General features: G+C 40.9%; 1 long non-coding RNA gene across 1 annotated transcript; it reads left to right on the top strand.

Moving 5' to 3' along the window:
• Nucleotides 1–20,976: 20,976 nt before the first annotated feature.
• Nucleotides 20,977–70,594, top strand: LOC142830671 (uncharacterized). The gene is made up of 4 exons (XR_012906115.1): nucleotides 20,977–21,746; nucleotides 26,301–26,514; nucleotides 69,992–70,117; nucleotides 70,458–70,594. It is a non-coding gene; the product is annotated as an uncharacterized LOC142830671 (long non-coding RNA).
• Nucleotides 70,595–72,089: the final 1,495 nt, after the last annotated feature.

Here is a 72,089-nt window from a genome sequence, read left to right as displayed (position 1 = left end):
GATGTGCTAGAGGATTCTGGGTTTTTCCAGGTACACAGCTTCAGTGATGAGCAGACAGTCTTAATTTACTGTCTCCCTAGATCCTCACAACAGTATTGGACAGAGGAAGAAAATAACACTCAAATCTCACCCTCTCTTCTCACCTCTTCCTCTGCTCAGTAGTTTGCTAATCTGTACTCTTTGAGCCAAATTCTGCCCTCAGTTACACCAGCGTTACTGAAATCAGAGCATGACATGTCCCTCTCCTCAAAACTAACATCTGCTTATTTTTCAAGCAGTTTCTCTCATAAACTATTCCACTGACCCCTGTCTACCAGAAGCAGATTGCATCATTGTTATCCACTTGATCTATGGGAATGAGTCCTGCATTATTTAGGAGTGATTTTGTGTATATTTTCAGGCTAACCAGCAAGGAAGGCTCTTAGTTTGGAGACTGATAATTTTACAGCACATGGATGTGTGTTGACCTCTATCACCTGCTCATCATAAACAATTCTTGTTTCAGACCGTATACATTGTATGGATTGTGTGTTAGCAGCAGCGCTGTTTCTGAGGGCAGCAATTTCATATTTACATGTGCTGGGGGCCTTGTGTCATTTTCAGAATGTCATTCATGTGGTACTGTATCACTGCAGGATCTTTTAGCACCATTGTAGTTTTGTGTGTCTTTCTTGTTTTTATGTAGGTCTTTCTGCAGTTCCTTTATTCCGTCTATCTCCCTTGCCCCCATGGGATTCTTCAATGGTTAATCTCCTCTTAGACAATACTTAGCTTTTCTTGAAATGCCTTGCAATCTTTCCATTGAATTCAATGAACATTGGATCAGCCCTTAAACCATAATAATATGAAGAGAGTAGAAAGGACTGGGTAGAAAACATGAATTCTATTTTGGGAGGAACTTCATGGCTTGGAAAATTGTTTTTCGGCAGCAAAATGAAAATGAGACCTCTGGCATGAGTCCTGCTCTTGTATAACCTGTTACAGGTTGGACCTCCCTGGTCTGGCACCGTGGGGACCTGGGTGGTCCCGGAGGAGGGAGTTTGCTAGACCAAGGAATGTCCCCTGCCACCGGCCCCCTCAGCCTGCCACCTCTCTCACTGCTGGCTCCTACAGCCCTGCTGTTAGCTGGGTGACAGGGCTGTCTCACCCACACTGCCAGAGCTGCTGCACCAATCCCCCTGCCAGAGCTGCTGCCTCAGTCCCAGTTCCACCACAGCAGCATGCAGCCCTGGCCCTGCTACCGCGGCACCAGCTCTGCTGCTGGGCATCATGTAGCCCTGGCTGAGCTGCCCTGGTCCAAGCCCTGCTGCTGTCTAGTACACAGCCCTGCTCAGGCTGTCGACCTCCTGCCACCCCTGCTAGGTTGCCACGTCCCCAGCTGTCCTGCCACGGCCCTTGGTGGGTTGTCCCTGTTGGGCTGCCACAGCCTGGCCTTACTGCCAGCCAGGCTACCGTGACTCTGCCCCTGCTACCGCCAGCCTCGCCGTGTGTGAGGTTCTCAGCTGTTGACCTTTCTGCACCAGGGCTCCTTTGTTCAGGAACATCCGTGGTCCTGCCAGACCATGAATATTGCTGGAGGAGTCCTGGTTTTGGGAGGTGCAACCTGTAGTTAGGATATTCTCTGCCTGATTGAGAACAGGGACATGAACATCTGTCACCAACATCCTATACAAGTCCATGTACAATTGGACTATCCTGGGGTGGGCAATTATTTTTCATGGGGGGGGGTCACTTCAAGATTTGGTAAAGGAGCTTGAGATAGAGGATTTGGGTGTAGGAGAGGGTGTGGGCTCAGAGGGAGTTTAGGTGAAGGAGGGAGTTATGATCTGGGGCAGGCGGAGGGGATACGGGTGCAGGAGAGGATTCTTCTTTGGGAGAGGGATACAGGAGCGGGTGCAGGATCTGGGAGGGAGTTGTGACCTGGGGCAGGGAGAGAAGGATGTAGAGGGTTTGGGTGGTGACCTGGGAGAGGGGATTAGAGTGCACAGTCTGGACGGGAGTGGAGTGGGTGCAGAAGAGGATTCTGGCCTGAGGGATGTAGGAGGTAGTTGGGTGTGGAAGGGGCAGAGTTGCCAGAGGCAGGCTTTGGCTGGGAGGTGCTTACCTAAGCAGCTCCTGGCCAGCAGCACTCTCAAGCAGGTTCCCCTCTGCCAGCAGGCGCCCGAATGGCTTTTCCATGTGACTTTCTGCACTGGGGGTGGGGTGGGTTTGTGTACTGCTCCCATCCACCGCAAAGTGTCTCAGCTCCTATTGGCTGAAAACTGGCAAATGGGAGCTGAGAAATTGCGCCGGGGGCAAGAGCAGCTCAGGAAGCCTGACTCTATCCCCACAGTGCAGAGAGCCACAGGGAACAACTCACCACTTGGAGCGGCACTGCTCTATGCCGCAGGGGTGTCCAAGTCAGATCCAGCCTGTGGGCCTTCTCTTGCCCACTCCTGGATTATAGAGTCAGTCTCTCAGTCTCTTTTTTTTAGGAGCTGTCCCATTTAGCATAAATAACAAAATATTAATTGGATCAAAGAGAGAGAGACTAATTGTTATCCAGCAGAGGTTACAACATTCACTTGGGATGGGGCTGATTCAGAGCAGGGACTTGAACCTGGCTCTCTCACATCCCAAATGAATTGCCTAAGCCCAGGCTGTTTTGGGGAGCTTCCCTACCACCTCCACAGAGATTTTATTCTGGACTCAAGTAACCTTCCTGGTGAAAATTGATCAAACCCCGGGTATTTGCCTGAAAATTTCAGATTTGACAAAATCCATAGTGTAAAAAAACCAAACAAAAAAACAAAAAACAAAATCCAAGTCAGCTCTTGCAGACAATTGTTTTGTGCCTTCCTTTAGCTACTGTGTGTCATCTCCTATATTTAATTTCTCTATCTGCTGCACTATTTAGTGGACAATAGCACATATCCTAGGTAAAGGCTAGTAGTGCCAATAGCACTCAGCTGTTCAAAGGGGACATTACTGGGGACACACCTAAGGCACCTGCACCCTTTTGTATTAAGTAGCATTTGGAAGCCATTCCTGGTAGATTGCATACTGCCCCTTTTGAAAGGTGAAGTAGTTGCTCCAACTGGGCTGCTTCAAAGCTCTGTGTGGTGTTGTGTCTGCCATTGCAGAATATCGCTACCATGCACCAACAGCATCTCTGTCTCTTGGAATCACAATTTAACTATTAATCTATAGAGTTGATTTCTTTCTTAATTTCTGCTAGTTATTTGTGAACATGGATATTTACAAAGGCAAAAGACTTGTGTGTTATGTATAGAGAAAACTTCATGCAATGTTTTAAAGTTTAAGCACAAGGTTATGTTTCTCATAGCTTTTCAGGTGCTCACAAATTAGGTTGTACAAAATTATGCAAATTTCAGGACATTTGGATCCATTGATTAAGTCCTCTGCTGGTATAGTTTCATTGGTTTGAAAGAAGCTATGCCTAATTACACCATTTGATCTGATACGTTTGTAACAGCATTTGTGTAACAACCATTGAATCCCCTAAATATGCACTATCTGGATACTATCAGTATCATGCCTTGTCCCTGGAAGGGAACTCTTAATTCTAGAAAACCAACAAATGGAACAAAACAACATCAATGCAGGATTTTTTCTTTTCCAGTGAGGAGTATATGATATTCAGCAGCACTGGCAGTTATGTTAACTACTGTGGAGTGATTTTCTGCTACATTTAAATTGGAGCTCATAGAACACAGTTTGGTCAAAGCACTCTGAAAAATTTCAGTGGACTTATCATTCTGTTTTAGGAAGCCATAACCTACAACTTACTAAGAAATAAGAGTCTCTCAAGGCTTTTGGAAATTCATATTTCAGTCACTTACAGTGATCACATAAACTCTTTTGTCTTCTTTTTATAGAAATCAGGAGAGAGAATTGAGAAAAAAATTCACAGAAAAGCGTTTGTGAGTTTTATTTTGTTTTTCATATTTTAATGTGAGCATAAGCTGTGAAATGCCCAGGAAGAATAATTAAACACATGGTTGTTTTATAGGGCTGGATCCAAAGTAGGGATGGTAAATGTAGATTAATTGGCTAATCAAATAGTCGATGCAATTTTCATCAATTATTTGATTAGTTGATAAGGGCGCCTTTGCCTTTGAAGTGTAGCAACAAGTCCAGGGTGAAAACGCTGTGGGGAACATGGGGCCAGCAGGGGATTCGAGCAGTCCTGCTGGCCTCCTGCTCCCTGTGGTGTTTGAAAGTGGCAGTGCCGCATGGAGATCGGAGTCAGCAGACCCCGGGCTCCACACAGTGCTGCCTTTTTGAAGCACCCTCCTTTTCCCCCTCCTCTTGTTGCCTCTTTCTGATGAAGGCAGCAAGGGGTAGGGGGAAGCTACTGGTTGATTAGTGTGTTGACTATCTGATAAGTATTTGCCTATTGATTAGTTGACTAGTCGTTCACATTCCTAATCCAGAGCAGCATTTCAGCTCAAAAGCTGTACCTGGTTGTAGACAATTGCAACAATAATAGCTGGAAGATATAAAAATGATAGAAGATGGAAAAACAATATTGAATAGCACTGAAACAGTATGTGCTGTTTTATATAAAGTGGTCATGGAAAGGACTACTTACCACTCTAAATCCACGACAGGTTGGTTACTTTAGCTGGATGTTGCTGCTTGATTTAAGATACCTTTCCTGAGATTTTTATGTGGCATGAAAATAAAGGAATCTCAACATTTTGAGGGTCCATATAAACAGGCCACTCCCAGCCTATAAAGGGAATGTTCCATCTCTGAAAGGACTCTATTTGAAAAAAGAGCAGTAAATCTTTTTCTGCTTCAAAGAAGAAAAGAAGTAAGGCAGAGATAAAAATGTGATGGGGAAAAAACACTATTGTCAAATGAAAGGAAAGCTTGTTTAATAGCAATATGTTAAAAGAGCTGAAATTTGGGAAACTGTGGTTACAATTTTTCTTCCTATTTTATCTTTAAAGGAGCTGTTCTCCCTCCCCTTCATCATAGTGGTCATGTAGCCCAGTATATACTTGAAATTCTCTCCCTAACAGCCTAAATAATCAGTCTTTATTTCAGGAGTTGGCTTATTATTATTTGATCCTATAACCCCTTAAGGCCAGCAATAGCAGTGGGTGTCAGGATATCCCAATTCCCAGTGCCAGGGGGTTAATTGCTTTTTACCGTTTGATCTTTTTATACCCACTTTATATGCTACCTGAACCTTTTACCATCTAAAGGAGGTACACGTGCCTTGTCAGTGGCCTACTTCTTGAATCCCCCCATAGCTTTGCCCAGGGCTGCCGCACCAATTTTTACATTACATCTTTCTCAACCAAAAAATTGCAGTTGACCTGATTTTTTTCTACTTTTTTACACTTTCTCATTTACCTGATAGAAAATATTAAGTGGAATTTAGTTTATATTTTGAGAAATTTGTCTTATATATTTGACAGAGTGTGATAAAGCATATGTTGTATACCTACGGTGTTGTAAAATTGGACTCTTATGTGTTTGCTTTGAATTTGGTTGCTGTGTATTGTTCACTAAGAAATTTTATGACTTTTTAGACAATAGTAATTAAGAAGAGTGTTCAAAAACATTAAAACCAAATCAGATCATCACATCCTCTAGAGTTGAATTAATTAAACAAATCACCATGGTAAACAGACACATAAGATTTGTCCAAATTATTTCAGTGGCAAAGATTTTAAAGGCACAAGGATTACTGTGCATGCCCCCAGAGTTCATTAATTATCATCCTGTTATTTTCAGATAGTTTATTGCAAATGATCAGGAAAATATTGGCATTAGGGTTAAACTTTGAATAATGGCAAATGTGAAATAATCGGCATAAGTTTTAGGTGGAGGAAGATCCCTTGCAATATCCATGGGTATATCACTTTGTATATCACTTATCTTTTCGTAAGCAAAATGGAGATTGAAGATGCATGCATTCACTCCAAATGTTATTCAGTCATCAGGTTCAATTTTTAGGAAGCACATGTAACTGTTGTCATTAGAAGATCTCTGAGTTCATTTCTTTATCCTGCAGTTCGAAATGCTCTACAGGTTTAAATAATTCATATAGCATAGTTATGATTTTCCTATCTTAGTTTTATTGTTATTTGCTTAAAAATAATAATTTTATATATCTTGTGTCTCTCATTTATGGAAGGGGAAATAATCAAATTGATGTTCTTCTAGTGTTAGTAATTTTGCACAATGGTTGCCTTTTAAAATGTTCATAACTTGAATTTGAAAGTAATTAATTAACATTACCATTCTATTCTTTGAATTTGGTAGGAAAAATCAGAATAAAATAATTGATCATACATATTTTAAAGGTGTTAATGGTGACCAATTTACTTCTGTTTCTGTTCAGGTTTGTCCCTTTACCCACTCATATTTTAACTGTTTTTTTCCTCATGCTTTCTGACAAACATCAACATATCTTATAAACAAGTTTTTTGCCCTGTATATAGATTATTTTTGTCAATGGAATAAGTGGGATTAAGAAACCTTCTTAAGGTGCCTCAAAAAAATGCCATGCTAACTTTGAAACCCCAAAGCAAGAGCATTTGCCTAGTTTTGATTTTGTTTGTTTTTTCATAACCACAACCCCATAGGCCTTGGCTCTGTCTCTTTACCTGGTCATCTTTTGGAGGGGGCTTCATCCTAGCCATCTTCATTTGAGTGCCAGCAGAGAAGAGCCTCTATCCACTCCCAGAATTGACTGATGTCTTCTGCGTGTGGCTGGCCTTCCTGTTCCAACACTTGTTCAGCAGTCAGAATTTACAGATGTTTGTTCATTCTGCTGCCACTGCTTTGCTAAACCCCTTTAACTCTGGCTCTGTCTACATTGCTGCCGGGTGAAATGATTCCAGAGTAGACAGTAATGGGTAGGCAGAGCTGTGCTAGCCCAAATGGATCTAGAGTGCTAACAATAGCAATATGGAACTTGTGGCACTGATGGCGACCAGGGTGAGCAGCCTGAATCCAAGCCTACTGAATCTACAAGGTCAAAGATTGGGCAGTGAGCCCAAACTGCCACATGAGTGGCAACATTTACATTTCCATGTTTAGATGAGCTTGTGCAAGTCTGTTTACCCTGGCTGGAAGTCTCACCTCCTCGCTGCCATGAAGACATACCCTCTGTGGCTGAGGATGCCCCACAGAGCATATGCTTTTGTGAGGAATTAGTGATTTCCTTGAGCTTCGAGCAGTAGGCTGCATATCTCTCTTAATCTTGAAGATGAAAGACTCAATACAGTAGAATACTTTCCACTCCTCCTGCCACCCAACATGGCATTTAAGCAGAAGGATTATATTGATCTTATGGAGATGGCCCTATCTTGCTGACCACTGTTTCTCTCCTAGTGGTTAATATTTGGGATGAGTGAAAGAGAAGTCAGCTGAATTGCTTTACTGTGATGAAAGTGAGGAAAGGTAATGGTTAAAAGACACTGTACTCTGTCCAATTTTCCACTTGTAGGTGCCAAGAAAAAGTGGAAGTGTGTGTGTTTTGTAAGGGGGAGGGGGGCACTGAAGTTGGAATATCAAGTTTCTAAAGCTTCAGCAAAATTCCCTTGATTCTAACAGTAGCAAATAAATTCACAATCAAAGCAAAACTGGGGCGGGGGATATAATCAGCATGGTGAAGTTCATGTAAAACCAAATCAATTTTTTTATAGTACTAAAAAATGGAGACAGGAGAATAAACAAAGATAAATAAATAATATTTTACCTCTGAAAGCCAATAGAATGTGACACCCTAGAACTCCTCTCTCCCCATTGACACAGATTTAATACTCATCCAGTCCCTTCAAGAGTAAAACATAATTTTATTTTAAAAAATAAAAAGGCCTTTGCATCAATAGAATGAAATCTACTCTTTAGTTCACAAAATGATCACTTCCTGGCTATCGAACAAGCCAAAACCTCTTCTAGTGTTCCTTTTCTCCCACTTCCCAGGTTTCAACCTACAGCCACCTTACTCAGTTGTTTCAAATGCTTTAAGTTGATCATTAGAGAGGCATAGCTGTGAAGCCAGAGTGGAGGGAAATATTAAAGAACCTTCTCAGAATTTCTGTGCATTGAAAGCTAAAAGGACAGATTCAGCTCTGGCGTAAATCCATTGACCTAATGCCTTTTTTTTCTTTTGTGTCCTGTGGCGTGTTGTAACTATGCCACTCAAACCAGAGTATGTATCTTTGCCCCTCTTGTCTAATTTGAATGATATCATGTCTGTTTGGCACTTAAATGCTTCTAGGACTCATGAACTCGAGTAAATGTTATAAAGCCAGAGCTACTAATTAAAAATATGTAGTGTTGACATCTGTTTAATATATGCAATATTTCCAGAATTTGCTAGCAGACCACCTTAAAGTAGCAAAGGGCTAAGCCTTTTAAATAAAGTAATTATGAAAAACAGTGATATGGATGTAAACTTGGAACCTTTCCAAATGGAGTCATAAAATGTGCTAATTGGTACTGAGAATTAGAATGCAGTAAAAGGCAAATTTACAACACTGACTGTTTTATAGAGGAATTAACTTGGCTACTCTAGAGATTTTAAATGCACCTAGCCATTAGGAGAAGTAACTGGATTACAGGGCTCTTCCATGAACAGCCAGGGAGAGTGACATCCACTTTCGTTGGTACAGATTAAGATAATGTGAACAACCTAATTAATGAGAAAAATGTACAGTACTATTTATTTGGACAAATTGGTAGTACCTGTGGTCTTGATTAGGTAACATATTGGAGCAATACCAATTTTTAAGCAACAATTTAATTGAGCCACTTAATTGCTAATAGGTAAAATATAATTAATGATGACACCTTTATTCAACCTAAAGTACTGAGCTAATTAATAAAATTAAAACCCTGCATTACCTCATATGAATTTTAGACTAATATTAGGAAGTGTAGCAATTACTGTATTTGTATTTTCTGAAACAGCTGTACATTTCTGAACTAGAAAAGACAACCAAACTTCTTTCAGTAGCAACATAACAGCCCGATCATGCAAATTAGTCACAAATGCAGGGAATTTGTGCATCTGTTGGTCCCTGAGTCCATCATCTGAGTCCAATTGTTCAAGAACTCCTTCTACACAGAAAGAGCTAGGGCCATCAAATTTGGTATGCAGCTTCCTCTTATCCTAACTTGAAGCAAGGTCAGGGTTTGCTTGTGCCAGGACAATGGGATGTGCCTGGAATGAGAGAGGGCTGATAGAAGGGAATGTTATACTGCAGCGTGACCACTGGGGACAGCTAGACTCAGAGTGACTACAGGGGGTGGCCACACCAGGAATAGAATGGCCAGATGGGCCAGGGCTCTCCATATTGTTGGCCCCCAACCCAAGTAAGTGTCCTCCTGTCCCAAACCCCTCCCCCTGGCTCTCAGCCACATTGCTGAATGGGAGTGGGCTGCCTGCCAGCAGCCCCTCCAGCCAGCAGTCCCACCATCCCTGAGAAGCACCTCTGGCGGTTGAGGCTGGGCCACACAGCCCTGATCCCCCAGCCATCCCCAGAAAAGCTGACAACCAGGGCTGCAAGCCAGGCAACATAGTCTCACATCCCCCATGAGGAGCTGTGGGGCCTGGCAGCTGTAGCGCCATCCTCACCACCACGGGGAACCCAAGTGAGAACCCTCAGAACTACCACCTGCTTGCCATGAGCCCCCGGCTTGAACCCCCCTGCCCTGGTGCACCCATACCCACACCTCTTCCCTTGATCTTCCTACCCCACCTAGCCCCCTGTCCTGAGCCCTCCCATACCTCCCAACCTCTTCCCTGACTCCTGCATCCCTCCATACCACCCTAGCCCTGCCCTGAAGGACCTGAGCAATGCTGGGTAAGTTTTCTAATTTAATATATACAAGTACCTTAAAAGGTAGAAAGCCCTGACAGAAAGATCAAGAGGTCCTTCCTGTAATGATTACACTCATTAGAACTATCTTTGTGTCTTTACAGGTAACTTTACAATCCTGTCCTTTAAAAAAAAAGTTAATTATTTATATTACTGAGGAATGGTTTGCTATGTATAAACTATACTTGCCAAAAATGTTTATTTTGAAATATGTGGCATTCATGCTGAAGCCATAAGATACTGATCTTTGGGATCTGAAAATGAACTGAAGAACCAATAAGTCACAGCAATGCAACTTTTACTAAGAGTACCTGGTGAACATGGGGTTACTAGCTCAGGCTGTTGCCCATCTAGTCCTGTATCCTGTCTGACAACACTCAGTAACAAATACTTCTGAGGAACAGTGAGCAATTCCCCACAGGTAAATGTTCTTCCAAGCCCCAGACAGTTGTCCTGTACCCTGGAACATACCCTTGTATGTTTTGATACTATCCTAAATTTATGTACAGTTTCTATCCAAACAATCATCTAACTCTTGAGTCTCAGGAGGATCTTGGCTTAATATCTCCTGAGTATTGAGTTTCACAAGCTAGTTATGTGTAAAGTAAAATGTATTTCATGTATAAGGTAATCCTGTTGTCTTTCAGTTTCTCTCCCATGTGTTTTTATGATGAGTGGTAAATATGAGCATCTTATTTATCTTCTCTAACACATTCATTCTTCAGGTCTGTTTTAATCTCAGTTTATCCTCTGACATTAGAATTTTAGTGATTATAGTTTAATTAGAGACAGCTATGATATTTCCAGCACTATGTATTACACATTATACGGTAGGTTAGGTTACAAACTATAGGTTTTGTGTTTAGTGGGATAGTGTGTATTTGGCCAGAAATCCAATGGGCTATAACAGGACCAGCAGCAGAAAGCCATCTTCCACTAATAAAACTTTTGCAAATGGAGGAAGGACACTGGTAGTAAATTACTTTGCAAGAGAAACTAAGCAAAGGGAAGACTTTTTGTTTAAAAATCTATCCAATGCTTTATCTTTGTAGCAAAACTATTAAGGAAAGTAAACTTTAATTTCAGTCCCCAGAAGGTATACAGACAGAGGAGTTGGGATGCTTTTCTGTCATCTCTTTTACTATGCTCAGAAAAATAATATAAAGGTAACAGTAATAGACAACTACATTAATAATTCAGAGGCGAAACAGGTGCAGCACTTGCAGTATTTAAACTGTACAAGGATGATATTAGTTTAATATCAATCAACAGCTGTGAAGTAATTGCCCTTTTAAAATTTAGTTATAAAATTGCTGGCAAGGATAATATTGAGCCAAATCTATGACAATGTTGCTAATTTGATAGCTGAATCACTAGCAGATGCTTAGCAAAGCAGATCTTCCATTGCATTTAGTTGTCATTTTTTGTAAATAAATCATCAAATGGAATTGACCAGAGAGTAATGTGTATTAATATTGTCATTAAGTTTGCACAGATGTTTATGTTAAGGTATTAAAACATTTAAAAAATGTGGCTTTAAAATAGATATGTCAAAGGCAGAATCTATCTGTTATCCATTTGTTTACTAAGAGAAATATTTGCATATGAATATTGCAAAGTTAGATGGAGACACTTTCATAGGAATCTCTCATATTCACATCAGAGATGGTATTTGGGGATTTATACATGTCCATGAGCAGGGAGAAACAGAGACTAAAGATACTAAATCCTTATAATTAATGTCATGAAAAGAGCTGAGGAAATATAAACGGCACTCTGTAGGTTTTTTCTGTGTTTGGATAAAAGAGAGAAATGTGAGGTCAGTAACAGCCCTTTGAAAATCTTAGAAAAATTAAGATTTTTTTTTATTTAAAAAAGGATACTTCGATATGTTAAAAGTCCTTTTATAGGGCTGGGTTTAAAGGCTGCTGTAAAAGATCTGCAGAGCAGAATGGTGAGAGGAAAGAGCAATGACAAGACCCCAAATGTTTTTCAGCAGTTTGATCAGAAGCACTCGATAGAACTAAATGCTGCTTTCTAAGAACATGTTGGAACTAAGTAATGGCTAGAGCTGCAGTGCGCTGTATGTCAGAGAATTAGCAAATAAGCCCCTTTATGCTCCTATAATATATACATGGACCCATTCCTTCATTTGTCCATCACTAAACTGGAGAGAGGAAACTTCAATTCATTTCATATAGATAGAATAATAAATAAGCCTGTCAAGAGAAATTTGAGGCCCACGTACATCATGATCGCTTAAGCCCTACTCCCTCCCTCCCATTTCACTTTATTTACAAAGACATTACAGATGTTTTGGGGTTCCCATAAGCGTTGGGCCCAGAACAATTGTCCTTCTGGGTAGCTCTGCTAAAAAGCAGTTTGGTAATAGAGCTGCGTGGAGCAGAACTCAGAAACTGAGTTCTTGGAATGATTTTCTCATATTTGTAAACTTTTCATCAAAGGATACTAAATTTCAACAGGTTTTGGATTGACATATTGCCAGGAGCGGCCGAAGGCTGGCTGCCGCAGCTGGCGCCCCATGCGAAACGCGCGATCGATGCCCCTGCCTGCAGGGCCGTCAATGGACTGACATCATCAGAGGGCACCCTGGGCATCCCCGTGACATCATCATTGGGCACCACGGGTGGCGGTGCCCTAGGCAGCGGCTGAGTCCTCCTATAGCCACGGGCTGCCCCTGTGTATAGCCTGATAGCATGCAAAATTACAAGGTAGGTTGTTTGGCTGGTTGGTTTTAAACACATGGAGCTCAGATCAGAGAAAAGATGGCAAATAATATGTGCTGTTCTCCTTTGTGATCAATGTTCTCTTGAACCTGAAACTAAAACTTAGAGGAAGGAAGCTGATGAGAACAAAAGAAAGGCAGAGAATTTTGTTCACGTTTCTGTGAAGTGAAACTAATGAGTCTTGCACACCCTAGTAGTAGAGGTGTGTCTGCACTGTGGTGCTAGCTTGAAATAAGCTAAGCAATTTGAGCTACGCAAATGGCACAGCTTATTTTGAGGTAGTCTATTTCAAATTTTGAAATAGATAGTTATTCCGAAAAGTCCTTTAATCCTTGTAGAACAAGGCTTACTGGAACATTGGAATAGTGCGCCTGTTACTTTGATTACATTTTGAAATAATGGATGCACTGTCAAGACACGGAAAACACTATTTCGGGGTACCGGAAATATTCCAAAATAGTGCTGCTTTCTAGATGTTCTTGTGACCATATGTTACTTGTGTTTGTACATAGGCTCCCTAGTACAGAGAGGTATGATTTCAATTACTTTCAAGGGAGCAAATTCTAGGAAATCATAAAATGTAGTCAGGATGATCCCCTGTGAGAAAATGTAAAATCTAGATGCCAGATTTCAATACCAGTTACATATGTGTAACAAAAAAGGCTGATTTCATGTTACCGCCATTCCTGCTAAGAGCGGAAATGTGAGAAATCTTATGAGAAATTGGACCATGCCATAAAAAGGGTAGGATACTCCTCACATAATCTTACAAATGTTTGGATATTGCTTCAAACTGATTTTTTTTATTCTTTTGAGAATCACTAGTTGCCCATCAGCACATTTTGACTCCGCCCTTTATCTGAAAAAGCACTTACAGAAGACAGAAACACTTGCACTAAAATGGGAAGCATATTCTGGCTTAAATTGCAACCACTGTTTTGTCTTTGTCTGTGAGCTTTTATTAGAAACTAGCCAATTAGCCCGTCATAAAACGGAATTTTAAGGTCTTCTCTCATGAGCTCTCTCGCTCTGTCTCCCTCTCTCTCTTTCTCTCTCTCTCCTCCTACTGCCTCCCCCTCTCTCTCAGCTCTCCTCCACCTCCTGCCTCTCTTTCCATCTCTTTCTTTCTCTTCTCCCCCTCCTGCCTCTCACTCTCCCTTTTTCTTCTCCTCCTCCTCCTGCCTCTCTCTCCCCTCCATCTCTTCCTGTCCTCCTTCCCCTTCCCTCCCGCCATGGTGCTTGGCTGAGTGCTGCCTGCTCAGCCAGGCTGCCGCGAGGGGGGGAGGGGTGACGTTCACGGCTAGGGGGCATGTACGTCACCGCCCTCTCTTCTCCTCCCACCCCGGGGGAGCCCAAACAGCCCCTTGCACTGCTGGCTCTCCTGGCAGCCCAGTTGAGAGGCGCAGCACTCAGCTGAGTGCCACAGCGAGAAGGGAAAGGGGGCAGTGATGTACACGGCCCCGCCCCCTGGCCGTATATGTCACTGCCCTGCCTCCTTCCCTTCCTTCTGTGGCAGCTCGGCTGAGTGTTGCGCACTCAGCCGGGCCACGGTGGGGGAGGAGGGGCGGGGCAGTGAAGTACACAGCCAAGGGGGAGGGCTGTCTACATCACTGTCCCCCAGCCCCCCGTGGCGGCCCGGCTGAAGGGCGCACCACGGCGGGAGGAGGAAGGGGGGGCGGTGATGTACACGGCCCTGCCCCCGGCTGTGTACATCACTGCCCCGCCCCCCTTCCTGTCCCACTGGGGCTCAGCTGAGCAGTGCAGCACTGCGTCAGCGCCACTCAGCTGAGCCACGGCCGGGGAGCAAGCAGCCATTTGGGGTCCGGCTGCGACCAGTGGATGCACCACCACCCCTCACCAGGTCTGCTTCCCGCCCCCCTCCTCCCGTCCAGCCCCACGGCCCCTGAACCCCCTCCCCCAGCTCTGCTTCCCAAGCCTTCTTCCTGCCAGCCAGCCCCACGGCCCCCTGGACACCTCCTTCCTCTCCCCTTCCTCTGGGCCCCCCCATTCTCCCCTCCAGCCCCACAGCCCCCGATCCCCCCCAGCTCTGCGTCCCGCCCCCCCTTCTAGCCAGCTCCGCCCCCCCTTCCCCTCCCTGCATGGCGCCCCGCCTCCCTTCCCTTCCCTCTCCTCCATGGCATGCTGTGCCACTCAGTCGCTTGCCACCCCGGGCCCAGCTGAGTGGTGCTTCCACCGAGCAGCACTCAGCTGTGCCCCAGATGGGGAGCAAGTGGCGGCAAGTGGCCATTTGGGTTCGGCACTCCCCACGCGTGGGGAGCGTGGACTCCAAATGACCACTTGCCGCCACTTGCTCCTCCTCTGGGGCCCAGCTGAGTGGCGCAGCATTCGGCCGAACTGCCATGGAGAGAGGGGAAGGGGGGTGGGGCACTGACGTACACAGCCGGGGGCGTGGCCATTTACGTCAGCCTTACAGACTCACAGACAGTGGGCTACTATATATATGATGCTCCAGGTATACAACTATATTTAGCAGGAAAAAACCTCTACGCAATTAAACTAATATTTTTGCAGAACTTTTTTTGGTGGAAAGTAGCTGAAGAAAGACGTACTTTGCAGGAACTGCATTTGGCTGATTGAGCAGAGTGGCTGAATGGAGGTATGAGGAGCAAAAAAAAAGTTAATAAATTAAGGAAAATATAGATGTGAATCAGGGCTGTCAGATCATTTCAGTTAATACAAGCAATTAATGAAAAACAAATTAACTAAATTTTAAAAAGTCTTAATTAACCATAGTTTTAATCACACTGTTAAACAACAATAGAATACCAATTTAATTTTTAGAAGTATTTTTGGATGTTTTTCTACATTTTTAAATATATTGATTTCAATTACAACATACAATATAAAGTGCTCACTTTATATTTTTATTACAAATATTTCCACTGTAAAAAAGATAAAATAAATAGTATTTTTCAGTTCTCCTCATACAAGTATTATTGTGCAATATATTTACCAGGGACATGCATCTTACAAATGTAGAATTAATTTTTTGACGTAACTATACTAAAAAATGTCAGGCTACTTCTAAGCTTGCAGTTAATTGCAAAAAATGTTAATCGTTTGACAGCCGTAACATGGATATAAATCACATGTAATTACTGATAGTCTTGAATGTGAATTTAGCATCTGAATACTTACTACAATGGACTCAAAGTACAAAAGCACCTGAACCTAGATCCCAATTTTATGACTTTGGACCGTCATTTGTAGCAATAATGACTGCAAAACATTATTATTGTTCACTTTTCTGCAGAGATACAAAATAACTGTTCATGTGGAAGGTTTTTTGTTTCTGATTGAGAGGATGTCTAATTTGCATATGGATTCACTTTAACTATGCCTCCCCTTGCCTGAATGAAAATTATGAAGATTTGGATCTGGTCTGCAAGCTTTGAAGGACTCGCAAGCCTGAAGCCAAAATGAAAAGCTTCCATGGTGAACCAATTTTGATTTTAAAGGAACCTTGTCAAAGCTACCTTTTCATTAAGTAGGCCTAAAGTTACTTTCTGGTCTAGTGAGGTCTCTCCATCTAGGCCTAAACATAATGAATGGAAAACAATGAGTAGTCCTCTGGCACCTTAGAGACTAAGAAATATTTATATAGACTATCATGAGCTTTCATGGGCAAACCACACTTCCTCAGATTAGCTTGAGTGTGAATCAAGCTCATCTGGGGAAGTAGCTCATGATATATATGCGTGTGTGTGTGGGTTAGACTAACATATATATAGGCATGTCTACACGAGGAAATTATTTCAAAATAACTTATTTTGAAATAGTAACAACTGAAATAAGCATTTTGAAATAGTGTGTCCACACTACTGGGAAACCTTGAAATTAGTCTGAGGCAGGCTCCCTTAATGCGGACATGCTACTTCAACTTAGAGTCCCAGGAAGCACTGGGAAGTAGTTTATTTCAAAATAGCAGTGGAGCATCCACACTACTGCTATTTTGAAATAACTATTTCAAAATAAGCATTATTCCTTGTGGAAAGCAGAAGTTATTATTTTGAGATAACCAGACCCTTATTTCAAAATAACAAGCTTAGTAATGTGGACACTCTGCTTGTTGTTTCGAAATAAGGGGAGTTGTTTTGAAATAACTCCCTAGTGTAAACCAGGGCCAAGGTGCCACAGGACTACTCATTGTTATTAAAGTTACAAACTAATAAGGTTGCTCCTCTGAGATAATGAATGGAAGCATCTCCTGTGGTGGGGTAGGTAGTGTCATTTTTTCACATTTTTGTATTTAACTAAGGATTCGTTTTAAAAAAATAAGTGAAAAAAAAATGAGGGAGATAGCTGGTGTCCAGTCACCATTGCCAATGGCTTCAAAGAGAGATGCTGAATCACCCACTGTGGACAATCATGGAATAACATGCCCTGAAAATTTCTTCCAAGTGCAGGCCAATTTGTGACCAGACACTTTTGTTTAGATCTCTTTTACACTTGATCCTATTTTATGTAACTGTGAATGCTTTTATTCATACATGTCTGATTCTGATTGTATCTGTGGCTTGCTAAGTCTCTACACACTGGACAGAATCTGTTAGTTGCCTGGAGTCAATGTGGGCAAAGTGAGAAAAGTGGCTCCATCTCATCTGGTGTGGAGAAAAAATGCTGTTTAATGTGATGAATATTTTTCTATGCAATAATTATAGGAAATTCCTCTCACTTTCACTATGAAATTGTCAATGAGTTAGCTAATTAAGGATAAATTCAGCTTCTTGTTTTAACTGGTTATAGAAAGAGATAGAACTACTATTCTGCTGCTTCAGTAAATCCATCTGCTAATCACACTTGATGGATCTGGAGGGAGGGCATCTGTTGGGTATAGAGAGTGTCTATATCAGAGAGAAGCAATAGTGTCTCTCCACTATGTACTATCCCTTTAACTCCTGTTCTTTTTTCTCTTTTCTCTCAGGCTGCGCATATGATGCTGAATGGTGATGAGGCAAAACGGAGGGCATCTAAGTTAGTCAATTCACAGGTAGCTTTCATATCCAAAGAGCCAAACTTCACTTATTTTGCACGGATCAAATTGATCATGTCTGGATATATTTCAAGTTGGCCATTAGAATCCAGGTAACCCAGCTTTTGTCAATTTCAAAGAAAGTTATAGACCTGGGCATTATATTTCTTCTTGTCATGAATGGGGTTACCTGTCACTTAAGAGGATCACTTAAGTTGATGTCTTTAAAAACATGTAGTAGAATTTTAAGGATTCAGGACAGTACATACACAGCAAAGATGGGTTCGAACTGAAATTGTATTGTATTGTAAGAGCTACAGAAATTAATGCCCTATATAGCCATAAAAAATTACAATGCAACCCCTCCAGGACACAATGGGCATTTGCAAGGAGGAATAACTTGCATCTCACTTTGATTAAATTGCTCTCTACCAATAATTAATACATCTTCAATGTTATTAATGTATGAACTAGGGCTACTAAGAAATTTTAAAATGTAATCAAGATTAATTGTGGAATTAAAATGTGATTGTGTGATTAATCATGATGCTAAACAATAACAGAATACCATCTATTCAAATATTTGATGTTTTCTACATTTAAAATATATTGATTTTAGTTGCAGCAGAATAGAAAGTGCACCATGCTCACTTCGGATTTTTGTTGTTATTTTTTATCCTATTCATGGCAAAGAGATTGCATTATAGTACATGTATAAGATGAACTGAAAAAGACTCTTTCATTTAACTCTTTCACAGTGCTAATATTTGTAATAAAATAATATAAAATTAGCATTATAGACTGTATTCTGTGTTGTAACTGAAATAAAAAATAAATTTCAATTGGTATTCTATTGTCTAACAGTGCAATTAAACCTGTTTAGTCATGATTGATTTTTTTGAGTTAATCACGTGACTTAACTGCAATTAATGCCAGCCCTACTAAAATGAGAACCTGAAAGCCTTCAACTTTAACAGTGAAGTATTAAAACTGAACCTCCAGTTCTTAAAGAGGTTGATTTTATGCAAGGGTCTCAAACTATCTGCCCATGGGCCATCCCCAGCTGGAACAATTGTGCAATCTGCCTCGTTACCAACCCCTAAATTCTGATCATTCCCATCATTGCCCATGGTACCCTTTCTCCCAAGGGCGCAGCGTTGGGACTTATGAGGATGGGAAGAGCACTGGAGAAGGGGACTCACTTGTGAGTAAAGTCAGGGACAAGGCAGACCTAATTTCAGTTGTTATATTTGATATAGACTAGCTGTGTAACTTCTGGTAAATCACTTAAGGCTTGTGTACATTAGAGCTTGAATATGTGATTTCCAGCTCTGGGACATGTAGCTTTGCAAGATCTGATTCAAGTAGCATGCTAAAAGCAGAAGTGTAATTGCAGCAGTGTGAGAGATGGGAGGACAGTCTGGCTGCCCCCAAAATATGATATGTATATGCACTCAGGGTGTCTAGTCCTTCCCACAACTCACACTGCAGTGGCGACACGCTTGTTTTTAATGGACTAGTTCAGTCAGAGCTAGCATTGATATATCTCCTAGAGCTGGAAATTACAGCTCAAAGTGTATCTCGAGCTCAAAGTGCAAAATTTCAAGGAATGTTCAAGTTTCATTTTAAAAGGGACTCTGAACATCTAAATCACATTTCAAAAGATGAGTTAGGCTCCTAAATCATTTGGGCATTTTTAATATGTTGTCTTTAATTTCCTCTGTCCCTCAGTCCCATATTTTTTTCTTTGCTCCCATACTCTGTCTTGACTATTTAGATTGGAAAACTTGGTACAGGGAATGGGTCTTCTATGTGTTTGTACAGCCTAGTACAATGGGCCTCCAGTTTCGGTGGGGGACATTAGGTATTGCTGCAATGCAACTCTTTAAAAACAGGAGGAATCCCATTGACTTCAGTTAAAAATTATCTGTTGACATCCAGTAGAACTATAAATAAATATTTTAAGAAGTGCTTTACTACATTTGCATAAGTCAACCACAACAGTAATAAGTATGTTCCTCTGCAAATAGTGCAAGAGGGTTTGAATATGTGAGTGTCAGCCCAACCACTTAATACAATTAAAAAAAGAAAAGAAAAATAACCCATCAACAAGCCCTTCTCTCTTGTGATAATTCAATCTATAACCAAAAGATACATAAAATAATTTCATGACCCAAATCTTTCCGTGGCCAAATTCCAGGAGCGGTGCCATATGGTGATGTCTGTTCCATCTCACTGTTCACAGATATTCAATGATTACAGTAATTTGAATATTTCTGTCATTTACACTGATTTTTAAGCCTATTTCATAAGGAACAATCACATTTGTTAGCAGTAAACACTTTCTTTTGCATGTTGTGGATATTATGCAAGTAATTACTGTACTCACCTGTCAAGGACACTTTAGTGTGACAAACTGCCCCACTGTAAACTGCAAAAGCTTTCAGGAATGAAGATGCAGGAAGAAAAAAAATCTATTTCTCTATATTAGCAGATTTTGGTCCATATTTTCTCTCAACTCTTTCAAAAATGATTAGAACACTAGTCAAAAATTCCTGCAGTTATATAGTTGCTAACATGTATCCCAGAGAAACAGACATCTTTTGAATAGAAAAAGAAATGAGCCCAAAACCTGCCAGAAATTAAAATGTCCTTTCCAGGGACATAAGATGTTACTCATAAAATAACTTTTCTGAATAAGAAACTTTAGTTCTCCTTCGAGAGGTGTCCCTGGGGGTGCTCTACATCAGGTGTAAAGCATTCCAGCACCTCTGGACGGAGTTTCCTCAACAGTGCCTCAGAGGGGGCCGTTCATGTGTGGCGCGCAAAGCGCGTGGGCTCCCTCACTAGCTATGCACACGCACAGCCCCCGCCTCCCTTCAGTTCCTTTCTACCGTCCCCGGCTGCAGACAGAATGCATCAGTGCTCTCCTCTCCTCAGCATACCTAGCTTAGTTTAGTTAGTTAGCCATTCTTCTTGCTGTTTTTACTTGTTTATCTTATACTTTAGAATAGTAGTAGTTTTTGAAAAAAAAGGCCGCATGGGGTTTGAACCGCTGCCACAGCCTACAAGCTGGTATGAGCTCTCCCGGCTTCAAACACTGTGCGCTCTGCAAGAACGCTATGTCTGCCTCTGATGGGCATGACGCCTGCGTGAAATGTTTGGGGAGCTCTCATTCTCATAAAGATTGCCCCCATTGTGTCAAAATGAAACCCAGGTCTCACACAGAGAAGGAGCTTAAACTAAAAGTGCTCCTCAAGGATAACAACAAGCAACATGCCTCTGACCCAGGTTCTGGGCAGACCTTAAAAACCAATAAGGATAAGCTTAAGCCGTCTAAAAGAAGTGCAAGCTCATTACCTTAGCACTTGGGTCAACACAGGAGATCTCTGAGAGGCCCCAGAAACGATAGACGTAGGCAAGGATTGAAATCAATCGAGCAGGTTTATTGTCAAATGCGAAGCTCTACCAGTGGGTAACAGAGATTAGTACAATGTTATACCACTGGGCACTATGGCCCACGTTGAGAAGGTATCAACACCGGTCAGGCCTATTGCCATATAACAGATATTAACAGCAGTTAGTCAAAGTTAAGCTACTGTGCATTCTGTAAGTTTAGGCAATGACACCTGCCATTCAGGCGCCTAGTGCGCACCCCCCCAAGGTCGGCCATAGAGCACCCTTTGCGGTGTCCTTTTATAGACAGGTACAAACAACTTACATCATTTCTTTACGTAACGGGTTGCCACCCTCTGTTGCCTAGATACCACCCCTCACCTTACAGAAGGGGGGCTTACTTACTATCCTTCATGCTGTCAATTCTGACCTGGTCCTGAACCTAGGTCGGTATGTACATTAGTTTTTAGGGTGTCTTTCTACCAAGACATTTCTTATTAAGATGTTCCGTTACTCCCCTTTGGCTTACAGTTTGTACTTGGTGCTTCCCTGTGTCCTTCCATGCTCCACCTAACTTATACAATTACACAGTTATCTTTCTTGGCTCCTGTGTTACTGAACCAAAGTCTTGCTCACTAGATTACAGGCCTGTTGCTGTTTTCATGTTACAGGCCTCTATTCAGGCCTGCTGACTCCATGTTACTGACCCTCAACTTACTACATTCACGAGCAACATATCTCGAAGAACAACAGTTACAGGTAAGTAACCGGGTTTTTTTTTTCATGTAACAAAAAAGAGTTCTGCCATAATTCGGATGATCTGGGAGAAACAGAAATAACTAATAAAGTTCCATTACTACTCTATAAATTCCTGAGGTAGACACTAAAATAACTTGTATGCTGGATGATGATGAATCACCTTCTATTTTATTGCAGAAGAATGTGATTAGTAAAGTTCAAATAGCCAAATTAACAAGCCAGTGGTAGCTTCAGAAGTGACTTTGTGTATGTCTGAGATACCACCAACAAATGGTCAACATAAGCATTGAGTTACTGTATGGTCCATAGTTTGCAACTGGCTTCTGCAGTCACATATTCATTGTCTATCATCTTCCAGAGGTGACAGAAATGACAGCATCTGCCATGTGTAGACTGGAAAAGTTAAAATAGAGGAAAAGGACCAAACATTAAAGTGGAGGAGCTTGCTTAGGGAGAATGCACCAGTGAGGCTCGGAACAACTTCACGTCCCCATGTTCCAGCACTGAAAAGTAAATAAAACTGGAGAGCAGTCATCACAATGGTCAACATCAATCTTTGTTAAAAGATACATTTCTAGTGCCACTGAATGGTATTTTGTATTCCAGCAGAACAGTGTAGCTCACCAGCATGACTTGCTAATCAAATCAGGCTACAAGGTCAATCTCTTTTGTGCTGAAGACTATTTGCGCCTAAAAGAGAAAACACTCCAAACTTTATTTCTTTTACAAGGTCATAGTTTATTGCTGAATCAAGCGATTGACTTTGAAGTTATTGTTTTAGTGGAATTGTTTGAATCCTCTCCAGACTTCTCTCCAAAACAATTTGGGAGTATCATAACATTTAAGCAATGCATTTTTCGTACTAAAGGATGTTTTATAAGCTCATAAATAATTGAACAAAATTGCCCTAAAAATAGCTGCCTGAGTTTTCACCAATTATTGCTTCATTAATGTTTAGCACCATGCTATAATGCACAGAGAGTACAGAGACATGGAAAGCGATAAAATGAGAATGCTGAGTGGAAAAACTGTGTCTTTTAATTGATTTAGAGAGAAATAGAAAATGGCTCTCACTACTTTGTTTACAATTCCACTGATGTGCTAGCCTATAATTTTAAGAAGCTGACTTATAAGCTTTGTGAAATTCATGCCCCATTATCACATATCAATTGCCAATAATGTACTGGATGCATCCTGTGGTGGAATATCTCATAGATATTTGTATATTACCAAATTTTTGTGTTCAGTTCAAACTCCCTATTTAATTTAACATGAATTGAACACGAAGAACCAAGTTTTCAAAGGACATCTGAAAGATAACTGAAAGTGAACTGCCTGTTTTAGACTGATAGATTAGCTGTGTATATTTGTGCCTAAAAAAATCACATATGTGTGCAAACAAGTGTGGACTTTGTACAAAATGATTATTGGGAAGTGTGACATATCCACTTACAAATAAAAACATGCATAATTAATGAAAAATTGACCTACCTTTTTAAAATGATGATCACCATTAGCAAGAACTTATTGTTGCCATTTTGTGCCTCAGTTTCTGTTTATGAACAAACCTCCTAAAAATTAAAATTGTTTTTTGTTGGAGTTTCGCAAATAGGTGCTAGAACTAGAAAGTGTTTTTTCACACAAAATAAAGTAATCCTGTGGAATTCCTTGACAAATGTTGTGAAGGCCAAGACTATAATAAGGTTCAGAAAAGTGCTAGATAAGTACATGGAGAGAGGTCCAGTAATTGCTATTAGCCAGGATGGGCAGAGATGGTGTCCTAGCCTGTTCTCCAGAAACTGGGAATGCATGATAAAGGACGGATCATTTGATGTTTACTCTTCTGTTCATTCCCTTGGAGCATTCAGCATTGGCTACTATCTGAAGTTAGGATACTAGGCTAGATTGATCTTTGATCTGACCCTGTATGGCCATTCTTATGTTCTTAAATGCCACAATCATGGCTTGCAGGGGTTTCCTTCATACACAGGGTTTACAGTTTTATTCAATGGCTCTCAGCACCCCTACTATACAAATTGTTCCAGCACCTCTGATTTCTCAAAAGACGTAAAAATAAGTAATATGCTCTGTGTAGTTGATACACTTTTAAACCGATACTAATGAAATGTTTGTGTTAGATAGAAATATTGCACCACTTCAGCATATTTTAAAATGAAATATATTAAGCTCCCTGGTATGTGCATTGTGCATTCTTCCATTAATTTGCATGTTTTGATTACACATGTCTTAAGTGGTATGAGGACTTTTCTTTTCTTTAATGCCCATTAGACATATGCCATTTACTGTGCATAGCAGGTGGCTCATGTGTCTGTGTGTGTATGTGTGTAAGCTTTTCTCATATATACAGTAGCTGATCAATGATCAGTCTCCTACCCTCCTCCTCTTTTCTTCCCTCCCCCTCCAAACAAAGAATGAACAATCTTCTTGCAGAAGATTAGTGATTGATCTGGAACTGGATGGACAGAAACAGTCATACCAGCTGCTAGTTCTTAATTCTAGTCAGCGTTGGTCTTATTTTATCTATTCATCTAGAGGTAGAACAGGATGAAGTGACAACTCTTCCTGGATGTCATTTAACTCTGCCATGACTTTTTAAAAACCTATTGGCAAGTTGTGACATGTACGTTCTAACTGTATTTGTTCTTGTTCTAAGCAACTACAGACATGCTAGTGGAGCAAGAGTTCCAGAATTTCCACATCACTTCTCATTGCAAATATCCTAAACATGAATGCCTCTGAAGCATTAGAATTCATTTTCTGGAGGGGGAGGGGGGGGGGGGGAGGGAGAGAGAGAGAGAGAGAGATTGATTCATGCTTAGCACTGCAAATTCATAAGTACCATAAGAATAGCTTTTGAAGCAAATAGAAGTCTCCATTTCCCTATATATAATTGAAATAGAATCTAACTTTCTCCAGTGGGAATTCCCATAGATAGACTCAACTATTTAGCATAACAATATGTAAGAGAGACAATAGTTACTTGCTTAAAAAAACACCACCTGTATGTGGAGATACAGGTGCCCAGATATTTCAGTCAAAGCAGAAACTCAATCGCTTGCTTAATTGTTACCTATATGAACAGATCAACCCTTGCAAGCGTATGAACAAATACAAACCATCAGTACCAAGCTTACCACAAAAAGTATTATATCTGGATGGGGACTTAGATAAAACAAAAGTTTTATCTCAATTTAATTTTTAAAATCATACATTTAGTTTAGATTTCTTGTTTTCACCAGCAGGTCCCCTTCATTCAAGGTAATTAACAAAGTTATATTAAGAAACACAAGCCAGAAGTTCATGGGATTTTTTTTTTAAATTGCTCATCTAAAGGTCACTGCAGCAATAATTCAGAGTTAGCTCTTCGCTAACTCCTTAGCTTCCTGTCTTTTGTTTCTCCACATTCTCTTTTTTTTTATTCAGTGCTTTAACACAGCCAGAAGTCAAACAAATAGGTCACTTCCTGGGTTTCATACCTCCTGGTTCACCATCCACGAGGTCTGCCAGCTGCATTACATTGTCAAACTTAGCCTTTCTATTGACAAGCATATTGATTTCCTGATTAATGTACCTCTCTTTCATTGGCATTTACTACAGGAGACATAATTTTAATGTTTGTATGATCAATAGCTCCATCAACACCAAGAATTCCTACTGTTAGCCTGCATGGGCCTAACTATAGGGAGTTGTATATTTCTTGATAAATACTACAGGGAAGTTGTAAACATTACAAAAGCAAAGGAAATTGATGTTCTGCATGGATTCCTATTGTATTTCACCCCTGGGAGAGAATGCAAAAACTTTCAAGTAATTCTCTATCGAGAAAGCAAACCAGCAGGTACAAACTGTTTGGCCTTGAATATAAATGTATGGGAAATAATTACTTATAGAATTTCCATTGTATAGTATCTTCATCTCAAAATGTGTAAATATTCATAATAGAATATATGGCGTTTTATTCAGTTTTAGATTGTGATGTTACATTTTTAAATTCCCTTAGTTAACATCATTATAGCAATGGAATTTGGGGGCTCTCATAGATATTTCTAGAGCTACAGCCATTTGTAAATTATGTATGTAACCCAAGGTCCAGTGTGTTTCAGCAGCAGCCCTGGGAACTATAAGTTGTGGACTACAAACTGCGGCATGTTGGGAGAACTTCCTGGTTCCTGCCAGGATGTGCCCTCTCTCCCCAGCAGGGTCTCAGCAAGGACTGTGCTAGAAGCAGCACACATGCTGCGTGAAGGGGCTGCTGAACTGTTTTCCTGTTCTATGTTTTTTCCAGGTAGGACCAGAAAGGGCTATAGAGCACCCTGACTGCAGTTAAGTGACACAAAGGGAGAACCCGGACTTGGTTAAGTGGGATTTAGTTACTGTGGGAGTTGGAACATGTGTTCAAACGGGGCTGTGTTGTGTGCTGTAAGATCTGCCCCCAGTAGGGTCTCAGCAAGGACTGTGCTAGAAGCAGCACACAGGCTGCATGCTGAGAGAAGGGGGCTGCTGAACTGTTTTCCTGTTCTATGTTTTTTACAGAATAAAGCCTGTCCCTGGCGATTTGTCGGAGTGGGTCTGGTCTGAGGTGCACTCACACATACACAACGCAGAGCACACCAAGCAGCCTCAGGTCTAGCCCTCCCCCCACAGTGGTGTAAGAAGTCACAAGCTTCCCCTATGCTGAATAACCTCACACTGGGTTAACCAATGGGAGTGGTTACATGTATGTGACCTGAAGGTGGCTACTTAAAATGTAGGTAAAGCTGTCTCTGTTCTCTGACTTGTAATGGGATTGGAAGTATCTGCTTGATAACAAATAGTTTACTTTCTCATTTCTCTTTTTTCTTTTATTACTTGAAAAGTGAACCAAGAGTTTGTTTGCTTGTAATCTTTCTTAGTACAATAGATATGCAGAGAAATAATAATTAGCACCATTTTCTAGAAAGATTGTTTAAAATATTTTCCAAATCATGTCTTTAGCTTCTTTGATTAGCTGAGTGAAGCAATACTCCACTTTCATCTTGATTGTGTTTATCAGTACAGGCAGTCCCCGAGTTACGCGGATCCGACTTACGTTGGATCCTCAGTTACGAACGGGGACCTCTCCCTGGTCTCCAGCAGACCAGGGAGAGGAAGCAAAGCGGTGGAACACGCGGGCAGCGGACAGCCAAGACGTGTCTGGGCTGTCCGCTGCCCCCGTGCTCCACGGCTTTGCTCTGCTTTGCTCCCCGTCCCCCTGGTCTGCAGACCAGGGGGACGGGGAGCAAAGCAGAGCAAAGCAGCGGAACACGCGGGCAGCAGGACAGCCACGGCGCGTCTGGGCTGTCCCGCTGCCCCCGTGCTCCGCGGCTTTGCTCTGGACACCTGTGGTACAGCAGCTGGGGCGCTGCCGGTTGGTCCCGTAGCACCGCTCTGGGCGCTACTGGACCAACCCGGCAGCACCCCAGCTGCTCTGCCCCAGGCGTCCTGATTAAGCCACTGCTGGTCAGTTTCAGCAGTGGCTGAATCAGGACGCCTGGGGCAGAGCAGCTTGGGTGCTGCTGGGTTGGTCCAGCGGCGGCGCTACTGGACCAACCCCGCAGCACCCCAGCTGCTCTGCCCCAGGCGTCCCCAAGTCAGCTGCTGCTGAAACTGACCAGTGGCTGACTACAGGAAGCCTCTGCCCCGGGCTTCCTGGAATCAGCCGCTGATCAGTTTCAGCAGCAGCTGACTTGGGGACGCTTGGGGTTCTTAAGTTGATTCTGTATGTAAGTTGGAACTGGCGGTCAGTTTCAGCAGCGGCTGAATCTGGACGCCAGTTCCGACTTACATACAGATTCAACTTAAGAACAAACCTACAGTCCCTATCTTGTACGTAACCCGGGGACTGCCTGTATTGAAAAGCTGCATGACGAATATTTGTGAACATTGTTGTATTTGAATATTCTTGTGCACACCTATGTGGTTCCCATGAATATTTGCATAGTGATGATTGCACCCATATTTACATGAGTACAAGGGTATCCCGACACAAATAAAAGGATGAGCTGGATCTCTGCTGTTTACTTATTGTTCTGTTTTAAAATTGGATCAACCAATCAAGGAGGTGTAACAAACAATGAGATTTGAGTTACCAATCACACGGCACAAATAAAACCCAGTAGTAGGTGAAGTGAAATGTTTGTGAAAAATCAGCTGATTTGTTTTCACATATACTGTTTTATGAAGTGTTGTGTGAATAACAAAATTTTCAATAAAAAATCTGACAGCTATGAATAACATTTGACAGTATGGCTACTGATTTCACATGTCTGAGGCCTACTCTACACTACAAAGTTTAGATCCTTGTATTGATCTAGTTACACATGTGACCACGCTTAAATTTGTCTCCAGCCAATGTACTTTGTTATGATTATGCCACTTCCCCAAAAAGTGTTATGATCAACATGAGATCAATACAGTCCAAGAATAGACAATATATGACCTATGTCAGTCCCATCCTGCAATGGTCAGTGAGGAACAACTGCAGGCACAGCAGAAATTGGAGTTGACATTGAGTAAGAAACCCTCCACTATGTGCCCTAATCACCGCTAAATTGTCAAGCAAGAGAATTTTTGGTTCATGCAGAATGGGTGGCAGTGTGGGAGCTGCATTGCCTCAAAGTGCATTTCTACATTGCGTGCCTGCAGGGAAGTGAGCTAGGCCTGGATTACAAGCAGTCAGGAACAACAGGAGCAGGGTTGGTTCTGAGGCAGAAGCAAGGGCTGGGACAAGGAGGGAACAAGGTGGGGTACAAGGCAGGATCTGGACTGGCACTGTGGAAGAGCAGAGTAGGAGCAGGGCTTGCAGAAATGAGCACAGGGGGACTGATGGTCAGTGGGTGTATGCAGTCACCCCCCAAACAACTGGCTACTTCTGCTGCTGGGCAAAAGAACTGCCTGGTAGTTCCTCAGCCCATCAGGTAGGGTGGCCTGTCTGGCAGCCCACTTGACTCACTAGGGTGCCAGGAGTATTGAGCAAAGACAGCTGCAGGCCTTGAAAATGACAAGATAGTGTCACATGTTTCATGAGCTAACACTTATTGGCCCTGTGCTATACTGACATGGTATTTTTGTGGTTGGCCTTTAATGTGTCAGCATGCTCTGGCAATCTCCAGAGCAGCATTATCTAAATGCTGGATCTAGAGGGGAAAAAGGGTAAATATAAGCATATAAATCATGAGTGGTACGTGAACTACCAGTTGGGGAGTCTTGCCTCAGCCCTGCCCCTTCTACCCAATGTCCTACACCTTTTATCCCCCCTCCATGCAGCCACTGGCCCCACCCCAGGCTAGCTCCCCACTGGTGGAAAAAACAATTGGAACTAGCCAGGCACAGCAGCAGGTACCATGAATTTCTACAACTTATTCACATGTGACATTGTTCCTGAGCGGTCGGGACTGGGGCTAAATGGTAGGCAGCAATTGCTTTGTCTATGATGCTGTCTTCAAATGTATAAAGTAGTTTGTCTGCCAGCAGCATTGCCTAATGGATAGAACGTTAGACTGCTAATTAAAGGATAGGTGTTTTCCAAGGGGATGCTGATGCTGCCTTTTTTGTCACTCGCTCTTACCTTAGTCCCCACTTCATCTGTTTTCCCTGTTCTGGTATAGCAGAAACTTGATGTTCAGAGGCTTGGCGAATTTATTTTAAAAATGTACGATTCTGAAGACATTCCAGGAGGCTCACTGGGAACTGCAGTCAACAGCCTCTTGGGTAACAGGAGGGCAGATGGCTGTGGAGACACAGGACTCAGTCAGAGAGCAATTGTATGAGGGTTGGGTAGCACTGCCCAAAATGTTCAAAGGCTCCAATGGGGATAGATTGTTTATTTTGAGAGTGGGAGATATTTGTGAGATGATTTAGACTCAAGACTTCCAAAGTCTTTAAGTAAGACTATAGTAAGGAAAAGACAGAATTTTTTCTGTATGTGTTTCATATTTGGTTTGTATTACAAATTCAGGTATTTATTAAGGATATTAAGGACTAGTCGACTACCGGATAAGCAAATGCTTATCAAATAGTGGAGTCAACTAGTTGCTTCCCCTCCCTCCCACAATGTCTATTAGACAGAGGCAGCAAAGGGGAGGGGGAAGATGGGGTACTTCAAAGCGGCAGCAGCGCACAGAGCCCAGAGGTCAGCTCCATACGGCACTGCCGCTTTGAAACGACGCCATGGCATTTCAAAGTGGCAGCGCTGTATGGAGCCCAGGGTCAGCTGGGAAGGCCTAGGCTCCATGCAGCACTGCTCCTTTGAAATGCTTTGGCAGCATTTCAAAGCGGCAGCATTGGATGGAGCCCGGGATCAGCTGTGCAGTGCTCCCCTTTGAAACTTTGCCATGACGTTTCAAAGCGGCAGCTCCGCGTGAAGCCCGGGGTCAGATGGGGAGCTATGGCGGCATTTCAAAGGGGCAGTGCTGCCCTATTGACTAATCAAATAGTGGATGCAAAAATGCATCAACTATTCATTTAGCGAATTACACTATACTTATTATTTACTGCGTGAAGTATTGTGGGGGAATTTGGTTTTTGTAAGGCATAGAATATATTTTCCTCTACTGGAGATAAAACCATGTAGCACTAGACTACAGGTAGCAGGAGGTGGGAGAAGCTGGTTCCCTTTCTAGCTTTGACAATGATGACGTATGACTGAGTTTGTGACACTTAACCTTTCTGGATGGCCATTTTTCTGTCATATAAGATAATTATCGCCACTATAATAAAGATCCTGAAGATCTTGGAAGGAAAGATCTCTGACATTACAGTGGATGGTCTTCACTGTTTTCTTTCTCTCTCTCCATCCACTCCGCCCCAAAGAAGTGCAAACCTGGAAGAGTTAATAGGAGAAGAGAAGAGTTCTTTTCATAAAATGCAGTGCATTCAATCCTTTTCCCCAAATAGTTCCAATTGAATTCAAGAAAGATTGTACATAAGTTAGCCCTAATACTGTTGGGCAGTTTTCTATTAAGGAATGGTCATTTATCAGTATTTTAGCCTGAGGGATTCCCCACAATTCATTTTTAAAGCAATTGCTATAGCAACCTAGTATTATCTGAAAGCAGCACACACAGAGGACATATACTCATAAAATGCTGCATGAGATGAAGAAAAACAAACTTGAGACCAAGGTGGAATAGTGGTATTACAGTATTAACCTGTCAGTACTGTACATCTCAGTCCAAGTTGTACCTTAAGTCACCAGTGGTAATGAACTTGGGTGGTTCATCCTAGATTGTAAGGCTTGCCTTCATAGAATCATAGAATACTAGAACTGGAAGGGACCCAAGAGGTCACCGAGTCCAGTCCCCTGCCTTGATAGCAGGACCAAGCACTGTCTAGATTATCCCTCATAGATATCTATCCAACATGCTCTTAAATATCTCCAGTGATGGAGATTCCATAACCTCCCTAAGCAATTTATTCCAGTATTTAACCACCCTGACAGTTAGGAAGTTTTCCCTAATGTCCAACCCCATTGCTTCTTGTCCTATCATCAGAGGACAAGGAGAACCATTTTTCTCCCTCCTCCTTTTAACACCCTTTTACATACTGGAACACCACTATCATGTCCCCTCTCGGTCTTTGCCTTTCTAACTAAACAAGCCCAATTCTTTCAGTCTTCCCTCATAGGTCATGTTTTCTAGACCTTTAATCAGTTTTGTTCCTCTTTTCTGAACCTTGTCCAATTTCTCCATATCTTTCTTGAAATGTGGTGCCCAGGAACTGAACACAATACTCCAATTGAGGCCTAATCAGCACAGAGTATAGCGGAAGAATGACATCTCATATCTTCTCACAACACTCCTGTTAATGCATCCCAGAATCATGTTTGCTTTTTTTTCAACAGTGTCTCACTGTTGACTTGTGTTCCCCTAAATCCCTTTCAGCAGTACTCCTTCCTAGACAATCACTTCCCATTCTGTATGTGTGAACTGATTGTGCCTTCCTGAGTGGAGTACTTTGCATTTGTCTTTATTAAACTTCATCCTATTTAACTCAGACTATTTCTCTAGTTTGCTCAGATCATTTTGAATTTTGACCCTATCCTCCATAGCACTTGCAACTCCTCCCAGCTTGGTATCATCTGAAAACTTAATAAGCATATTCTCCATGCGGTCATCTAAATTGTTGATGAAGATATTGAACAGAACCGGTCTCAAAACAGACCCCTGTGGAACCCACCCTTCCAGCATGATTGTGAACCATTAATAACTAGTTTCTGAGAATGGTTTTCCAGCCAGTTATGCACCCACCTTGTAGTAACCCCATCTAGATTATATTTCCCTAGTTCATTGATAGGGAATGCTGAAGTGAAGATGCACCTACTCTGGTGGGAGAGCTTGTACCAGTGACATAGCACTGTCTACATGTGGGTAGGATTAATTTATATAACTCCTTTTCAGGGGTGTGGGTTTTTCATACTCTCAAGTGAACACCTGGCCTTGGTCATTTCAACTTGATGGTTATTTCTCTTCCAAACTGTGTGGAAAAGCGGATCTGGCTTTAGTCGCAGTTCTTATTTATGAGTATTGTAGTAGAACAAATAACAAATGATTTAACTGAGTTTTGGAAGCTATTTTAAGCTAACCAAAGTTGAGGTGATTATAGAAAATTGACTTTCTTTAACTTCAAACTTAAGGTCCCTATCCAAAGGCAAATAAAAGACTCTCACAAATTTTGACAGGTTTTATGTCAGGCTGTAAAAGAGGTCATGGAAAACTTATGATCAGTAACCATGACATCATAAAATGCAGCCCAGTTTTGCAAGCTCTATTCCTATTGTTTAATCCTGAATTAGTACAAGTTTAAATTAGAATCACAGAACTGGAAGGGACCTAGAGAGGCCATTGCAGGACCAAGCACCATCTAGATCATGCCTGATGGATCCAACCTGCTCTTAAATATCTCCAGTGATGGGGATTCCACAACCACAACCTTCCTAAGCAATTTATTTCAGTGTTTAACCACTCTAACTATTAAAGACTCTATCATAATGCATATGCACATGAGGACTTGGTTAAAGTTTCACAACTGAGATTTCTTGAGCTATCCAAGTGGCAGTAACAACTGGCTGTTATCCTCTGTGTGGATGAGCCATTAGAGGTGGATGAGAACTTTCTATACCTCATCCATGTTATTTGGTAGCCCGCGTAAGGCTCTTGAGGCTTATCTGGATAGTGGAGGGGGAGTGTGCTGTAGTGATCACATGCCTGTCGGCTCACAATAATTTTCTCTTTACATTCCCCCTGTCCTCAGAATCATGCCCTTCAGTCCTTATGCATCCTACATTTATTACTCCTCAGTTTACCCTTGTGATTCTCAAACCTCTGTATTCAAGCTGTGCTGTTTCCTACTTGCTGCCTGAGCACCAGTAGGAGAATCACTGAGAAGAGGCACTTACTCAGTAGGCGCTCTGGGGCTACAGCACCTACGGGAAAAAATAGTGGGGTGGGGACTTGTGGATGAGGAGGAGAGGAGGCAGGATGGAGGAAGGTGTTGGATGTGGCTGGGGCCTGAGGCGGAGTGAGGCGCCTATGATTGAAAGCACAAATGAGACAGTCTCTTTGCTCTCATCTCCAGTGACCCACCCAGCATCCCAGAGGAAAAATTGCAGGGAAATTCCTGCTCAGGCCTTGCATGTGCAGATCTGGCATGTGCTCCATGCTCCCAGCTCTTCCTATAATGAGGGCCATTGTTTCTATTGCACTAAAATCACTCCCAGTTTGTGTTGACTGGTTTTGGTCTGTCATGATGTTGGCCTTGCAAGAAATGTACACAAACCTCTGTTATGGTATTACAAAAAGAAAGGTGTTTTCTAAGTAACTCCATGTAAGCTTGATAGCTTATCTCTCTTACTCAGAAGTTTGTCTAATAAAATACATTACCTCACCTGCCTTGCCTAGGACTGACAACAGGGCTTACATTCTAAAATTATTCCTGGAGGCCTCACATTCAGGGATCAGTCCCAAGCATGGAGGGGGAGAGGAGGTTGGGGCTTTAGCCTCATAGGACACTAGGGCTCCTGCGAGTTTGAAAATACAGTAGACTTCCGATAATCCGGAACCTATGGGACCTAGGTGGTGCCGGATTATCAGATATGCCGGACTATCAGGAGGTACTATAAACTGGTTATATATATACTGTATTCATTATATACTGTATATAAAGTGTTCTTAACCCTTTTTATTATACATACTGTATACAGTATACTGTAATGTTTTAGTTTTTTTAAGCCTTTTTTACCCTTTTTGCTCAGTTCAGCTGCTGCCGCTGTTACCTTGTGACTCATTTTTTGCCGAAGCTCACTCACTAGGCTCTTGTCATTTTGATGTTGGACTATCAGGAGTGCCGGACTATTGGAGTTTTACTGTATTTGCTTGTGCTCCGCTTTGGTGGTCTCCAGCTGAATTTAAGCTCTAACCAACATGGCTACAACATCACTGCATACATTACTACTGGGTCTTGTCTTGGACTAGTGCAGACCTGGGTGTGTTAACAGAGCTGAGGTGTTCAGTCTCTGTGACAAATAGGAAAGGCACGTTAAGAACACAGTGTTCTGTTGATGCCAGTTGATTCTTGAAATGCACTTGACAGCATGTTACGTAGAAGCCAATGCTGAAATGACATTCTGCAAAAGGAGTTCATCGAGGTGTCACTATCTCAGAGGCACCTCCCGTCAGAACCTTGCATACACTTTGCCACAATAGTAAAGTTCCATCACTGCCAGTCTTAATTTTAAGGCCTGGTTAATTGCAGCTCATCCCTTGCCCTCTCAAACACATACAGCCACAACTTTTAGCTAAAAATATTTGTTGGTGAACCATTTGTCCACACTTATTTTCAATAATCATTTTTAACTATGGACTTTTTCTCTGGGTTCTCCATATGGCCCTGCAGTTCCATAGTGGCTGTGCATCCAAACTCACAATCCCTCTCATTACCCTCATCCTCCTGCCCAAGTGTGTTAGGGGAAGCAGGCAGGAGCTTGTAGTCTGCTTCAGTGTTTCACCTTTCCCGTTCCCTGAGCTTCAGCTGTTCTTTTACTATATAGAACAGTGCAGGGAGCATGCAGCGTAATCCAATGTAATTCCTCCTGTGGGGAAAGGTGTGAAGCAGGAGGCAGCTGCATGAGGGTCCCATTGGTGCAGGGAGCTTGGCTGCAGCAAATAAATGAGTTCTGTTGTATGTTGGGGAGGGTTCTGAATCCCATGGCTGTGGAGAGGCTGAATTCATGCTGCCTCAAGTGAGTTGACTGGGGCAGTTCCTACTTCTCAAAATCATTGTGTCAGCTCCTTCCTGATGCAGAGAAGCATCCATTCACGCTTGGTGTATGTTTACAAGGTTTTCTGCAGAACCATAAGGGCTGGGAATATAATTGTTTTTAAATGAAAGTTAAGATGCTTGGACTCCACTCAATGGCTAACAGTGAATCATGTTGCAAATTCCACGGCTCCAGCATAAAAGGGTCTCTGTTCAGTGCCCATATAGCATTGAAATGCTACTTGAGAGACCAAAATGTACAAAAAGACCAAGCTCCAGAATTTAGAAACTGAAACAGGACAAATCCATGTGCTAAAAAAACCAAGATCTCTACTCAAAATAGAATTTCTCCTCCAAATATAAATAACTGACTACTATAAAGAATTGTTTTGGCATTGCCTGATGCAAAAACCATAAAAGGTGGATAGAATCAAAGCTGTTGGGAGTTGACTATTATGATTACCAACAATGCGGTGCCTTTATATGTATAAATAATGTCTAAACAGTCATTTTCTTCTTTCAGGACAGTTATATTATTGTATCCTTTTAATTGAACATATGAGATCAATATCAACTTAGCAGTGATCTAAGAATCCATGATTTGAACAGCAGGCTTTTGATGTGAACAGCAGGAATTTAATGAATACCCTTTTTAAGGTAGATATCCAAAGTTCAAATGTTTCTAAAACAGCATGCCACAAGAGACAAGTGCACTTGTGGAAGGTAGAGGTAAAAAAAAGGGGCCTGATTATGTGAAAGGGACAGTTTTACATTGCTTTCTTTGCTGAACCTCAGGTCTGCAATTTTGTACCCATGTGATTGAAATGGCTGTGGAAACTTGTAAGGATAAACAATATTGAAACTTTTAAGCATGATTTAGTGTTACCTAGGTAACCGTTGGTAATTAATTTTAAGCACCAGCTGGCTTGTGATGAGCATGAAACCTGACAAAGGTTCTCAGAAGGATTGTTTCCCATTTCCTGAGCTGCTGTAATGAAAGTATTAGAATTTTCTTTCAATGCCACAACAACAAAACAAGCAGTAACCTGTACATAGGTTAACTAGTGAGATCAAACAGTATTTTCTGCATTAACAAGGAGAAATGTGCAGGGAAAAAGTTGACCTTCAGGAGCCAGAACTAAAAATGCAATGTACTAACAAAAGGGACCATAATATTTAGTCTATTAAATTAGCAGTTTGTATTGTGCAAATGTTGTACATCACCTTTAATTGTTAACTGATATTTAACTGCATATAGAAATGTTCCCCATGTTAATTGCTATTCAGGTCGTAGAAAAATTTATTAAATTTTAAATATAATTTGACTTAAAGAAAGAGTCAAAACTCCAAAGGCCCAGACCCCCACACTATTTCTAGGAATCTGGGTCTAATTTCTTACTGCACACTCAGTCCTAGAACTTACAGTCTGATCCTTACAAGTGGATGCTTATGGCCACATACAGCCCCAGGAAATACAAAGGAGCTCACACAGCGACAGGGGTTCAACCATGTTAATCCTATTAAAGGGCTTGAATCAAGATGTGAAGATGGTGTAGAAGGCATTATATATGCCAGGAGAACAAACACTCATCTCTCAGGGTTTTTTCTGGGAGCTTTTGACAAGTGGCCTATGGGCTACTGAGGTATGTGCTGTATCCATGTATAACCTGCTTATGGCCCTTTCCTGGCCTCAGGTTGAGACTGTATTTGTTAACAACAGCTCTCCAACAGACAGGGATTTGCAGTACTTCCATGTCACTATCTTGTCAAAAGGATCCTAGATGTAAGCTGGATCTAGGCCTCCAAATGTAAAAGTTTACTTAAAGTTTAATTCATTTTGTACTTCTGAAGCAAACATGCTTTCCCTCTTTTTCAGTGTCTGTTTTCTTTTTCAGATGAATGGGATGACTGGTCAGAATCGTAGGAATCACAATTTTTTCAGTTTGCATGGCTAGCAAAATTTTCTGAAACAAATTTAAAGAGTTGTTCTAGTTCGAATTCCCTTTTAATAGCTCTAAATGACCTCTCTGGCTAGAATGAAAATTAAGCTTGGGCATGCAAGCTGTAAAGAGTGACTAAAACACAGTCTTATAAAGATAATCTTGTACATGGTGTATTATCCTTAGCATAAAGCAGTACTTCCTCCACTCTGAAGAAGAGGCCTTGCAGAGAAACAAATCTCAGACCTTGGGAAGTAGTCATAAAACAATCATACATCAATGTCTTTGCACTGTGTGCTGTTACGTATGTCAGATTTAGTTATGAAGTACATTTAAAAATTAGTTCAATGAATTATTAAATAAGTGGGTGCAATTTCATTGGTGTTTTATATTAGCTAGTTTTCACACATTTTGCTTTCTAGCTAATTAATTAGTCTCTTGGGGTTATCCTCTAACCTAGAGGTAATAACTAGCTATTATATACCTGTAAATGAAGTCTGTGAAAAATTGCAGATTGCTGTGAACCACCTTCTCCAGTAAGGCACAGCTGTCATGTGGAACAATGGAGAACAAGAGGAAAACACAAAATATTGTAGGCTTTTTGCAAAAATGATGTGTGGGAGGGAAATATTCACCAGTCTGAGCATCTGTGGCTTTCCCATCAATCCTTGAAAAATCCTTTTGTTTATGAATAGTGTTATTTGTTTGTTATTGTTATCCACAATTTCTAGGTACTGCCAATGGGGGAAATTTTATGGGGAAAAAAATCTCTTTCTCACTATATTGTATTCTATATAAAATCTGTGAAACATATATGGATTGTTCTGGATGTTCAGAGCAATGTATATATAGGCTTTTAAAGCAGTATTGTCATCATCAAATATTCTAAAATAGTGAGCCAGCCCCTCTCCCCCTCCCCACCCAAATAATGAATTTGACTTAAAAAATACAGAGAAGGGTTGGGAGAAGAGTTGGGTATTTTTCCTCTCCTGGATTTTAAGCTTCAGGCTTCACTGAGGTCACATTTTCCAACTTTTTTTCCCACAATCAAGAGGCCTAGAAACTCACTTTTTAAATGAAAACTGAGTTTATTGCATAATCACAGGATCCAGCAGAGGCAATTTAAAAAGCCCAAATATTGCAAGAGTTATCAATATTTTAAAATCAACTATTTTTAAAGTGGGATAGCAGAGAATGAATAAATGCCACTGGCATGTCTTTGTTAAGGTTAAATCTAGAATGGTTAGTAACAAGACACAGCAGTATAAATGAAACACACCATCTTGCTTATCTGTATCTTGGCCATTTTGTGCTCTCAGAGCAAGGCACCATCTAAAAAGCTCTGGTCAAGTCACATGACAGGATAACACAGAGCCAGAACACCAGCAAGTTAGCTTTTCCTCGGCTTTTTTTTAAAAGGAAAGGTGTTTTAATCCAAAAGGTTTCCAGTATTTTATGGGAAAATAAATATCCTTTCTTAAATTAAGAAGTTATTAAACTCAAATAAGTAAAGTCAGTCAATTTTTCATTTGGTTCTGGTGCTCAACTATTTAATCACACCTGAAGGGTTGAGATTAGTAAAAGCTAAAACATTACTACTGCTCCAAATGAATGTCTGTGGGAAAGAAATTTATTTTCCAATTCTACAAATGCAAGCACTGCTGCATGATTATATATCTAAGTCACAATTTAAAGCTTCAACTTGCTGTGGGTTAATAGGGCATGTGCTTTTTTTTTAAGCCCCATGCAGTAAATATCCTGAATTGCTTCAGATGGGCCAGAGTCTGACGTTGGTTACACCAATATAAATTATGCAAGACACCTTTCCAGAAACCCTTTTAAATGTACTTAGGGACTTAGCTTGATCCTGCACCCACTGAAGTACAGTAAATTGTAATGCTTTTTAATGCTTCAGGATCAACCTTAGAATGTAAATGAACAATTCACCCTGGTGAAAAGGGGTCTGAATGACTCAGAAACGAAGTTCATGTGTTGCTCATGGTGTAAGAGAACCCTGCACATGTTCAACAGCATTTCAAACCCACTTTTAAAACCCATTCCTGGGTTCTAAACAAAATGATGCAATGTCCCTTAACTAACTACTATTATAATATTACAGAATGTGAAACATTTTCAATTTAGATTTTATGGGTGATTTTTAGATCTTTTTTGTTTTTGTTTTGAGGAAAGCATGGTTCTCATTAAAAATAATTTGTTCCCATAATTAATTCCTGCTATAGCTCCTAAATGATACATTGGCATTAATTAAGAAGAAATCTATTAGCGGAAGTACAATGGAATATCTGCAGTTGGACATTTCTTACCACTATATTTCCTCAGGTTGGTGTAATATGCGATATAGCTATCAACATCAAAATATTCTCATGTCTGGAGATATCCATTCATAACGCTGCTAAATCATTTATTGCTGGATTTGTCAACCCTATAGACTTAAATTGGATGTATTCTTAGTTGAGGTAAATCCACATATCTCCACTGATGTCAACAAAGGTATATTGATTTATACCAGCTGAAGATAAGGCCTTCAATGTTCAGCTGTTCAAGACATGTATAGTTAACAATGAGATGTGACCAGCACAGTATGTTATATTTTCTGTAATGCATTATTTAAAAAGATGGATGGATTGTTAATTATTGGCAACACTCAGCTGAATGAACCTCCAATCCCTGTGACTGCTAAACAAAGCATTGAGATACTTCTTAAAAAAAAATTGAAGGGTAGTGTTTGAGGACTCAGAGCATTTGCAGCCTCAGGCTATGTCATGAAACAGCCATGGTATTACTTTGCCTAAAAATCCACAAAACAGTTTTAAAGAATCATTGAGGGAAGTGGGGGAGGGAAAGAGGGGGTGAGCATGCTTAGAAGTGTTTGACTTTTAGTGTTTCTGAATACGTATAAGATGAAAAATATTAAAATAGAATATTACCATATCTAAACCAGTTTAGTTTCAGCATTATAAAATCTTTTTGGGTTTCTATAAAAGAAACAGCAATGAAAAGATCTAGGGAAAAGAGCACTATTTTCGTATTAAAACAGTCTTAGATTTGAAAACTATTTATGGATGATTTTAAATTCAGCAGCATGTCCAAGTACAGTAATAAAGAATCTCTAATAGGTTACTTTCAAGCTTAACGATACATACTTAATAAAATCACATACAGGTAAAACAGAACATTAAGTTTTGTTAGTCAGAATTTTATTTCTGTGTGTCATTAATCCATGTAGCTGAGTTGCATTTTCTGCATAGCTGTGTCTGTTCAGTTTTAAAACTGATTCCTGGCAGCACAGTCTCTGTGTCACCCAGGAGGCTTACTTAGAATGATTGCCTCTTAATAGCCCTCACACTGGAGTTGTTTACTGCCAGCAGTTGAAATTAACCGTAGTGCCTGGGAGCCCAAGAGAAACCAAATTTCCAAATTAAAGGCTCAGCACTTTTCATTTCTCAGGGAGCTTTTACATCAAATGTACTCAGAAAGCCGAGGCATTTTAGTAATTTAAATCTGAGTATAGAATTAACAGAACATCGCCAGTTATGTACCACAACAAATAAGATATGTAAAAAAATCCGTATTAAATATTAAATTCACTATAAGTTAATACATATTAGTAGATGTTTGATGTTTGTATGTAAGGAACTGATAAAGCCAGTCATAATGTGAGTAGGTGCTGTGCAAGGTTATTTGTGTAGATTTGCTGATGCATCTCAATCTTGACCCGAGCTACTGTTGTTATTACTGTCCTCTGCCTGTCACGAGGCAAGAACAACAGCTGTGCTTGACTGCGTACTGATTGGTGTTGTGAGCAAGTTCTCTGCTAGGGACTGTGCTGGAACAATGGGGTTAATTCTCCTCTAATTTAAACTGATTTTACGAGAGTGTAAACTGACTTTGGAGTTGCTCCTGATTTACACCAGCCCAGGGAAAATGACAGTCAGGCCCTTGAAGAAACTTAAAAAACAACAAATAATCTAGCAGCACCTTAAAGACTAACAAAACATGCAGATGATATCATGAGCTTTGTACCAAGAAAGCTCATGATACCATCTACATGTTTTGTTAGTCTTTAAGGTGCTGCTAGACTGTTCGTTGTTTTTTAAGTGTATCCAATTACAGACTAACTTGTCTACTCCTCTGAGGCCCTTGAAGCTTAGTCTTGCTTGCAACCTACTGCCAGTGGAACTGAATCTTTGGTCTTCGTATGTGGTGCTTTAACACCCTCCCCCCCTTTTTACTCATCTCTTAACTCCAGTCACTTATTTAAAAGCATATAGGGGGAAAGTGCTCTAGGTATATGTACTAAAGTTAAAAATCAAGTTGAGCTAATATTTCCCGCAAACCTTTTCATCTAAACAAAGTTGAATTTTTCCTCTTCACCTGGCACTCAGTCCCACTCAGAAATCCAGGGTGAAATTCCCCTTGACTTTAGTGATGTAGGTTCATGCTCCAAGAGAAAGACAAGGATTATAAATAGACATTGCACCATGCCCTGAAGGTCAGAGAATTTGGGTTCTTGCAAAGCATGAGGAATGGGTAGTGAATTCTGCAGTCAAGAACATTTATGAAAGCACCTTGCTATCTGACCGTTCCTACACACATACAATATGTGGAAAAAGTACATTGTAAGAGAAGGGTATTTACAAATAAGATCAGCTCTCTTAAAGAAGGGGCTTTGTTAAGGCTTCTGTTGATCTCATTTAATATGTTTTATCTTTACCTCCTAATCTAAGTTACCATAGATTCTAGACATAGTATATCAACTAAATGAGAAGTCATTTAGATGAGGAACAGAATACTTGGTCATCAAGGAAATGAGGCATTTTATGCTGCTGTCTGCCTAAATAAATAGTAGGTACATTGTTTTTCAATACCTAATGTATAGTCTCCTTGAGATATAATCTAATGATGTATGAACTATGTAAATGCTATACTATAGCGAATTAGCCACACTCAACTGTCCAAATAGGTACATTGGTAAAGCCAACTAACTACACCCAAGTGGTGAAATAACCACATGTGGCTAGTGCCTAGTGTGTTGGACATCATGGAGCTAGAATCTGTGTGGGAGATAGAACATTCTCGGAAGGGTGCGGTGAGATTGAAACTAGAAAATGTACTCTCCAGAGAACTAAGGACCATCACAAACCTCAATATCTGCCATTACAAATAGAAGGAGGATTTCTTTCATCTTGTCATCTTCTAACATAAACATAGTGTCATGTATTTTATATACCCTCCTCCAAAAAAACCAAATCAACCCTAACAAAAACAAGACACATGCTTCTCACACGAAGCAGAGGATAAAAGAACAACCATGTGACGGAGCTCAGGTAAGACTGAAGGTGCTCAGATAAGACTATGAAAAATGTGGTGTAAGAATTAGGAATGTTAAGGAGTAGTTGACTAGTCAATTATCTGATAATCAAATGCTTAGTGGATAGTCAGTCAACTAGTCAATTGCCCCCATGACCCTTGTTGCCTCTAACAGATAGAGGCAGCAAAGGGGGGGAAACTTCAGCTGTGTAGTGCTGCCCCTTTGAAACACCGCTTTGGCATTTCAAAGTGGTGCAGCCAAGCCCGGGATCAGCTGTTTGGCACTGCCACATGTGAAGCCCAGGTTCAGCTGGGTACTCCCCCAGAACCTGGGGTCAGCTGGGGATGCCAAGGCAACATTTCAAAGGGGCAGCACCACACAGCCGAATCCGGGATCAGCTGTTCGGTGCTGCTGTGCGTGGAGCCCTGGGTTTCACTAGGGACTCCCCAGCAGATTCCGGGTTCCGCCACAGCATTTCCCACTGGGGACTTTTGTCCATTTCAAAGCTGGCATGCTGTGTACAGCCCAGAGTCAGCGGGACTTCCTGCTGGGCCCAGGCTGCATGTGGAGTTTTGTATTCCTCCTTTGAAATGTACAAGAGCCTTGCTTGGGGCTCTTGTACATTTCAAAGGAGGAATGTTGAAGTCCCTATTGACTAGTCAAGTAGTCGATGGAAATTCCATCGACTATTTGACTAGTCAGTTAACTGTTACTTAACATCTTTTGTAAGAATCCATATAGAATAGAAAAATACTTTGAGTTAAGGTCGCTTTTGTGTGGATCCATCAACACAAGGATTCTATAAAGTCAACTTATGTGGCCAAAGAATAGTTTGCCTATATAGGGGGAGGAAAGACACAGGCAGTTCAATGCTGCCATGAGGGCTCTTGTGGTCAGCACAGAGGGTGCAGCTGGGAAAAATGGGGCATGGCCTTGGTATGCCTGACCTCCAGCATTTCCCAGCTATGACATGACTTCCTGGTAGTGTAAGCCAGCAGTGCAATTTAACAAACCTCTGAGTGCTCTAATCAGTGTAAGGGGACTGGTCCAGTTCAGGGAAATACAAAAGTGCACTCATTTTGTTTTCTGTGTATTGAACCCTTACATCAAAGGAATTTGCCTGCCTATCTGCCTGGGGTGGGCAAATGGAGTGAGTGAATTGAAAATGAACAGTGAAATTAAATTGAAATTGTAACTGTGTGAGCAACACTCTTTGCTCCCTATGGGAACTAATATTTGTTTGTTCTGTGTGTGTCATTATTTTTGCTCTGAAATAAATCAGCCATTCTATAGCAACCTTTCCCATTAGGCTTTTGTGGCACTTGGCCCTTAAACTTTGGGAAAGATGAGCAGCTGCTGCCCTAAGGAGCTCGTTTTGCATTTGAAGGGCCGCAGGCTGCACCTCCCTCCCTTCCAGCTGGTGAGTTTTCTTTGCTTCTGTTATAGCTTTCTTTTCTGCTTTTTTATTTATTCTTGAGGAGCTGTCACATTCTAACACTCTCCACGTTACTCTAGCAAGTCAACACATTTGCACTGTGTGGGGGACTTGCCACTTTGCTATATGGCAGCAACAATGTAGGAAGCAACTGGGGGTGAACGATTTTTCATTCAGTAATGTTCATCCATTTATGCAGCTGACTGATCCCTTGGAATGATTTGCATGTTCTGGAAGAGGTGGAAGATATCTTTCAGCCATGTAGAAGTGAATGAACCTTAGTTTGCTATAAAGGCCTGCTCCAAAGGATGTGGTATTTTTAAAGAAACATCCAGCTCAAAAGCATTCCCTGAATAGTTTCTCTTTTTCAATACAATCTTTGCTTCTTTCTATGACATTTAACATTTTCTCTGTCCTGAAGTTTGAGTGCCCATCAAACTTCATCTAGCCAGTTAAAAACAAAATAGAGAAGTCCTTGAGCTTGTTGGAACTTTAAATATCATATTCTTCAACTCAGAAATAGGGATTGAGATAATACAATCTAGATTCCATTAAAAGATTTTACAAAGTGGTGTATTTCCGTTATTTTCAGGTGGTCTAAAAAATAACATGATGATAGGGATTACGAATTGTCTGACTATTTTCAGGTATTCGTTGCTGACATATGTACTAGCTAGCACCAGTTGAGTTAGGTGGTGCACAAAAGCTTAGTGAAAGACAGCTCCTGCTCCATTTACTTACAGTATGGCTGTGTCTACATTGGCGTGATCTTGTGCCAAAGCGGCCGCTTTTGCACAAAAACATGCTGCCTGTCTACACTGGTGGGGAGTTCTTGCATGAGAACACTGCCATTCTAATGTGTGAAATCAGTGCTTCTTGCACAAGAACGATGATGCTCCTGCTCAGGAATAAGCCCTTTTGCACAACTGTTCTTGCGCAAGAGGCCAGTGTAGACAGGCAACATGAATTTCTTGCGCAAGAAAGCCCGATGGCTAAAATGGCCATTGAAGATTTCTTGTGCAAGAGAGCATCTACACTGGCATGGATGCTCTTGTGCAAAAGCACAGCTCTTGCGCAAAGGCACATGCCAGTGTCAACGCTCTCTTCTGGAACAGTTTTTGCACAAGAACTCTTCTGCAAAAGAGTTCTTGCGCAAAATCATGCCAGTGTAGACGTTGCCTATAAGTAGTGAGTTGGGGGAGAAAGCGACATTTATCCCTCCTTTTCAGATGGGAACTAAAATTTAGAGAAACTACAGGTCAGATTTTCAAATGGGCTCAGCATCCTCAGTCAAGGTAAGATTTCCTAAAAACCTTTGCTCCCATTAAGCAGCAAAATAAACGGCCGAACTTTAGGTATTAAGCTGTCTTTAAAATCTGTCTGTAAGTGACTTATGGAAGATTACACCAACAAAACTGGTAGAGCCTAGAGTTCCCAGGTATCTTGTTTTTAACTGGAACATCCGATCAATAAGCAGCCTGGGCAGCCCTGGGAAGCACTGCTGTCCAGACCATTCAATCTCTTGCAGGGTGCCCAGAAGTGGCAACATGTCTGACTGGCTCCTAAGCAGAGGGACTGCCAAGAGGGCTTCACACATCGCCCATGCACCTGTTCTGCATCTCCCTTTGGCTTGGAACCTCAGCCAAAGGGAATTGTAGGGGCAACCAAAGGAGGCAGCACCTACCATAAAGAGACACCTGGACATACCTTTACTTAGAAGCTGAGAGACATGTTGCCACTTCCAGAAAGCTCTCCAAGGAAAGTGCTGCTCAGATCCTGCTCCCCATTCCACACCCCAAAACCTGAGCCCTACCCCAACTCCCTCCAAGAGCCAATGCCCCCTCTCCTATCCCAAACTCCCTCTTGGAACCTACACCCTGCATCCTTCCCAGACCCCAATCTTTGCCCCAGCATAGAGCCCTCTTTTGCACTCAAAACTCTTCATTGCTGGCCTTATGCCAGTGTCCAAACCTCAACCCCCTGGCCCAGTCTAGAGCTCCCTCCCCCAACCTGAATCCTTCATTGCTGCCATGTCCGCAGCCAGAATACTGCCCCCCTCCTGCATCTCAACTTTCTGCCCCATACTAGTGAAAACAAATGAGTGAAGGAGCATGGGCGAGAGCGAGTGACAGAGGGAGGATGGTTAGAGTCAGCAGGAGTGGGGCCTCAGAGAAGGGGCAAGGCATGGGCGGCACTTCAGAGCAGGGGTGTGGTGACGGTGTTTGGTTTTGTGTAATTAGAAAGTTGGCAACTCTAGCAGGATCTGGAACTGAAGCTAGATCCAATGAGTTCCAGTCCAATTTATCAATTACAAGAGCATAATTTCTCTCCTACTATTTTGGGTGGGAATGTAAAAATGACCCTAAAACTTTATTACAGAAAACTTTATTCAGAAACTGAAACATAACTTTGCCTGATTAAGTTGTATATGAAACAATAGTAATGTTTTCAGTGGTGTCTTAAGTTGTCTGGGACCAAAACACTTAACCCACTTGGCTAAATGATTCTCATATTACCTGTCATCTGGGAGAAAAAGAACAGGGAGAGAGACCTTGCTAACTTTTAAAAATTGGCTTCTGCTCATGTTTATACCTCCTATTATGCTCACTAGTATTAGTTGCTGTTAAGATGATTCAGGAGACCTTTTGATCTTTGTTAACTTTCCTTTGTATAGTTCTTAGGTGTTCATCTGCTGGAAAAGTCTCTGAAGCTGCTTGTAAAAATAATTCCTGAATATCTAAAATTCAATGTGGGATGATGATAATACTTTGCCATTTGATTGTGTTAAATTTGCAAATAAATTGCATCTCTGTCGTTTCTCTTTGTAGTCTGGTTTTGAAGTTTTTTTGTAAGAGGATGGCTAGTTTGTCAATGTAATATATTCCACCATCTGCCAGACGTGCTCTTCTGCCATGTATATTGTCCAAACCAGACAGTCTCTGCCACAAAGGACAAATGGACACAAATCAGACATCAAGAAAGGTAACATAACAACAACAAAAACAAAAACAGTAGGGCTATGTCTAGATTGCCCCCTCTTGTGAAAGAGAATATGCAAATGAGGCAAAGCGGTAAATAGCTCCATGCCTCATTTGCATATTTAATGAACCACCATTTTGCGCAAGGGGCTTTTGTGCAAAAAGGAGCCGTCTACATGGCTCCTTTTTGTGCAAAACCCCCCCTCTTACACAAGAGCCATTCTACTGCTTTTTTCAGGAAGAACGGCTCTTGGGCAAGAGGGGAGTTTTGTGCAAAAAGCAGGATAGATGGCTCCTTTTTGTGCAAAATCCCCTTGCGCAAAATGGTGGCTCATTAAGTATGCAAAGGAGGCATGGCGATATTCACCGCTTCACCTCATTTGCATATTTCTCTTTCAAGAGGGAGCAGTCTAGACGTAGCTTACGAGAACACTTTAACTTCCCTGGACACTTAGTAGCAAATTTTAAAATTATTTATTTAAAAAATGTAAGATTTATTTGCAAATTTAACAAATTAGGATTGAATAAGGACTTAGAATGGTTATCTCACAACAAAAGCAATTTTCCTACTTGGTATTCACTATTCACATCTGTTAGGAGTGAACTGCATCCATATTGGCCTCATTAACAGTTGTCCTATATATGATAATTAACTCTTTTCTTCTGATGTGCTAGTTATATATAAATCTCCCTACTATGTGATTTCCACTCCATGCACCTGACAATGTTTTTTTAACTCACAAAAGCTTTTGCCCAAATAAATCTGTTAGGGTGCATCTACATAGCACTCGAAATAAAATACACAATTTCTACTCAAATTGTGTATCTTTTATTTCGAATCTATTTCAAAATAGCTTATTTTGAAATTTGGCACATCTACACAGTACCAGATTTTGAAATACTGCACTATTTCAAGCCATCCCTTAACCCAGGGATTCTCAAACGTTGTGATACTGTGACCTCCTTCTAAGTTGCTCTCGACCCCCCAGGGGGTCGGGACCCACAGTTTGAGAAACATGGCCTTAACTTTTGTGCAACAAGGTTTACCAGAATACCGAAATAGCACTACTGTTATTTTTAAAAATATTTTGAAATAACGGGCAGCTTGTGTAGATGTGGGATAACTATTTCAGGATTTTAGTGTCATTTTACTTTGAAAAGTGTTGTGTCTTCTTTACAAACTCCACTCCCCCAAATGCACTTCCATCTATTAATGAAACATCATGTTCAACTGCTTCACATTAACAGACAAATACAAAACAAGTAAATAATTTAATTTATTTTAATTTAATTTAAATGTGTTATTCAATTGAGGTATCTATTATACTTCCTCTGAGCAGGGAAGTCAAAGCAATTCAGAAGGAAGCTATAAGACAGTTGTTCTTCGATAGTTGCAACTACTATTAGGAGTGTTTGAGAATGTATTTCCTGCACTTTTGTTTTGGAAAGATTTTCTGACTAAGTTAACTTTTAAAAACCTTACCTCTCAATATGAATAGATTTGCCAAATCTATACAAATATGGTATTTAAAATATTATGAATATTTTCTTAGCTATTAGAAAACTATTTAATTAAACTGAAAGACTGAAAATAAATATAATTTTGGTATTATTTCTCTGTGAACATACCAGATTATGGCCTAATAGAAATACAAATTATTCTAATTAAGAATATTCCTGCACTTATAATTCTGTTTTTTTCTTAGACACAAATTTTATAACGATTGGATAATATCTGTTTATTTCTAGAAAATGCATCACACTTCAGTGGAGGAATACATCACTTTTCATTATTGTAATTAAGCTTTAAAATGTGGATTTAGATTAGGGAAATAGTTAACAGGATCTTATAATGATACTAGATAAATTTGCCTTTTCAATTTAATCAGAGTTTTCAGCAGCTGCTTGAGTGACAGTATAAATTATAAGGAAAACAGTGACAAAGTGCTAAAAGACCAAATGCAAATGCTCTTTTTTATACTATGCAGTAATCAATAAAACTAAGTTTCAAATCACCATTAAATCAAAAGTAATCAACTATCTTCAGGCCATTATGTTCATGTAAGCAATGCTATCTACAAACTCTGGGCTTCATTCTTTCTTTTTTCTTCCACCAAAAAAAGGACAAACTTTATGGAAGTTTGGGAGGCTGGCAGACAAACTCAGTGGTACAGTTTCAAGTTTTAAAAATAAAAGTAATGTGAGTGAAGTGCTGAAATTCTGTGCAATTGTTTTCAAGTCCAAGAAAAAGTTACTAAATAGAATTTTAAATAGGTGTAGAGCTGAAATGAAGCCTGTTGATTTTTTGACCTACAACAGCTTGTACAGCTCTTTCATTGAGCATCTGGACTCCCTAGAGATGCAAGTGTTTGGTCAATGAGAACAATGTGGCTTAACTATCATTGGATGAGCTCAAGTCCCTTGTTTTTGTAGGTTTCTTTTCCCCCTTCTAAGGGAATATAGAATTTACACTTTAATGGAAAACTGTGCAAACCCTTCAGCAATATCCTACAATCAAAAGAGAGAGATTTCTACCAAAAATAAAATTGTATAAGAATAAGATCCACTTTGCATCAATTATTCCTTCTTAACACATTGCTTAATGCCATTCATAGCTGCCTTGCATCACTAAATCAATATTTGTGGAGAATCAGAATCTCTTAATTTGTGATTAAATATACTTGATGTTTATTTTGATTTAGTTAAACATTTGGATTAAAGATTGTGACTATAAAAGCTGTTCACTGACAATTGGCAAAAGGCTTCACTGTTCTGTAACAACTTCTCTTATCAGGCCATACAAACCCATTACATTTAACACATTGCTTCTATGGTATTTATCTATAAAGAATGTCATCTGAAATGATAGCCAGAATCACACAGATCTTCATAAATTCAGTGATATATGTATGGATATTATTTAAGAAGTTCTGTATGTGTAATAGACATATGTTTTAAATCCTGTATTCAAGGCTGAGCTGACAAGCAAGCTTCTTTCAGACAATAGATAAGATGTGTATCTCTCTGTCAAATGTAAATTAAACCCTGCATGGTCAGTTCACAGGAAGCCTATTTGCATATGACATGAACATAAGGATGTGAAGTCAACTTAAAGTCACCAGACACAGAGAATAAAAATTAGATGTTTTTCCTGACTTGGGGACAAAAATAATGACTTTGGGAATAGAAAGAGAATGCAAAAGAATACATCTCTATTGATCACAGAGAGAGCTAACAGAACAGTGTTTTTTTTTTCATCCAAGAATGGTGGACTCCTGTCATGCACCAGTGGACTCCTACCATGTACTGAAAGGCTTCATGCCCAGGTACATTGCATTGCTATGGTCCAGCTAAGAGATGATAAAGGCTTGAGTAATTGAGGCTAGGCCATTGTTCACCAGAATGGGACAGAGTTTCTTAATAAAATGGAAATGATAGAAAGCATCATTTCTTGGATGTCACTATGTTGGAGCTCAGCATCTCTGAAGAATGCATGTGCTCTCACAAGCTATGAACTTGAATTTACTGATTGCAGGTGTAGGCACCTTCCCCCAAAGGCAATTGTACTATGGCTACAAACGCTTCCAAATTCTTTCCTCTGCCCATTGCATCACCTCAGCCTTGCTCTGGGTTAGCTTCAACTAGATGGTCTTCATGAGCTGATTTTGTCAAAGTACTGGGCAATCTAGTCGCAGTGATATGTGGTAAAAGACAGAGGGAACTGTGTATTGTTTGCATATTACCAGCATTTGAATCTCTCTCATCTGCCAGTTCATCTACTCAAAGCATGTAGATTTTGAATAGGAACGGAGAAGGATAGATCCTTGTAAGACTCCACAAATGGTATCTAGTGGGTATAGGTTCTGTTTCTCACCACTTCTCATTGATTATGTCTCTCTAGGAAAGACTTAAACCAATTTACTGCATTAGCCAGGACCCTGAAACCTTTCTCAGGCAGGAGAGCAGTATCTTATGGTTGACAGTGTTGAACACTACAGAGGTTCAGGAAGATAGGAATGAATGGCCAAAATATTAACAGAAGCATATCATTCGTCAGTGCCACTAAAGAGATTTCAGTTCTGTGTCTTGGTCTGAATACAAATTATAAAGATCAAAGATATTATTTTCAATTACATTAACATTTGGCAATCATTTAATTTCTTTAAGAACTTGCTCACGATTAGGGATTTGACACTGAATGAACTGATGTATCCAGGGTGCATTTCCTCAGTGATGGGTCAGGCTATTGTATCTCCCCCTTCCTAGAAAAGCACCCAAACCACTAGGCTATGGGCTATTCATGGATGTGTGTCTCAATCTTTTTGGTTCAAGCTGTTTGGCAATGTGTGGAACAATTAACTACTCAATGTTACACAGCGAAAGAATTACTCCGTAACATAGGAAGTGGCAGATAAAAAGTCAAGACCTTGTTGTATTGAATATTTAATTATTTATGTTAAGTTGAATGGCTTCAACAGGACTGACAGAAAGAGAGTGAACTCAGAATGTCAAAAGTCTAGAACCAGGCCCACCGATGGGGGCGGGAAGAGGAGACAACTGCCCTGTAGCCCGGCGATAGAAAAGGGTTTGGGACATTCAGTTGCTGCCACTACTACTGCAGTGGTGGTCAGAGCCCAGGGCCTTTTAAAATGCCGCCCGAGCTCCAGGCGGTGCACTCCAGATATTGGTTAGGGCTAGCTATGCCACAGCTCTGCCCCTTCTGGGAACACAGAGCTGTTCCTTCTACGCCTTAACCAGGGGCCTGGAAATTCTGTTGGCCCTCGTTTTTAGAGCACCCTTGTAAAAGTGGGATATCCAAGTTCAAATCCCTGAGCCAGATTAGGCAAAGAGCCAAGACATTCCACTTCCCACATGAGTGCCCTAATCACTGGACTATGTCAAAATCAGACAGGACTCACAGATTTGTCAGACCACTTCTGTTTATTAGCAAAGCTCTGCTAAATTAACCCAGAAAATGTGAGTACCATACAAGGTTCAAACCCCTTGATTTATACAGTCAAAAGAAAGTCAAGTTAACAGGATTAAAGGAGAGGCAAAACTTCACATGATTAGTGTGAGACTTAGTCAAGTATCTTCATTTCAACATCCTGTCCATATCTCCCTGGTTATTTCACTTGCTTTCTGCTTAACACTTAATGTTCCTTTTCCTGTTAACTCAGGCCCACCTGGCTAGTACGTTGATCTGCATACCTACCTGTATTCCTTCAACTTATTCAATTATTACAGCACAATTCATCTTTCTCTTACAGTATAATTCTTTCTACTTTCACAACTAGAAGTTAAAAGGGTGGCACCTCCACCTCCTCACCTTCCTTCCCTTTTTCTCACTATCATTTTCTGAGTCTCAAAGGAATAGCCATGTTAGTCTGTAACTGAAAAAACATCAAATGATCTTGCAGCACCTTGGAAACTAACAAAAATATAGATGGTATCATGAGCTTTCGTGGGCACAACCCACTTCTTCAGATGACTGAAGCAAGAGATCAAGAGGTACAAATTTGTAGCGGAAAAAGTGGTTGAGGGGGGAGGGCAAGAGGAGGGGAAAAAAAACCTTGTCATTTAGTGTGTCCATGCTAAATGAGGCTAATAGAGTGGGCCGTAAGTGCCTGATATTTAACTTTTGATGTCATTAGGATGTTGAATATAGAAGCCCTTCTGGTTCAGGTCTTTGTTCAAACCTTGTCAAATTTGCAAATGAAGGCAAATTCCACAGTTTCTCTGTCTAGCAGGTTTTTGAAATTGCTTTGTAAGAGTATAGTTACTTTTAGATCCATTAGTGAGTGCCTGGGCAAGTTAAAATGTTCCTCAACAGATTTATGTGTGTTACCGATTCAAATATGTGATTTGTGTCCATTTATCCTTTGTTGTAGAGACTGTCCAATTTGGCCAATATACATGGCAGAGGGGCACTTCTGGCACTTGATGGCTTATATCACATTAGTGGATGTGAAGCTGTATGAGCCTCTGATGTGGTGCTTATGTAGTTAGGTCCTATGATGGTGTTGCTTGTGTAGCTGTGTGATCAGTGGTGGCACTGGAGTTGATTGCAGTGGTGGGTTCCTGAGTGAGTATGACTGAGGTGTGTTGTGTGGTTGCTGGAAAGAATTTGTTTCAGGTAGGGAGTTGTCTGTAGGTGAGGATTGGCCTGTCCCCCAAGGCCTGTGAGAGTGAAGGATAATTTTCCAAGACAGGTTGTAAATTGTTAATTATGTGCTGGAGGGATTTCAGTTGAGGGCTGTGGGTGATAACTAGTGATGTTCTGTTATTTTGTTTGTTGCACCTATCTTGAAGAAGCTGATGCTGGGTACTCATCTGGCTCTATCAATCTGTTTTTTCACTTCCCCGGATGGATATTTAAGTTATGAGAGTGCCTAAGGGTGGTTGTCTCTATCTTTGGGATTGGAGCATATCCGGCTGTATTTTAGGGCTTAACGGTAAACAAGTGATTGAGAAACATGCCTTGAATGGAAGCTAGAGGTATGTAGGTAAGTGTAATGGTCAGTAGGTTATTTTGTGACTCTATGCTTTTACAAAAGTCCTGGGCAATAGTTGTACAAAATGGAACCTATGGGAGGGCTGGGAAATAACTGAAGATAACTAAATGAACTACTGGGATCTCAATAGTCTGACAAACCGTTGAAACTTTCAGGAAAACTGTACTAATTACATGTTATTCTAAAATGTCCTTTTATACTGAATCAGTTTTTTATTTTGGCTTTTACTGAGCTTTCTACGTCGTAAAAATCACTTGGCCTTTGGCAACTATTTAAATTCTTCAGCAATGCTCTGTCATGTCCTATTGCTGAAATGAAACATTAGCAGCTAAATTCTGCCCTCGGTTACATCTGTGTGGAGTCAGCAGGGCAACACAAGAGTTAAGCCCATGATCTAGAAAGGTGATTAACTTGAATACACCATTTGAATTAGCGACGAGGAGTCCTAATACAGACGAGGAGTCTGATACATTTGAATTAATTGATCATAAGTAGATTTGTTAGGTTAGTTTACATTGTTGAGCAGAATAAGTGTAAATTACTTATATGTCCTCCAATGCCGTGTTGTTTGAGCATATCACAGCATATCTTTAATTATAATATTCTAACAACACCACCTGTGAGATATGGCCATGCTATTATCCCCAGTTTACAGCTGGAGAACTGAGGCAAAGCGAGACTAAGGTTATGTTTACATTGCGATTAAAAAAAAAACCTGTGGCCCTGAGTCTCAAAGTCCAGGTCAGATGACTGGAGCTCACAGGGCTTAAGCTGCTGGAGCTATAACATTATAGTGTAGGCATTTGGACTTGGGCTGGCCCTATGGGGAAAAATGAAGTGATGATAAAAAATATATCCTTCAAAACTAAAGGTTAAGAATCAGTGTACAAGTTTTTTTTTTCACTCTCCGTTCCTCATTATTTTGCACTATTTGTAAACAGACTTAAAGTATTGACAGCGAGATATGCATAATAAAATGTTTCCTGTAGAGTGGCCAATCTAAAACTTTTATAGTCTTATCATTCTGAGAATTTCTTGGTCATGATTCATTATCTACAATATATTCCATAATGTCAGGAGAATACAGTAAAACATAATATTACTGATTTGGGTCTACAGAAAGGAAGATTTTGTGTCTTGATTGGCATCAGCATGTGAATATATTATTGTTTAGAGGTTGCCCCTAGAGTATAAATTAATATGTACAGAATGGTACTTCAGCTATTTCTTTCAGGGAAAACAGATGCCAAGAAAAATCTTGCTCTTTTGCCTTGCTCTTTTCTTTGGCTCCTGTCCTTTTCTTTCACTCCCACTAAAATCTCCCCTTTTCAATGTAAATTGCTCTCTTTCTTCTGTGGTCCGTCCATCTTTTTCTTTGTTTTTAAATATGCTACATTATACTGTATCTGAAAAATTGTTTCCTTGAGTACTCTCCCTTCCTATACTGCTAGCTTTTACTGCCAGAATTTTCCTTTCCTCTAATACTTTTATGGTCCCTTAGCAGTCTTATTTCTACCCTCATTGATATGCTGGCCATATTCTCACTGTTGACACTAACAAGTCTCATGACCCAGTCCAGGGTCACAGCTCCATTAACAATCTCCTGTGACATAATCAATTGTATTCTTCTCATCTCCTCCCTTTCCCATCCCCCAACCATCTGTGGTCCTTGGCCTGACTAGATCTCCTCCTTCTTCTCCTTGGAACCTTTCTCTGTGGATACAACCGTCTGTTACATTCCCTTATGGGTCCTTTATTGGTCCCCATCCCACTGCACCCCCTGCCCAAGCACTATGGGGCAAATTCATCCCTGTACCAGTTGTTGTGCTGACCCAGAGAGAGTGGACACTTCCTCCCATCCCTGCAGGCTAAGAAAACCCTGAGGAATACCTTGACTTGTACTCTGTGTGACCATAGATTGTATGGGATTTGCCAAATTAAGGAATTGCTGAGGCACAGTGCCAGTCTGGTATTGCTCTTTCCACTGCCTCCAGCCAGTCCTCTAGCATATTCTAGAATGCCTCAGAGAAACAGCCCTGCCTGTGGCATAGAGGTTTCCTGCACTGGAGATATTTTACAGAGTATTTATATCTGCCTAGCTGGCACAAGTGGGCCTTAGGGCAACTTTGAATTTGGTCCTATATATCCAATGTATTTAACCTGTCTCCCCACATACTCAGTCCTTCATGTCCAGCTATCTTTCCAAGAGCTGTTCCCCCTCAATTCAAATTAAACTAGGTAGAAGAGAAACATCAGGAGAGAGGGGAAGCCCCTCTCACGTGTAAATATCTATCTATTTTCCATTCTTTGCTATGGCTATGGCCTAACTTCCAATCCTGCAGTTGGAACTGAATAGTCATTGTCTTGTCTCATGTGGAGTTCAGTCCCTGGTACTGTTTTTTTAGAATGTCACCTTTTTCTCTGCTTGTGAAGCCCCATGTTCATATCGATATGGCACTGTAGCACTAATAAAGAAAATATAATAATTATAGAAAACAGTGTCAGCTCACCAGCATTACTTATGCCAGAACTAAAGCTAAACTCCATTCTTATTAAATAAGATGTCTCAATATGAATTATTCCATATCTATTTAGCACAATCTAGTTTTTTTCTTTAAATCTACTTATTAAAATCTGAAAAAAATACTATGGAACAAATCCTCATCTTACTCACACAAGAAGGGTCACTGAAGTCAATGGAATTATTTCTAGGAGGCAAGAAGGAACTGTTTCAATAGATACATAGATATAATTGTAAAGTACTTAGTACGGATATACTAGGTCACTTTTCAAAATCAAAGCGTCTTACAGACATTCATTCTCATTCTGTAAGGAAGCTGCTAAGAATCCTAGGAATATTTTAGGTCTCATTTAGGTTTTATTTCACCAAGGGCAGGTTTGCTCAAATGGAAACTCTGAGAAAGTGAACTAGATCTTACAAGAGTTTATTACACAACAGAATTACTTAATGATTCATCAGTTCAGTTGAGACAATGATTTTATCGGCCACATCTTCCAAAAACCCACATTGGGGGCTCTACAGCACTTTAGAAATCTGGCCTCTTTTGTTGTTTGTGGATACCTAAATGGGAATTTTGCTCAATGGGGGGGTACTTTCAACAATCTGGACGTATAGAATTACTAAGAGCCATGCAGGCACTTAGTATTTTTGGCTTTGAGTCTCATTTCAATCCATGTTTGCAAAACCAGTGTATTTCTTATTGCACAGAACAAGGGTCAAGTTCTAAGAACTTCAAGTTCTAAGAAGCTTAGAAAGAGGTCCTGTGTAGGCTCTGCTCTGCTCTGCTCCAGTGTACCTGGGTACATTAAAGGCATGATATAGAAGGAAAATTGGAACTGGCAGGATAAAGAGAAAAAAATTGTTTCTTCCCCACATTCCAAATACCAAAATCACTTTTCTGTGCAGCAGAAGAGTATGCTCAAACTGTATGCAGGTTCTGGAATTTTCCCCTGCATTTTGAAATGCTACAGCTCCACATGCATTTTTGCTATATCTCAAAAAATTGGTTGATGTTTGCTCAAAATTATACTGCTTTATACAATACAGTAAGATTCACACATACTGTGTGTTCATTTATCTTTGAAGGTAGGATTATATATCTAGACATATTAAGCAACTAAATATGGATACATTTGTCTACACCATTGTTTTTTGTGGGTAGAAGGAGGAATATGAGAGACTCCCATTTAAAACTCCATAAAATCTACAATAAGCTTATTCTTTGTCTCTTTCCCATTCTACCGTATTCTTGCTGCAAAGAGACTTTAGGTTTCTCTTTTCTACCAGAATTCCGCCTTTCAGCTCACCATGGGCTGTTAGGAATTCATAACATTACTATGCTCTCTCCCCTGCATGTAACAATTTTTCTTTATAAATATACCCAGGTGGAAGCAGTTGCGGAAATCTCTTAACGATCAGTGCTCCAGTCTCTCCCTTGTGTGGAAATCTGCACAGTGCTTCATTTCCATTTCCTGATCCTGATTCACAGTCCTGAAACATGGCCCAGAGAGTAAAAGCCTGAAAAGAGACTGTGCTGCTTTCACAGTCTCTTCTGGGTTGAATTGCCACTTTTCCCTTCAATAAGGATACTAGTGCTCTCTGACTTCTAACTCCACTGAAATCCTTTGTACAATGCCTTCTTACAGCAAAGACTTCTCCCAAAGCATGTGGCTGGGCAAAAGCCTGCGCTATGCAGAGGGAACAGTGCAATTTAAATTCCAAGGGCTTCTTTGCCACTTGTTTTTGTATCAGTCCATGTTCATGCTATGCTACAGGAAATGGATAAAGGCAAAAGAACAAATGCAGAATGTGCTGTTATTTTGTTAAAACTGCATTCGAGATGAGAAATAAATCACAAGGTACTGTATATTATTTTGTTAAGCATGAAAGAATATTATCTCTATCTAAAGTCCAGTTATTTTCTGTCATTTCTAGAGAGATTCTCTGCTCTGTTTTTAAAGCACTGTTGCAGGAAACGTAAGGAACAGGATTCACTGTTGATCAGATCTCTCTTTGAAGTCTGACACCTTAGCATCTAGGAGGAAACATATGTGAGAGAGAATGAACATGAACAATCTGCTTTGGGGAGCCCCAATGAAACTTAACTGAGGCTCTGTCCACTTCTACCCACTCCCTAATAGACATGCACACCTAAGATCTAAGCTCCTCCCCCCCATGGCATGAAGGGAAGCGTAAATGTTAAAGTCTCTTCTTTAATGTTTGAAAAATGTAAACAAAAGTAACAAATAATATTTCATATAAATAATTGGACACACACATCTAAGGCAAAGCAAGAGTTAAAAATGTCTATTATACATATAAACAACAAAACTATATTCTACTATTCCCATCTTCTTGACTCACTACATTTAAGTTTATATGTATTGTCAACATATTTCAGAGGGGTAGGCATGTTAGTCTGTATCTGCAAAAACAACGAGGAGTCCTCTGGTACCTGAAAGACTAAGGGTATATCTACACTGCACGACTATTTTGGGATACCGGAGGTTAGAATATTGTACAGGCAGTCCCCGGGTTACGTACAAGATGGGGACTGTTGGTTTGTTCTTAAGTTGAATCTGTATGTAAGTCGGAATTGGTACATATTGTAGGGGAAACTCTAGCCAAACATTTCTCCAGAGCTCAGTTTTATTCTCCCACACCTCACTTCCCTCAGTCCTTTATTCTCAAGCTGAGGTGTTTGCTGAGAGAAGCCGCTCCACATCTCCCTGGTCTGCTGGGGGGGGAGGGGGGGCGCTAGCTTCGTGTCTCCCTGGTCTGCTGGGGGAAGCAGCTAGTGCGGGGTTGCCTCACCCCGTTTGTAAGTAGGGATCCGATGTAAGTCGGATTCATGTAACCTGGGGACTGCCTGTATAGGTGAAAATAACTAGCACCAGTTCTCCTTCGACTGGTGTCACTCTAGGTTCTCCACTTAGGTCTCTGTGCGGCCTTGCACCGGCGATCAGAAATTTTTGCCTACCAGTGCCTTCCTGTGTCGCGCATGCATAGTCACCACCTCATACTGTTTTCGTCCTCTGTCTTCATGCGCAGTTCAGGTCCTCATCTGTTCCTTTTCTACCCTATCAGTTCCTCAGCAGAAGACTGAGTCTAAGTCCAGTGATCCCTCACAGCCAATAACTCCTTGTAAGAGGGCAAATTCATCACCCTCTAGGGTCTCCCATATGTCCTGGGCCTCTCCAATATGGTCTTTACCATCCACATCCCATGTCGCCTGTTTGCCAGTGACGTCTACTTCTGGCACCACGGAGAAGTGGAAAACAGCACCTACAAAGAGAGTGGAGTCAGATCCAAAAAGGAAGTCTAGCTTCTCCGCACAGACGGGTGCCGCTTCTTGATCAGCACCAACAGTAGCTGACATTCCACCAGCTCTGTTGCCAGTGGACACCTCATCACCGGGCCAACTCTTCAGTTCCTGCCAGTCACAACCTAAGCACGCTCTGGCACTAGATCCCAAGAAGGCTTCTCAAAAGACTGCTGACATGTGGCACTCAAGTTGCAGCCACATGCACCATCTCCATTCACCTCCGCATTCTCCTAAAATTCAACCACCCAGTCCTCACCAACAATCCTCTGAGTATATTTCCTATTCATCTACACCGTCATCATTGGGCACCAGACAGGAGGTTCTCCTCTCAGCATTCCTCACAAATGGGTTTAGTAACTTCATGGCACTCCACTCAGCACTGACCAGCACCCCTTCCCCCCCCCCCCCCCCCCCCAGTATCCATGGTTTAATCACCCTTGGTCATATCCACCATAGCAGTTTCAACGCCAATGGCCTCCTTGGGAGCCCTGGAACCAAAAATGCACCTGCTCCCCATATCGTCATCATTCACGTGAGATGGTGGTATCAATACCAGCACATACAGCAACAAGATCTTCAGCCACCACTATACAGTATTCTCTGTCTCGTTCATTGCATTCATCTTCTGTTACTACCCAATCTGAGCTGGGAGATGAAGATGATGACTTGTTTCATTAAGACTTGGATAGTTCCTCTCCAGTTCCCCATTCCTCTTCATCTCCATGTGAGGCCATTTTACCCTTGTCATACTCTCTACTTGCAGATGACCTGAAGCAATTTCAGGATCTATTCAAATTCAGTCCCAGGATATTGCACTGCAGGAAGTACAAGAAAAACCACACAAATTACTCAAAATTCTTCAACTGGCTTCATCCTGTAAAATAGCTTTACTGATTAATGAGGCTATCAGAGATATTATGGCAAACTTCAGCCTCTATTCCTCCCACCAATCGTAGAGCAGACATAAAATATTGTCCCAGCCATGGGCATGGATTTTCTTTTTTCTCACCCTCAGCCCAAACTCACTGGTCATGGATGTGGTCCACTACAGGTCAAGACAGCCACAATATAAATCCATGTCACAGAATAAGGAGCAGAAGTGGTTACACATTTTTTTCAGGAAAGCATACTCCTCTGCCACTCTCCAGTTATACATATCAAATTACATGGCTCTCCTCACTAACTATGATCATGCAAATTATACCAAGCTACAGGAACTTTCACAAGAGCTCCCTGAGTACAAGAGGCCCCCGCTCCAATTGATAATGAAGGAGGGCCAATTGGTAGTACGGATGGCACTTCAGGCTTTTATGGATGTGGCTGACATAGCAGCAGTAATACATATGGTTTCATGGTTGCAATCATCTGGTTCTCCACAGGACTTACAGACAAAGGTGGAAGACAGGACAGGAACCAACTTTTTGCTGTCAAGATGGATGAAGTCCTCAATTCAATGAAAGACTCTCACACGACACTTCACACTTTAAGCATATACACACTGCCTAACAGGAGAAGCAGGTATGCCTGTACCAAAGACCATCTCTGAAGGAGGGACACTCCTCAGACGATCACTACACAATCCACTCATACAATGGCAGCATCAGCTACTTTCCTGCACAATTTACCCTCATCAATATCTGTAGAGTAGCGACATGGTCTTCATATCACACCTTCTCATAACACTATGCTCTGCAGAAAGGACCCATACCTACCATTTCCTTAGCTGATGCGGTCCTTGCCTCTTCTTAAAACTGACTCAAAAACCCACCATCCTGAGTGGCACGTACTGCTAGTTAATCACCCTGAGTGGAGCACCCACAGGGACACTGCTCAAAGGAATAGTAGTTACTCACCTTGTGCATATGATGGTTCTTCAAGATGTGTGTCTCTATGGGTGCTTCACTACCCTACCTTCCTGCCCACTACCTGAAGTCCAATATAGGACTTCTGGTAGAAAAGGGACTAATGGGGACCTGTACCATGCGCACAGCCAACTGACAAAAGCAGTACAAGGTGGCAACTACGCATGCGCAATGTGGGAAGGCACTGCTGGGCAAAAATCTCTGATCGCCAGCATGAGGACACACTGAGACCTAGGAGGAGCACCCACAGGGACACACATCTTGAAGAACAATTGTTACTGCACAAGGTGAGTAATTACTTTTTATGCAGCAGTTTTGCTACTCTTACCAGTCCTCTTATGCCACATACAAACGGAGTCTAATTTCAGTTAGCCATTGGGTATATTGTGTACTCAAATTTGTGATTTCATATAAAATGTATTGTTCAATAGTAATTTTTGTGTCAAAGGTGAATAAATGGTTTTGGTCCTTTTCACAAGATGCTAAGCCATCTTGGGGGGCGGGGAGGACAGGAAGGGGAGGCGAGGCTAAGTCCTGTAACACAGCGCTTCATCCTGCAATACTTGGGTTTCTTAGAAAACAAATGTCTACAATGAACATTTTTGCACTTAGTATTGTCACTGACCCCACTGTAGCATCTAAATAGCTTTCCTGTATAATAGATTCAGCAATAATGAAGTTCCTCCTAGACCTTATGGAATCTCTTACTCCATTTCTTTCTCGACTATGGGAGGCTCTGCTTCTGATGTGTGTGAATCTGCGTATTTTAAGGTGGATGATCGTGCATAAACAGGTGTTACATTTAAACAGCTTGTTTTAAATGTTCAACAAAGTGGTCCTTGCTATATCTAGAAGCTTGACAGATTTTTGGTGTATTCTGTATTAATAATCCACCAAGAATTTTATGTTGTAGTGTATAAAATATTTAAAAATAAATGTCTTACATGGATAGCTGTTTCAGGGCGTAGCCCAGTTAGTGTGTTACAGAAAAAAAACAACAAATGGTCTGGTAGCACTTTATAGACTAACAAAACATGTAGATGGTATCATGAGCTTTTGTGGGCACAGCCCACTTCTTCAGATGACCAGAGTTAGCTATATTAGTCTGTAATGGTAAAAACAATGAACAGTCCTGTGGTACCTTAGAAACTAACAAATATTTTAGGTCATGAGCTTTCATGGGTAACCCTACTTCATCAGATGAGTTGGAGAGAAAATTACAGAATTCCAGGTATATATAGCAGCAAAAGAAGTTACCTGTCAATTGTAGGACCAGTGTTAATTAGGCTAATTAAGTTAGGGTGGATATTCCTCATAAACAGTATTTGGTATGGAGATGTGAATATGAAAGGTAGGGAGATTGCTTTTGTAGTGTGTTAACCAGTTAAGATCTTAATTCAGGTATAAGTTTATACTACTGAACTTGTAAATGAACTCCAGTTCAACTGTCTCCCTTTGTAATCCAGTGATAAAATTCATTTATAAGATGAATACTAACAATTTAAGCTTAAATAAAGATATATCCCCTGAATTCTGTAAGGGTACGTCTACATTTGCTCCCTAGTTTGAGCTAGGGATGCAAATGTAGCTGACCAAAATTGCTAATGAAGAGGGGATTTAAATATCCCACACTTCATTAGCATAATCCCGCCCACGCGTTATTCTGCTCAACTGCTGATTCAAACCAGGAAGTGCACTCCTGGACACGTTAGTTCGAATCAACCCCCTTGGTTAGAACTAATGTTACTCCTCAAAAAATGAGGAGTAATGTTAATTCGAATAAAGGGGATTGATTTGAACTAACACATCCCAGAGCGCACTTCCTGGTTCGAATCAGCTGTTGAACAGAATAACGCGTGGGAGAGATTATGCTAATGAAGCGTGGGATATTTAAATCCCTGCTTCGTTAGCAATTTCGGTCGGCTACATTTGCATCCCTCGCTCGAACTAGGGAGCAAGAGTAGACATGCCCTAATTTCCATTCCGACTCATCGGATGAAGTATGTTTTACTCATGAAAGCTCATGACCTGATACATTTGTTAGTCTCTAAATTGCCACAGGACTGCTCTTTTTTTAAAAAAATGATTAGCTTGTCAGAGAGATGCTGCACAATGCGTAATATGCATCTTTTGTGAGGTTGCTCTGAAAAATGTTTTATGTTCTGCTGTAGAAATGATCAATTCTTTTTCTGAAGTCTATTGTGTGGATAGCAGTATGTAATGCAGCTAGACTATGAGGAAGCCTTTTTCTAGATTGGTAGTGGCAAGCCTTGACATGGTAAGCTTGCACCATTGAAACTCCAAAATACTAATTATTAACCTTTGAATTGCTAAGCAAGCTGTATAATGCATGGTCCATGAAGTATTCTTTACCTCTTGCAGAAGCTATCTTAAAGGTCATCCTTTCCTGCTTTACATGTCTAGACTTGAGAACTTACCTTTCAGAGTGGTTGTGACACCCAACTCAGCCAGCATTAAAAGGAACTGAAAATATCTCCAGAGCACTTAGTATTATGTTAGAGCATCCAGGTTCTAACAAGAACTTAACCATATGTTTAACTTTGACTTCTGCACTGGGGCTGGGAGCTGGTGGACGTCAGCCAGTGTCAGCAGCTCCAGCCCCAGCACAGAGACCAGTAACCTGCTGGCACCAGCAGCCCTAATCCCAGGGCTGGGAACCTGCCAATTGCGGCAAACCCAGTCCCGGAACCAGGAGCCAGATAGTGGCTGGGATCCTGCTTAGCTGGTTAACCAGTTAGATGTTAAGTTAACTGATTAATCAGGATTTTACTCCCTAGCCTAGGTAATTATGTATTCAGTATTCTTTTATTTTCCTCACTCCAGGTATGTCCCAAAGCCTTTTTTAATAGCCACCATCCAAGCCCTGCACTGAATACAAAATTATTTATTTTCTCTGAGGCATTGCTGTAATGATAATACTATAATAGCTGATTGCTTCTAAAGATTAATGAATTTATCTTCACAATTCTTGTGTGTGATTAGATGTCATCGTTGTTCCTTTTTAATGTCTGGTGCCAAGCCATAGAAAGAATAAGGCCAAAATAGTCCAAGTAAGTCTCCACTAATAGGGGCTGCCCAACTTGAAAGACACAAGACTTCATTTTTCCGCATACGTAACATTTTTATGACATCTTATATAGTTAAAATGGGGCTCCAGTCAACTTCAATTGCCATTATGAGTGCATGCACTCCTGCACATATGACCCCAGGTGTCTCACATATGGCTTCCAGAAACAAGGGCACACACAATCTGTGAAATGTTTTATTTAATTGACTTGCCCAGTATCTTATAAGAGCTCAAAGGTAGGGATAGCCACCAGTTCCCTGGGTTAATATGAAATATCCATAACTTTCCTTTTTTTGTTAACACATTGCCTCGTTAACTGTACATCTGTCGGTTTCTGCAACAAATGAGGCAAAGATGCCATAAATAATAGCTTCATTCGCCAAACAACCTTTATTTGTTCCTAGAGCATTGCCAATCCTGTGCACTTTCTGAGACCAGGATCCTGTGGAAAAACAGCACAGGTTGAACCTCTCGGCTGTGTCTACACTACATGCCTCTGTCGGCAGAGGCATGTAGATTAAGGTTGTAGGCAAAGGTAAATGAAGCCACGATTTAAATGATCGCGGCTTCATTTACATTTACATGGCTGCCGCGCTGAGCCGACAAACAGCTGATCAGCTGTTTGTCGGCTCGCCGCTAGTCTGGACGTTCCCCCTGTCGACATCAAAGCCCTTTGTCGGCAGCCCCGTTATTACTCGTGGAATGATGTTCACCGGGGCTGCCGACAAAGGGCTTTGATGTCGACAGGGGGAACGTCCAGACTAGCGGCGAGCCGACAAACAGCTGATCAGCTGTTTGTCGGCTCAGCGCGGCAGCCATGTAAATGTAAATGAAGCCGCGATCATTTAAATCGCGGCTTCATTTACCTTTGCTGAATAAACAAATCTACATGCCTCTGCCGACAGAGGCATGTAGTGTAGATGTACCCCTCTAGTCCAGGACTCTCTTCTCTGGCAACAAAAGGGGACCGGTGTGAGTTTAGTTAGCCAGATGTCCACTAATCATGGGTGTGACTAAGCTTCCTGCTATCCCATAAAATGTGTTTACAGCCACCAGCCCTGGCCCTCTGTGTTCTGTGCTGTTATGTAGCTCTAATTTACCCCTAAATGTCTTGTAAGAGCCCAGTAAGCAATGGAAATGTTGGTAATGCTACTAGACCAGGGGTGGGCAAAAGGGCCTCCGTGGACCACATCCAGCTTGCCAAGCAAGTTGATATGGCCCACAGAGGCCCTGCCGCTCCCCCCATCCCCAGGCTAATCAGAGGCTGGGGGCGGGGGAAAGCGCGCAAAATCTCCTCCCGCCCTGCGAGGAGTGCAGCACTTCTAAGCACCGCACGCTTCTAGAGGCACAGGGTCAAAGTAGAAGGAGACTTCTTGCTCTCCTCCTGCCCCCCAGGCCAATCAGGTCTTGGGGGCGGGTAGAGTTCATGAAGTCTCCTCCTGCCCTGCAAGGGGCTCAGCAATTAATGTCAGCCATCAGCTCCTGCTCAGCTGGCAGTTGACTCTAAGCATGGTGCTTCCTTGCAGGGCGGGGGCAGGGAGTGAGAGACTTTACATGCACCTCCTGCCCAGGCCCTGATTGACTTGAGGGAAGCATGTGAAGTCTTCTCCCACTGCCAGGGGCAGGGGCACCTGTTCAGAACAGTTGGTGGTTCTCTCTGGGCTGGCGGGAGGGAGACTTTGTGCACTCTCTCACCCCCAGACCAATCAGGGTCTGTGGGTGGGGAAGCACAGAAGTGTCCTGGCCCCGCCCCTTCTGCCTGAGGCCTCCCCTCTTCCAGGGTGGCTCGGAGCCACTTCAAAAATTTCTGAAGTGGCCCCCAGTCAAAAATTATTGCCCACCCCATCATAGACTATATTGACCTCCCCATTCTGCAAATTCTCTGGTTCTGCAGAGGATGCTGGACTAGAGAGGTTTAAGCTGTATGTAGGAGTGTAATTAAAGACATAATTTGTAGGCAAAAAGGACCCAATTAAGATTGTGCAATATTTCCTAACTTTTGAGACCTGGACTTTGCAGGTTGAATAATGGTCTTTTAACATACAATTTGCACAAATGTAAAATTTTTAAAAATATATCAAATATAAATTCCTTTGTGGAACCATATTGATATCTAATGTGGGTCAGCAATGAGATTTACACTTTTACATTCACAGCACAGACCACTTGTAATCCTCTGTGAGTCAGCCACTAAAGGAGGAGGAGGTGCACTCATCTCCATTGGGTTTCATAGTTTTCTGCTGACAGGGGAGGAATGTAGGATTCCATTCCAGGTTTTGAAAAGGAGTGAACCACAGGGATTCTACACTCTTCTGCACCTATATATGGTCCCTACCAGGTCTTCCTGTTCATAGCCCCTCTTTTGTCACCCCATCTGTTCTTCTCTCTGCTCTCCTACCAACCACTGTTCCCCTCACCTCTCTTCATTCTTATCAGCCCGTATCCCCCTTCTTCTTTACTGCTTGCGTGCCAGCAGAAGGGGCACAGAAAAAAGCACAGGAGAGAGAGTCTCTCTGCTCTCGGTCCCTCGCACCACATTGGCAGCTGGGAGGAGCAATTTCAGGAATGTCCTGCACAAGCCCTGTAGTTCCAGGGTGGAGCATGCTCAGTGCAGACAATCTTAGGTGAATTTAAGTGCTAAATTTTAACATGTATTTATCTACTGCATTTGGGTGAATTGAGATTTTAGAGGCTTACAGTTTTGCTGCGTTTCTGGCAAATTTTCATAGGCCTGGCAAAAGGCATAGCCTGACATAATAGTAAACACTCCATGCCAGATTTCGAGTCCTGGATCAGAAGTATGGAGATACTACAGTTGGGCAATGCGCGGTGCGCAGGCCAGATGTGTTTACTTGGCTTAGCACCTGGCAGACCGCTAGAACTTTATTTACCAGCACATCCACAGATACAGCTGCTTGCATCTCCCATTGGCTGTGATTGGTGTTCCTGGTCAATGGGAACTATAAATAGTGGTGTCCTGGTTCGCTCTGCTTCTCACATCTCGTAGTGGCTGGGAACATCGATACATGACCAATGGAAGTGGCAAGCAGCCGTACCTGCAGATGCACAGGTAAATAAAGCACTGAGAAAACAATGCGTTTCCCCCCCCCCCCCCCAATCCTATTCTTGGAACCATTTTAACTTAAAAAAAAACCCAAACAAATCAAAAGCCACATCCACAAAAACCAGCAAGGAACATCTGTAGCTGAAAAACAACAATCTGGCAAATGTGTACTTAACTGGAAATGCAGTCTTTTAATGGGTAGTGTTAGGCAAACTAAATTGCATTAAGTATTTATTTCAAACACATTACATTTTTCTTAACTTGTATGCCAAAAACCTGACAACTAGTGTTGGCAAACTGAAATGTATGGATAATTGCTTTCAGTGCTATCACTTCTATATTGACATTTTATGTTGATTTGGGGTCCTCAGCCTTTATTGATTAGAGACCCAGATTTCTCCCTATCTTATTGCCATAAAAACAGAGTTGAAATTTTGTTTTGTCCCCCCTTACTAACACCTTCTCCCCTCTTCTGCCCCCCCCCCCAACACTTCAGAATGTATATACAATAGTTCTTGGTATGCATTCTTTCTCTAGTTGTTATTCTTTTCCTTTTTCCTTTCTGTGTTACAAACAATGCTCTATTGAAGGATACCTACATTAGCTATGTGAATCCGTTCAGAGCTATTATTCAATCTAACTCAAAAGTCTTTTAATACATGTTCATCACTTTCCTCTCCTTCCTTTTCTGAAAGAAAAACTATTAAACAAGCATTATTATTGAATGAAAGTAACCCTTCTAACCATTAAGGTCATGAGTCTAAATCCTTGTAAGCTACTTTTCTGGGTTTTGTATATAGTTTTTTCTTTTCAAAGAAGTCTAGTATTTGATTAAGAAACGGGGTGATGTTTTTGTATATGTAGACTTTCTATATAAATACTAAAAATAGGAGCTTTTGGAAGCTTGTTGGAAGGGACGACTGCAAAGTGAGCAAATTATTTCCCCTTGGTTAAACCCATTTAAGTTTCTTTTCAGAAAAGTCAGTGAGGATTACGTGTGTGGAGGAAGTGAAGAGGAAAAAACACAATGATAAGAAAAAAACATGCAACATTTCATTTGATATTTTGTGCTTTTCCACTAAAAAGCCAACCTAAATTAAGGTAGTAGTATACGGAATGTTCTATAGCAATGGCTCTGGCACACAACAACATATTTTTTTCCAGAAAGTGTGTTTCAGTTTTTAAACGTTTTTTCTAGCCACATTTTAAAAGGAATTCCCGCAGCTCAGATATTGTCTAGAGAGAGAGAGAGAGAAAGACCAGTCAGATAGTAACTAGTGATAGATAAAAAAAGTCGTGATCAAAGCTGTATTTAGTATAACCTCATTTGAACTGGAGCCTGAAATTAGAACATTTCTTTTGGACCCAGAATGAAAAATTTAGGGACAGGTTTGACTTTACACCCTTTGCTCCCCAGTCACCCTTGCTCCTGAATTAGACGAGTCAATGTTCTAGTTTTGGTTTATTCCCGCCACTATTCAGAATTATGTTAAATACTTCATTTAGAATTTAAAGAAAGTTGTGCTCAGATATGGATATTTTTATAAATCTATGAAAATGTACACAGCTTGAATTTGTCTTTTTTACATATAAAACCCATTTAGGAAATGCAAAAACCGTGAAGAAAGTTGACAAGCTATATAGGCCTGGCATAAAAAAAATAGGGAGAAAAATGGTTTCTGAGGATTTTTTTTTGTCTTATTCTACTTACTTGTGCTTCTGGAAATCCAGGCAGTGTAGTGCAATTCCATTGTGAGCAAACCATTTGCTAAATAGAAAGCTTCAAGATAATGCAGTAGCTACTACATGGCAAGATGGAGTTATATTGAAATACATCACAGAGTTAGCCGAGTTAGTCTATAACTAGAAAAACTTAAAAAACCAATTAATAGTCTAGTAGCACCTTATATACTAACAAAACATGTAGATGGTATTTATGAGCTTTCATGTGCACAGCTGAAGAAGTTTTTTTTAAGTTTTTCTACATCAAGACAGTTCACTTGTCTGCCTAGACCAGGGGATATCAAGATGGTCAAGATAAGACCTGCCAAAGATAACTGGCAACTGGTGAAGGAAAAGACTTGTAGAAAGGGGGCCATGCTTCCTATGTTACCAAAAATGTAGAACGTGTAATGTTTTGAGTGTGAACCATATGAAGCATAGTGTTCTTTCAAAGTTTGAATTTAAAACTTCTTAAAAGTGACAAATCTGACTGAATTTGTGTTAACTCTCACAATATCTTGGCTTGCCTCTTGCATGGACACTAGATTTCAAATTCATACATGCAAATATAAACTCCTAAAGTGCTTGAAAGCTCGTGTACTCAGGGAGCAGGAACAATATAAAGAAAATTTGAGCTGACCAATTGTAATGAGTATATGGTTTGTATCGAATGAGAATATATGTTTGTTATTCAACATATGTTATTGCCTATTATGTTCATATATATTAATTATTTAGTATTCACTTAAAATGTATGTGCACATACCAGTGTGTTCACACACACACACACACACACACACACACACACACACACACACTTTAAATGTGAATATTAAAAACAGTCAAGAACATTCATTAATGTGAAATAGGATCAATTTATTGGATACACTTTATTTGCTATCAGTTACTCATCTAGCTCTAACCTAACAAAAAGGAAGACTTAAATAGTCAAGTGCTGTGACCACATGGACCCCTACTGGAAAACAAATTGCAAAAAAACCCCTCCATATAAAAATGTCCAAGCTTTGCATAATTTAGGATTAAACCATGGTTTGTCTGCAGTGTTAGATGATGCAGAAGTGTTATTGATGATGCAGATGCCTTTGTTATTTGAGTGTACATCTTTTAAGTCAGTGTTGTGAATATACATTGTTTCCTTGCTTTCAACAGTTGTTGGATAGTCAGCATTATTGGTCTGGTGAAGGAGACTCACAGAATCATACAACAGGAAGGAATTGGAGAGGTCATCAAGTCCAGTCCCTTGCACTAATGGCATTATCAGGCACTATCTAGAAGGTAAAGCCTCTAGGAATATTTGCTAAAAACTTGAAATCTTTTCTCTATTCACAGACATATTGACTAGAGCAGTGTTTCTCAACCAGTGGTACGAGTACCCTTAGGGGTGCTCAAGAGAAGTCTAAGGGGTACATCAACACAACTGAAATTTGGAGAAAACTAAATTTTTGTTTTAAATTTACAGTGCTTTATTATTTTTATACTTTTTACACACAACAATTTCATTGCCCACTTGGCTATGATTAAGCAGTTTAAACAAATGTATTGCAACGGTAGAAAAAAAAATTGTGTCTCTGAAAACTGTAGGTACTGGGGGTACTTATACTTTTTTTTTTTACAGAGAAACACTGGACTAGAGAACTACTAAAAAGGTATGTTACATTACATTTTGTAGGGCACTCTAAACTAGTGGTGAAAACTCATTCTAGTGTTCTAAACACTTCTAAACTTCTAAATACATTCATTGTGTTTAGAAGTTAACTGCTGTTCTGCTTTTATTCTTTTTTGACCTTGGAAAGACTATTATAAGTACCTACTGTAACTATACTAGAGAAGGCTAAGCTTAAGTTTAAAATATGTAGGATATGCATCATCAATTTTATATTTTTTGTATGAAAGGAACTTTTCTATTGTATGCAATAACATACACCATCAGAGTAAGAAGTAGCAAAAGATAGCAAATAACTATCTGATTTATTGCTGAGATCTGTTGCAGGACTTTATCTCATCACTCAAACTTTATTTCCAAAATGAGCAACTTGTACCAATATTTTGATTAGTCTTCTTGAAGTTTAGATATTGAAAACATCATTGTTTAATGTATGAGAGATCAAATTCGATGGAGATAACTTTGTAATGAGATTTTTCACTAGTTTCATTTCATACACCAGGACCTCTATAATAATAAATTACACCTTGATATTTCTCACATGTTGATTTAGAATGAGGCAGAGTATAGTCTTCTATCTAACAATATATCACTTCTGCTAGTAGAAAAATGAAAGCTGGGCTTAGTCTAGGGCTGTTCTCTTGTATGCTTCAAGTAGAGTTGCTTACAGGTTCTGATGAGTTGTGCTTTCTAAGTGTAAAATGAAAAAATCGCAGGAGCAGTTTTTGGCCTAAAAGATTGCTAGCTACGATTATTTATATGTTAAAGTCGGGGGGGGGGAGGAAGGGGGGCCTACAGAATTGCAAGGGAGTGGGGAGGCTTTGTGGAAATCCATGTTTTAAGGGAGAAAGACTTTTTGACCAGCGTGAGAAGCCAGCGAGCCCTATTTCAGTCTGTAGAGGGTGGTTTTAGAATAACAACAGTTAATATAGGTAATCTAATAAGTCAGGGCTCCACAAGGATTAATATTTAATCAAATTATCAGGAATGTTGAGGGCCAATGTGTCAAAAGCATCATCTTAAGTGTATGTGCAAGTTCACTGTGGCTAAGTTTCAAAATATTTGTTATATGTGTGAAAACTGTATTTGCATTTGAAAATTGGGATGATGAAAAGGTTCAGAAAAGGGCAACAAAAATGATGAGAGGTTTGGAACGGGTCCCATATGAAAAGATAATAAAAAGACTTTGGACTTTTCAGCTTAGAAAAGAGGAGACTAAGGGGGGATATGATAGAGGTCTATAAAATCATGACTTGTGTGGGAAAAGTGAATAAGTAAAAGTTGTTTAAAAGGCAGCAGGTTTAAAAGAAACAAAAGGAAGTTTTTCTTCATTCATCGTACAGTCAACCTGTGGAACTCCTTGCCAGAAGATGTGGTGAAGGCTAGGCCTTTAACAGGGTGAAAAAAGAGCTAGATAGATTCATGGAGGTTAGGTCTATAATTAGCTATTAGCCAGGATAGGTAGGAATGGTGTTGCTAGCCTCTTTTTCTCTGGAGGTGGGTGATGGGAGGGATCACATGAGGATTACCTATTGTGTTCCCTCCCTCTGGAGCATCTGGTATTGACCACTGTTGGCAGACAAG

This window comes from Pelodiscus sinensis, chromosome 9, assembly GCF_049634645.1.
Source record: "Pelodiscus sinensis isolate JC-2024 chromosome 9, ASM4963464v1, whole genome shotgun sequence".
Classification (NCBI taxonomy): domain Eukaryota; kingdom Metazoa; phylum Chordata; order Testudines; family Trionychidae; genus Pelodiscus; species Pelodiscus sinensis.
This window is presented reverse-complemented; position numbering and strand designations above follow the sequence as displayed.